The sequence below is a fragment of the Nerophis lumbriciformis genome, linkage group LG30, assembly GCF_033978685.3.
Source record: "Nerophis lumbriciformis linkage group LG30, RoL_Nlum_v2.1, whole genome shotgun sequence".
NCBI classification, from domain to species: domain Eukaryota; kingdom Metazoa; phylum Chordata; class Actinopteri; order Syngnathiformes; family Syngnathidae; genus Nerophis; species Nerophis lumbriciformis.
Window position 1 is genome coordinate 9,321,342 of NC_084577.2, and position 72,089 is coordinate 9,393,430.

Below are 72,089 nucleotides of genomic sequence, written 5' to 3' on the forward strand. Positions count from 1 at the left end.
GTTTGTTTTTGGTTATAAAACTAAACTAAATACTAAATACTAAAACATGACCAAACTGTCAGGGACAAGCCTGACAGTGATGGTATGGGGGTGTATTAGTGCCCAAGACATGGGTAACTTACACATCTGTGAAGGCACCATTAATGCTGAAAGGTGCATACAGGTTTTGGAGCAACATATGTTGCCATCCAAGCAACGTTATCATGGACGCCCCTGCTTATTTCAGCAAGACTATGCCAAGCCACATTCTGCACATATTACAACAGCGTGGCTTTGTCGAAAAAGAGTGCGGGTACTAGACTGGCCTGCCTGTAGTCCAGACCTATTTCCCATTGAAAATGTGGCGCGCATTATGAAGTGTAAAACACGACAACGGAGACCCTGGACTGTTGAACAAGCAAGAATGAGAAATAATTCCACCTAAAAAGCTTCAAAAATGGGTCTCCTCAGTTCCCAAACGTTTACTGAGTGTTGTTAAAAGGAAAGGCAATGTAACACAGTGGTAAAAATGCCCCTGTGCCAACTATTTTGCAATGGGTTGCTTCCGTAAAATTCTAAGTTAATGATTATTTGCCCAAAAAAATGAAGTTTCTCAGTTCTAACAGTAAACATCTTGTCTTTGCAGTCTATTCAATTGAATATAAGTTAAAGGATTAAGTTAAAGGATTTGCAAATAATTGTATTCTGTTTTTATTTACCATTTACACAATGTGCCAACTTCACTGGTTTTGGGTTTTGTAGTTTTATGTTCTCTAGTGACGTCATGTGGCTGTACAATAGCATATAAGTGTTGTGGAGCAGTTACCATAGCAACACAAATGCAACCATGCTGCCACCTGTACAGGGGTCTGCCAGATTTTAAAAGCTTAAAGGTTCCATTGTCACAATGCAATTTAAATGTGGTACGGAGGAACCCAAGGCCGCAGACGGATGGTGAGTAAAACAGTTCTTTACTGAAGTAAAGAGTACTCACTACAAAAATCCAAACAGGAGATAACAAAAAGCGACGGTGTGAAAAAGAGAAAACAAAATGAGCACAGTGGGGGGAAAAAAGAACAAAAGCTAATATGCAAAAAGAAGCAGACTTGGGTTGGAGTTGCAAGACGTGCAACCTACCAGACAGCATCAAGCTGGATGGCACTGGGAATAGCCAAGAATGTTAGCATCAAAAACTCCGGAAGCATAGAAGTCTTCGGACATGGAGAGTCGAGGAGTGGAATTGCCAAGTGCCATCCAGCTGTCGAGGTGCTGCTTAAGTAGTGTCAGGAAGATTGGACACAGCTGTGCACGTCTAACAACTCCGCCCACAGGGAAACACGGGAACTCTAGGAGGAAGACAAAAAGTAAGAGCCAGGTCTGCTGCACCAACAAAGGAAAAGTGAACATTGAAACCACAAGGTGGCAGCAGGCGGTGACATCCATTGAGAACATAGAAATGACTATGCGGGTTATATCCCATACATTAATATTATATTACTAATCAGAGTGTATTCTTTTTTCAGGTTAGCTCATCTGATGGTTTTGATCGTCGCCACAAAAGATTTGCATGACAACAAAGTACGCTTTAGATGCCCATGTGAATGAAATGTCAGCAAGCCAAGGTTTTGAATGAACATTTTATAGCTCTTGATTCACTATAAAAGTATATCTTAGGTACTGTATATGGGTAAACTAAATATATGAAAAATGATTAAAACTTAAATTTACTATCCTCTTTGCCTTGGAAAAATGTATGTTCTTTCTTAATCATCATGTTGTCAAAATCAAATAAAAGTACATATTGCACTGGTCATGGTTTATTTGTTCCGTCAAGGAACGTCACAATGCTACATTTACACTAGGGGTCTTCAAGGTTTCAAGGACACTCAAACTGATAGAGCAATGGAGCGTGGACCACCTACTTGTATATTTTGTATAAAATTGTGTTTTAAATTAGACTGATCTTACAGGTACCTTGTTATTGTGCAATACTTACTTGTCCCTAGTTGTTGGAGGGACACAGGAACACAGGTGGTACTCTGGGGTATGAATGAGTTTCATGCCTTGACAGTGATGTAAATCAAGTTTTAGTAGAAGTCAGATCCTATACTTCAAACTGTTATCTTCTGAATCAGTGTTTCTTAACAACAGGGCCCATTGTTGAGCTGTGAGATTCACCTACATGGCCGCCAAAAATATCTGTTTCTCAGCTGTGGTACGTATGAACTGCAGCAGTACCCAGTTGTAATACACCGCTTGTTTTACACCATCTCAAACAAACAGAAGAATTCTGGAGCTAAAGTCTTAGAGAATTTTTTAAGAGCAAAAATGATGACTAACGTGATGAATCTGTATTTTCATTTGCACTTAAATTTTAGTGAAGAAACATTTTGTTTCTTATCATTTTTGTTTGTTTTGCACGACAATTTCATGTACATTTATTTTTCATCAGTTATTTATGCACTATATTTGGTTCGTACTTATTTTTGCAATCCTGACCTAAGCCTAAACGTATCTGTTAAACAAATAATAGTCTTGTCATGATCCGTTACCCAGGTCATGTTTTGTTTAGTTTGGTATTTCCTTAGTTGTTGGTTAGTTCTGTTTCTGCACCCATGTTTGTTTTCTCAGTTGCCATGGGTGCTGATAATTGTCACCTGACTCTGATTATAATAATAATAATAATGCATTAGATTTACATAGCACTTTTCTATCAACTAGATAATCAAAGCGCTCACAATCACTCCACATTCACACATCGGTGGTGGTAAGCTACATTTGTAGCCACAGCTGCCCTGGAGCAGACTGATAGACTCCTTGATATGATCGAGACAACCCCTTCTTTCAGTGTGAGCGGCATTGGGGGCAAGGGTTTAGTGTCTTGCCCAAGCAGTAATTTGGATGGCTAATCAGAGAGCTATTTATTCCTGCCTCGCGCCACACTCTGCCTGGCAGTCTTGCTTGATTTTCGCAACATTGGTAGTTCCTGTTTTCACCACACTTTTGTATTTTTCCTAGTGTAAGACTTCATCAATGTTGGACCCTGGTGATTATCTTGTTTTTTTGGCTGCACACATGACTAGTGTCTGAGTTTTTGTACACGTTGTCCTGCTTATTGGAATAAATCACCTTTTTACCTGCTCACTGCTTCCGGAAGTCCTTCTGCATCTTGGGGAAACAACCACCGCAAAACCATGCGACCCCGACGTAACAAATCTTTGTGAAACATGTTTTGATTTCATTTATTACGATTAAAATCAAAAGTTAGATGACTAATTCAGTGTTTAGATTTGGGTGGGGCACCATAGCCCCTCTGTCATGGAAAAGTTGGCACCAGAGGTCAAAAAGGTTAAGACCTCCTGTCTAAAGTCACTCTCAGAAAAAGCTTACTGTTTATCACTTTTGGATATGCCTGACTTTGGGAGTCTTTTGGCCATGGCTCGGTTGTTTGCACCGGAGACCAGCTGCCTGCTCTCTCCCACATTGAAGTCCGTGTGGAGAAACTTTCCATGGCTGCGGAGCTGGCGTTAGGTGTCGGGAAAGAGGGCGGAGTTTGTTCCGTGTTTGCCATTTGGTTGTCATTGGTGATTGGATGAGCATGTATCGGATACTTCGGTCTCCCTGGACAGATTCTCGCTCATCCACATGGACCTTACATCGGCCTTGTGGTGGTGGTGGGCAGCCTTGGACGGAGTTGGCTCTCTTGGTCGATTTGCTGGGTCCGTTTTTGTCTCTGGCCGTGCTGCTCCCACCTCAGCAGATGATAGCGTGGAGCACCACAGAAGCCACCGTTGTGTATGTGGTGAACTGGTGTTTTTCGTTGTTGTTTTTTTACGATTTACTTGTGCTGTATGTACAAATGGCGCCGCTGAAGTGGCAGCTGGTTGCATCATCTGTGTACTTTTTGAATGTCTTAATGTGATTTGTGTTCTTTCACGTTTCACTATTTGCTGTGTTGTTTGCTATCTTATTTTTGTGGACTTTTTGAAACGGCGCTGCAACAACATTTTCCCCCATTGTGGGATGAATAAAGTCCTATCCTATTCTCCGATCTTATCCTAACTATGCAAATTTGTTGGGACAAGTGATGAGTCCCAAACTCATCCAATTTGTTACACCTTAGTTCAAGGCACACCTTCGATGCATTCGAATGGGCGGGGACCTAAAGTCAACAGGTCAAAGGTTTTCAGACGTAATTTTATCTTGTTGACAAAATGGATCATATTCAAAATCAAAGAAGCATATTACAGGCAGAGCCTGCAACAGCTATTTTGGGGGCCTATGTGAACACTGACGCGACGGGGCGGGTAAAGCAGGAAAGCTGTTAGCGGGAGTCGATAAAAAGCGGTATTGTTACTGCTGTGCTGTTGCTTGCTACAAATACAACAATAAAGTAGTCGTTATGCAAGGCAAAACGGTTGTCTTTTCTACAAGTGAAGACAGTGTGCATCACAGACGCAGTCAGTGGGTATTGAGGGATGACAATGCACGGAGACGTTCTGCAGCAGAGCAGTTCCGCATCCGTTCTGCATCCAGTGGAAATCCAGGGTAATTCCTCACTTGTTTACTCCTTTTCTTGTTTATCTTAATTTTAGTGATTTTATTGTGTTTTTTTATTTTGTATTCTATCACATACTATAACATTTTTAAAATGTGTTTCAACACTTATTGTATTTATTAAAGGATAATCCAAAAGGCTGAAAATAGGGAACGTACAAATTCCTTGTTTATAAAATCTAAAATACTAAAATCTGTAGACAAAGATTATGTACAAAGAAAAAAACAACAATTATTCTCAACTAGAGAGGAGAATTACAATTTTGGAATAAACATAATCTGAAACATTGGTATTTTTTTGTATTGAATTTCTATCCCAATGAGACAATTGTGACATTTAAACATAGGAATTAAGCTATCATGAATAGATATGAAGAAAGGGTAGAAAATAATAAGCTCTGCTTCATTCTACTCCTTTTTGGACATGCTGAACTGTATAAATGGAATCATGTGATGTTGCTTGATGTAATTTACAAGTCTGAAATAAATAAACCATGACCAGTGTCATCTGTTACCTTTATTTGTGTCGTGACCTGTCACCAAAGGTCATATCTTGCATTGTTTGTTAATCTTCTTCTTAGTTTGGTGTTCTGTTCGGTTCTCAGTGCTTTTTTCCTTCTTGTGTTAACCTTTCTTGTTGCCAGGTTCACTGTGGACACACCATTGTGTGGTTGTTGAGTAGGGCACACCTGCTGCCAATCACAATCATGTCCTTTTTTTTAACCGGTCTCGCCATTCAGCAGGAACGGGATCAATGTTCGCGCTCTGGTTTGCTTTATGTGACTACCTTAGATTTGGTATTTATGCCAAACTAAGCTTTGATTGGGCTACCCGTGCGCCTCCAAGCGACACCCTGTTTGTTTTGTCATTTTTGCCTTGCCAACGGAATTAAAATAATCTTACCTGCACGCTGCTTCTGCCGCTTCCTGTCCTCCCACATCCTGGAGAACACAACCATCGCAGACATGCAACCCGTACGTGACAGATTGATTTCGCCACAAGAAGTCTGTTAAGATGCTCGATGATTCAACAAAATTACATCAGTTTTATCTTGTAACGACTTTGAGCGGGTAATCCATGCTATTTAAAAAAAAAATGTGAACACTTTTGGACTACTGCAACTCACTTTATGTTGGAATGAACCAGGCCTCACTCGCTTAATCTCACTTAGTCCAAAATGCTGCTGCTTGCCTTTCAACTGGCACAAAAAACGTGAGCACGCTACCTCTTAATGGGATTGATATTCAAAATTGTAAATGCAACTTTGCCCGAAATGCTCCTTTTAAATGCATATCTGTCTAACTACCTTCAAAAAGTTAGCAAACTCGAGGAAGAGTGAACAACGATCTTGAACCACCCATTCGCCCCTTTTCAAAATCCAAAAAAATGAATGGATGGACGATATGCTGACCTGGTTACAGAGTGTAAGGAATGTAAATCTTTACCCAGTGGAGGTGTGTGCCAGAGGCTTCCTTGGAGAGTCAACCACACGGCTGCTCAGGGACAGACACAAATGTTTTGAGTCAAAAGCTCAGTCATGGAGCCAATTGAGCTCATAAATTTAGGTACCAGGTAATATTTGGTTGATATTCTTACACAGTCTGATCTTGTTGTGTTTATATATTGTTGAATTTGTAGATTAAAAAACATTTGTCTAAAATATTTGTCCTCTAATTTATTCCTGTAATTGTTATTAACAAATTAAAGGCACAATCTTTCAATGATCATTAAACATCTCAAGTAAAACGTACCAACATTTGCAGTATCGTCTACTCCTAGAGAATGTGTGGAAAGCTTTAGGAAAATACATCATCTGATCAACACATTCCTGTCATATATCAACATGCACTGCAACAGGTTTACAATGCATCTTTTATTTTTTTTATTTTTTTTTTTTTAATGAATTTATTAATCAATCAACAAAACAATACACAACAATACCACAACAATGCAATCCAATTCCAAAACCAAACCCGTCCCTGCAACACTAAGAACAACAATAAACAGAGCAATTGAGAGCAATTGAGGACACACAAATCCAAATGTAGTGAAACAAAAATGAACATTATCGACAACAGCATTAATATTAGTAACAATTTCAAAATAGCAGTGATTAAAAAAACCTTCATTGATATCATCATTAAAAACATTAATTAAAAATACTAAAAAAAAATTGGGCAGCACGGTGGAAGAGGGGTTAGTGCATCTGCCTCACAATACAAAGGTCCTGAGTAGTCGTGAGTTCAATCCCGGCCTCGGGATTTTTCTGTGTGGAGTTTGCATGTCCTCCCCGTGGCTGCGTGGGTTCCCTCCGGGTACTCCGGCTTCCTCCCACCTCCAAAGACATGCACCTGGGGATAGGTTGATTGGCAACACTAAATTGGCCCTAGTGTGTGAATGTGAGTGTGAATGTTGTCTGTCTATCTGTGTTGGCCCTGCGATGAGGTGGCGACTTGTCCAGGGTGTACCCCGCCTTACGCCCGATTGTAGCTGAGATAGGCTCCAGCGCCCCCCGCGACCCCGAAGGGAATAAGCGGTATAAAATGGATGGATGGATAAAAAAAATTAGAAATGAACAATAGTGTCACAGTGGTTTACACTTGCATCACATCCCATAAGCCCGACAACACACCGCGTCCAACATTTTCCACAAAGATATAATAAGTCATATTTTGGTTCATTTATTAGTTGAAACAAATTCAAATAATGGATCCCATATTCCAATACATGACTCATTATTATCTAAACTAAATGCAGTTTGTTCTACTGATATCATCTCCATAGCTTGTGTATACCAGTCAGAATGTGTTGGACTATCAACATCTATCCATTTTTTAAATATTACCCTTTTTGTTATTATGCATATTGAAAGAAAAGCATTTTTACTCTTTGATGACACGTTACTAAATTGATGTAGATCCCCAAGAATACAAGTTTGCAGTGTCATTGGGATGTTTATATTAAGGAATGTGACTGCTTCTTTTGTTGTTTTCAACCATAACTCTTTTATTCTCTGACATTTCCACAATAAATGAACAAGAGTTCCCTCAGCTGCCTGACTCTTCATACATACCTTGCTATCTACTACACCAATTTTAAACAGCTGAGAAGATGTAAAATACAATCTATTCAAGATCTTAAATTGAGTCAGCTTATCTTTAATGCTTTTAAAGGGCTTATTGGCATTTTTCCAAATATCATTCCATGATATGTCTCTTTCATCTAAAATGTTTAAGTCCATCATCCATTTCCGTACACATGCATCATTTGCATTTCGAGTGTGGTGTTCATTTATTATTCCATACAATAATTTAATTAATGTCTTAATTGTATCTTGATTAAAAAGTGCATCTTCCAGTTCATGACTATTTAAGGACATACTTTCAGAGGATATGCATTTATTTACAGCGTGTTTTAAAGAGATAAAATGTAAAAAATGATTTCTGGGTACATTATATTGATCAACTAAATCATTGAACGGTTTAAAAGAGTTGTTATTAATATTATGATGAGGTTTAGTAATACCTCTGTCTTTCCATGTTGTCCATTTAACCACATTTTTACTAATAATAATATTAGGATTGTACCAAAGCGGTTGATTGACAGATGTCATTGGGTTGATTCCTCGTATTTTCTGGCACAGTTTTAGAATGTTAAAGGTGGCTTCTATTGAGCAATGCATCTTAATCCGACTAATGATTGGTGGTGTGGCAGCAAATACCAAGTGTTAAATATCATTGACATTCATCATTGATCTTTATTTATTGGGAAGAAGGGAAACAGACAAGATCAACAAGTCATACGAGACATTCAAGTCACACAAGACTTACAAGATTTACAAGACATACCTGTACGAGTTGTTCTGCATCTGTATGAGGTCCAGTTGCATTTTCTGTCTTTTAAGATGCTCGATGATTCAACAAAATTACATCAGTTGTATCTTTTAACAACTTTGAGCGGGTAATCCATGCTATTTTTATTTGTTTTAAATCTCTTTTGGACTACTGCAACTCACTTTATGTTGGAATGAACCAGGCCTCACTCGCTTAATCTCAGTTAGTCCAAAATGCTGCTGCTTGCCTTTCAACTGGCATAAAAAACGTGAGCACGTTACCTCTAAATGGGATTGGTATTCAAAATTGTAAATGCAACTTTGCCCAAAATGCTCATTTTACCTGAATATCTGTCTAACTACCTTCAAAAAGTTAGCAACACGGACAGTCACAAAACTCGAGGGAGAGTGAACAACGATCTGGAACCAACCACCCTTAAAACAAACATGGGCAAATTCTCATTCTACAGCACAGCAACCCTGGTTTGCAATAGTCCACCCCTTCCCTCAAAAAAGTAGTTTGCTCGGCTCTTTCACAACAGCCCTGAAAATTAACTTAACAGGAGGCCAAAAAAGGAGGTAATACAATTTTCTCCCATCAGACAGAGAAGCCTTCCGCCCCTTGCTGTGAATATTGCTTTTTTAAATGTTTTTTTTCTGCTTTTATTTTCTTTATTCCATGTTTTATTGCTTGTTCTTTTTATTGATGTACATATGGAGTTATTTTCCCTGTATTTTTTGTGATGATTTTTGAAATGTCGGTGCCACTATATATGTCATTGAAGTGAATTCAATAGGACCCCCACGGAAACAAGACAAGATTACTTTTTTGGACAGACCTGTTAGACATAGTATTTTAAGTGTGCTGCTCTACACTTTTGGCCTAATAAAATATTCAGTCAATCACTTTACTGGCAGTTCATTTTAGAATTAAATTTAAAGTGGTATTTTTTAAAATCTTCCAACGGATTAGCACCACAACATATGTCAGACCTTTTCAAATTCTAAAAAAATGAATGGATGGACGATATGCTGACCTGGTTACAGAGTGTAAGGAATGTAAATTTTTACCCAGTGGAGGTGTGTGCCAGAGGCTTCCTTGGGGAGTCAACCAAACGGCTGCTCAGGGACAGACACAAATGTTTTGAGTCACAAGCTCAGTCATGGAGCCAATTGAGCTCGTAAATTGAGGTACTACTGTAATTGTAATATTTGGTTGATATTGTTACACAGTCTTATCTTGTTGTATTTATATATTGTTGAATTTGTAGATTAAAAAATATTTTGTCTAAAATATCTGTCCTCTTATTTATTGCTGTAATTGTTATTAACAAATTAAAGGCACAATCTTTAAATGATCATTAAACATCTCAAGTAAAACGTACCAACATTTGCAATATCGCCTACTCCTAGAGAATGTGTGGAAAGCTTTAGGAAAATACATCATCTGATCAACACATTCCTGTCATATATCAACATGCACTGCAACAGGTTTATAATGCTTCTTAATCCGACCAATGATTGGTGGTGTGGCAGCAAATACCAAGTGTTAAATATCATTGACATTCATCATTGATCTTTATTTATTGGGAAGAAGGGAAACAGACAAGATGAACAAGTCATACGAGACATTCAAGTCACACAAGACTTACAAGATTTACAAGACATACCTGCAGGGGCGCCGCTAGGGATTTTGGGCCCCATGAAGAGAATCTTTACAGGGCCCCCAACACAGTGTCATTATTTTTTCTGTATTATAATTTCATCATCATTAGGGGCCTCTCTGGGCCCCCCTCCATCATGGGCCCCTAGAATCAGTCTCCTTTACCCCCCCTTTTTGGCGCCCCTGCATACCTGTGCGAGTTGCTCTGCATCTGTATGAGGTCCAGTTGCATTTTCTGTCTTTTAAGATGCTCGATGATTCAACAGAAATTCCACTCCCATAAAATGTGTATGCTTAGCAAACTGGTAAAAGTGAACATAAAACTTTGATAAACCCTCTGATTATCTGTAATGAAGTTTGAAATCTCTAACTGTAGCTTCAGCATATTTGGGAGTGTGACGTCCCATCATGTGGGATGTTCCTAGTGATTGGCTACCTCCTTTGTGTCAAAGTATTTAAGGCAGTGCATTTTTCTTCATTTAGACCGAGGACAACCAACAGCAGCATCCTGAACAGTAAGAGCTTTCATATTTTTATTTGCATGTTTTATCATTTTTAAACATCATGATGCTTTCTTTCTTGAAATCAAATTATATTCTTATAAAAAACAATTGTATACTTCTTTTATTGTTAAGTTAAATAAATTTTTCTTTAAAAATGGTTTTAAATAAAAATTGCTTCAAGATAAGTCGATAGTGGAAGCATTATTATAACTACAGTATATACTGTTATTTTTCTTAACTATCATTTTTAACATTTTTTTTTCTTTAAAATAAGAGCGCTGGAAAAGGAAACAATACCAAACACAGTTGAGTAAATGCATCTAAACCTGTCATGACATTCATGAAACTCTGCATTTTCCTACTCATTTTAAGACATGTCTGAAACAAATAATCCATACCAAACAATTTAAAAGAAAAACATTATTAGTCATTATTAGCTCAGCAATTGATCAGTCTAGGGCATTCACTACGTGGTAGATTACTGATATCATTTTTAATAAATAAAAGAAACTGTCTCCTCTCTTGATAGAAACATGACATCTCCAAACATGATCAGATGGGTAATGTATCAACTTGACATAAATATGAAGATTACATTTGACAGAACACTATGCATTGTCCTAATATCATATTTTATCCTGCAGTTGTACGCCATGATTGTGGCCCTGCTTGTAGGTAAGATCGTTTTTAAGAAATGCAATCTTGTGTAACACATTTGTATGTACAGTATCATCCTGCATATGCTGACACACCATGTGAAAGAACAAAATTATAAAAGTCATTATGGTAAAAACTAGGGGTGGGACGAGCTCTCGCGAGATTCTAACATGATTGCGGGCACAGGACAGGAGCCTCACCCACTTTTCAAGTAACCCGTAAGAAACCATGATGACACGTGTGTCAGCAATACTTTAGATGTGCTAAAATGTGTTTTACAATGCTTTGTGCATGACTAGAAGTCATTAATTCCCTCTATAGTCATGAGACTGTACGAGGTATGACTTCTCCAAAAATCCCCTTATATCTAAAGGTGTATATATATATATATATATATATATATATATATATATATATATATATATATATATATATATATATTTATTTATTTATTTTTTACCATTGAAATTTATTCCAAAGCCAATCAATAATTGCAATGCTCAAGTAGGTGTCCACTATTACAATTGAACTGTTCTTGCATATCAGCAAAAAGAAAAAATGCTAAGTGTAACATACCACATCTTTGTCCTTAATTAAGAGTAATTTAGAATAATAAATATCACAAATGCCCCTAATGCAGCGTTTCTCAAAGTGTGGGGCGCGCCCCACTGGTGGGGAATAGAGACATGACAGGTGGGGCGCGAGGAACGGGAGGAAATTTCACTTTAAATTTTTTTTTTTTTAATTCTATTCTTAGATTTTTTTTTTTTTTACTATGCTTTCATTTTCTATACACACTGTAAATCACTTTGTGATTCCGTCAGTGAAATCCGCTATATAAATAAATGTAAATGACTTAGTTTTCCTGTAAGCTTTAAATTTCTAGGTAGGAGCGAACGTTTGACAGACATAGCAGCAGTAACTAATGGGGGTGGGGCTAAGCGGAACAAGCTCAGCAAAATTAAAAGCTGTCCCACTGTCAAACGACACAATTGCGAGACGCATATGCGACATTGCAAGTGATCTTGAGTAGACAAATGAAAAGAAAGTCGTTTTGCTTTACAAGTGGACGAAGCTACTGACAGCAATAAAGACTGCCTGTTCATCGCATACGTCCGCTTTGTGAATGGCGAGTCACTGCGAGGATTTGCTGTTTTGCAAATACATGAAAAATAGAGCCACTGCTGATGAGCTGTTCAAGATAATGGACAGTTTCCTCAAATAACACGACCTTAAATGGGACAACTGTGTGGGCTTTTGCTGCGATGGCGCATAGACCATGGCAGGGTGAAGAAACGGGCTGCAGGCTCTAATAAAGAGGGTTGGACACACTGTGTCATTCACCGGGAAGCACTCGCGTCAAAGCAGCTCAGCCCCGAACTCAATGAGGTTTTAACAGATGTTGTGAGCGCGGTAAATTTGATCAAAACACGACCACTGAAAGTGCGACTGTTCTCTGCACTGTGTGAGGAAATGGGAGCTGATCATACAGCTGTACTGTTTCACAGTGAAGCAAGGTGGCTCTCCCGGGGCAAAGTGCTGTCACTTGCCCTGTCTTGCCAAATGCATAGCTCCTCCTTTTTTGCAAAGTGGCACTTTTATTTGATTTATTATTGAACTTGATGCAAGTTATTTGATTTATTATTGAACTTGATGCAAGTTATAACACTTTTATTTGATTTATTATTGAACTTGATGCAAGTTATAACACTTTTATTTGATTTATTATTGAACTTGATGCAAGTTATTTGATTTATTATTGAACTTGGTGCAAGTTATAACACTTTTTGATTTGTTATTGAACTTGATGCAAGTTATAACACTTTTTGATTTGTTATTGAACTTGATGCAAGTTATTTTATTTATTATTGAACTTGATGCAAGTTATACCACAGCTGCACAGTTATTTTATTTATTATTGAACTTGATGCAAGTTATACCACAGCTGCACAGTTATTTTATTTATTATTGAACTTGATGCAAGTTATACCACAAGTGCACAGTTATTTGATTTATTATTGAACTTGATGCAAGTTATAACACTTTTATTTGATTTATTATTGAACTTGATGCAAGTTATAACACTTTTACTTGATTTATTATTGAACTTGATGCAAGTTATTTGATTTATTATTGAACTTGATGCAAGTTATAACACTTTTTGATTTGTTATTGAACTTGATGCAAGTTATAACACTTTTTGATTTGTTATTGAACTTGATGCAAGTTATTTTATTTATTATTGAACTTGATGCAAGTTATACCACAGCTGCACAGTTATTTTATTTATTATTGAACTTGATGCAAGTTATACCACAGCTGCACAGTTATTTTATTTATTATTGAACTTGATGCAAGTTATACCACAAGTGCACAGTTATTTTATTTATTATTGAACTTGATGTTATTTTATGTTATTGAGTTTGAATGTATACAACTTGATGTTACTTGATGTTCAATAAATTTGAAAATGTTAAGCTTGGCATTAGCGTTCTGTTAGGCCGATGGGGTCAGGTGGGGCTTGAAAACTCCCTCTTGTCCAAAGTGGGGGATGACAAAAAAAGTTTGAGAACCACTGCCCTAATGTGTTGCACTTAGTCTTTGTTAGATCCTCCATTTTTTTTGTAAAATTTCTGTATCTTTTTATTTATTTTTCTAGGAAATGAAGTGCAAGCCAGGACACCGTGGAGCGGCTCTCGTAAGCAGGCTATATTGTGTTTATTCTGCATATGAGGTCTCAAATTTTAAAGGCATGAAGTCCACTGGCAAGGTTACACTTGCAAAAAAGTCGAACTGTACCAAAAGCCTTGTCTTTAAAGAATGACTGAGTCAATCAATAATTTGTTGTTGTTGTTGTTCGGAATGTTCTTTGACCAGAAGCAATGATTCTTCAGGTACCACAAGAGAACATTTGAAATGGATCCATTAATGACTATGATGGTGTATACATTACAGTATATTGGCTTTGACTTATGTAGAAATATAACATTTTCATTTTATACACCAAATTTGTCCAAAGAGTGGCCATGGCCATTTTCTGCCTGCATCTCATTTTTAATTGACTGTCAATATATTGTAAAAATTTAACAAATTATTATTTTATGAGCTATTTTATTAGATATTACACTAATTTGCTTTGTCACCTGTAACATGCAGATGAGGCTTAGCATATATTGACTTACATTAGATAGATTTTAGCATCTTTAATGTACAAAATGGCTTTCTATATCCTTTGAATTTTCTGTATGCGGTTAAAGGACGCCCATGTGTTAGCCCTTATAACATACATTTTAGTCAGAAATCCTCAGTATTTCTTACACTATATGTCAAGTTACTAAGATAATGCATACAGCCCAATGGGTATGACGTCTACAAATCATTATTATTGCCTTTTTGATGGATACAGTTTCCGGCATATAGAATTGACAATCAAAGTACAGTACACAATTTCCTTATTTAAAATACTAGAGTTTTAGGTGCGCTGGCAGGAAACTACACAAAAAAAAGAAAATGCAGCAAAACAAGGAGTACAATGGGAGATATAACCAAAATAAGAGCACAAGGACAGAAAATGATACAGAACACAGGAAAAACAACAGCGTGTGGCGATGTGAGTCAGCCAGTCCAACTGTATGGGTGTCGAGTCTGTCGACAAAAACAGAACATATTTGTAATATCGCACATCTTTGACATTAGTAGTATTTTTAGAAAAAAAAAAAAGTGTTCTACTTTGTCTCTGCAAAAAAGAAGCTAATTGTGTGATATCAGTTATTTTTAATCAGTTCATAGGTGATGTTTTGTCCAAGTATTCTCATTGTTTAACAATAATATTTTAATGATGAGATTAGGAAGATAAACAAGTGTGTTACTGTATCCAGACAAAGAAAAATAGGAAATTAACTAATTTGAAGTTGTTGTTGTTTTTTACTTTAACAGCTATTGTGATCTTGGTATTAATAGCTCTTTCAACTTGACATGACTTTTGCAGATTGCTGGACTCCTTGGTTTGATAGAGACAACCCCTCTGGTACTGGGGACTATGAGACTCTTAAGAACCTGTACAAGGAAAATCCAAATAAAATCTGCAAAGCACCCATTGATATTGAAGTCCAAACTACATCTGGGTTAAGCATGGATTCAACAGGCGATGTGGTTGCTGTGTAAGTACTAGCTGTTCTTTATGGAAGGGGGAGCATCTTGTACCTACAAAAAATGTTTACATTTATGGAACTGCAACCATTGTACAAAAGCTTTATAGTCTACGTAGTTAAGGTATACAACAAATTTACCAGAGGCAATTAGACAAAAGTATACAATAGCATATGAAAACAGAAAAATCTGAACATAAATATGCACACATGGAGGAAATCCGTGTCAATTAATTACCGTTGATTCAAAAAACCTTTATTAATACCGATTCTACTGATGTCTTTAGCCAAATATGTGCAAGCAATGAATAGTTTCGGTTATGTTGTAAACAGCGTAACTTAATACCAGTCAGCCAGTCTGATGGGCGTTAAATTAAACAGGTTATACTGTATTTAGGTTTGTTGAACGCCTGCTCACTCATTAAGTGTGAAATTACACAAGCAAGATTGTTTTATGTGAGCTGCCTATTTCAGAAAATATTATTTCCCAGCAAGCCAATCTAAGTTTCAAATACTCAACATACATTGTCAAACGAGAATGATTTTTGGTTAGTTGCTTAAGTAACATAAGGTTCAGGGCATGAACCCTGCAGATGTTTTGCAACATCGTACAACTTAACTTGTATTTATTAAAATCCCATTAACTTTGCGCTAGCTTTTGTTTAACAGATCTATAAACACCTCATAGACATACTTGCCAACCCTCCCGATTTTCCCAGGAGACTCCCGAATTTCAGTGCCCCTCCCGAAAATCTCCCGGAGCAACCAATCTCCCGAATTTCTCCCGATTTCTGCCCGGACAACAGCATTGGGGGCGTGCCTTGAAGGCACTGCCTTTAGCGTCCTCTACAACCTGTGGTCACGTCCGCTTTTCCTCCGTACAAACAGCGTGCCTTGTCCAGTCACATAATATATGCGGCGTTTACACACACACAAAAGTTGATGCAAGGCATACTTGATAAACAGCCATACAGGTCACACTGAGGGTGGCCGTATAAACAACTTTAACACTGTTACAAATATACGGCACACTATGAACCCACACCAAACAAGAATGACAAACACATTTCCGGAGAACATCCGCACCTTAACACAACATTAACACAACAGAACAAATACCCAAAATCCCTTGCAGCACTAACTCTTCCGGGAACGCTACAATATACACCCCCCACTACCACCAAACCCCGCCCCCCTATCTCCCAAATTCGGAGGTCTCAAAGTTGGTAGGTATGCTCATAGAACGTTACATGCTATCAGTCACTAGCAAAGCCACCGCAGCCAGAATAAGATGTAAGAACTTTACCTACGTACCAATATACAAGAGGAACCAGAAAGTAACATGAAGTTATTACATATTGTAACAAACCATTCAGTAATATCTCCTGGATGCTCTAAACGGGGCTGTTTCATAGAGGGTTTTATTTGAAGGTTCTCTAATATCTCAGTGCTTGGGGCATTTTGAAAAAGGACACCTGAGATCTGTGAAGAATTTACATAACTTGTCTCCTTTAACAATCCCTTCAGCACAATATTAGGGTGGATGCCCCACAATGTTCTCACTGAATTCTGTTCTCTTGCAGAGCTGACACTACCAGTGGGTTCATCTGTAGAAATTCAGACCAGAACACGGGAATGTGCTCTGATTATCGTGTACGTTTTAGATGTCCAGTTGATTACTGCCAGCAAAAAGGTAAGACGGGAATCATTCGAAAAAACAATCATGAAAACTAATACAAATAAAATATGATTTAAACATAATAATGCCCATTGAAGTACTTATGGTTTGCAATATTTCCCATTTTTGTAAACTTGCTTTGGTTGAGCTTTTATACAAAACCCAAAACCAGTGAAGTTGGCACGTTGTGTAAATCGTAAATAAAAACAGAATACAATGATTTGCAAATCCTTTTCAACCTATATTCAATTGAATATATTGCAAAGACAAGATATCTAATGTTGGAACTGAGAAAAAAAATGTTGCTGTAAATATTAGCTCATTTGGAATTTGATACCTGCAACATGTTTCAAAAATACTGGCACAAGTGGCAAAAAAGACTAAGAAAGTTGAGGAATTCTCATCAAACACTTATTTGGAACATCCCAGAGGTGAGCAGGCTAATTGGGAACAGGTAGGTGCCATGATTGGGTATAAAAGCAGCATCCATGAAATGCTCGGTCATTCACAAACAAGGATGGGGCGAGGGTCACTACTTTGTGAACAAATGTGTGAGCAAATTGTCCGACAGTTTAAGAACATTTCTCAACGAGCTATTGCAAGGAATTTAGGGATTTCACCATCTACGGTCCGTAATATCATCAAAAGGTTCAGAGAATCTGGAGAAATCACTGCACGTAACATTGAATGCCCCTGTCTTTCGATCCCTTAGGCGGTACTGCATCAAAAACCGACAGCAGTGTGTAAAGGATATCGCCACGTGGCCAATTAGTTCATAGGTGATCAGTTCATCGGTGATGTTTTGTCCAAGTATTCTCATTGTTAATAATACTTTAATGATGAGATTAGAAAGATAAACAAGTGTGTTACTGTATATGCCGGACAAAGAAAAATAGGAAATTAACTAATTTGAAGTAGGTTGTTTTTTTTTACTTCAACAGCTGTTGTGATCTTGGTATTAACAACTCTTTCAACTTGACATGACTTTTGCAGATTGCTGGACTCCTTGGTTTGATCGAGACAACCCCTCTGGTACTGGAGACTATGAGACTCTTAAGAACCTGTACAAGGAAAATCCAAATAAAATCTGCAAAGCACCCATTGATATTGAAGTCCAAACTACATCTGGGTTAAGCATGGATTCAACAGGCGATGTGGTTGCTGTGTAAGTACTAGCTGTTCTTTATGGAAGGGGATTATCTTGTACCTGCACAAAAATATACATTTATGGAACTGTAACCATTTTACAAAAGCTTTATAGTCTACGTTGTTAAGGTATACAACAAATTTACCAGAGGCAGTTAGATAAAAGTATACAATAGCATATGAAAACAGAAAAATCTGAACAAAAATATGCACACATGGAGGAAATCTGTCAACAAACTACCGTTGATTCAAATAACCTTTATTACCCATTCTACTGATGTCTTTAGCCAAATATGTGCAAGTAATGAACAGTTTCAGTTTCGATTATGTTGACCACAGCGTAAGTTAATGTCAGACTGAGGAGCGTTAAATTAAACAGGTTATACTGTATTTAGGTTTGTTAAACGCCTGCTCACTCATTGAGTGTGAAATTACACAAACAAGATTGTTTTATGTGAGCTGCCTATTTCAGTAAATGTTATTTCCCAGCAAACCAATCTAAGTTTCAAATACTCAACATGCAAATCCCATCAACTTAGCGCTAGCTTCTGTTTAACAGATCCATAAACATCTCATAGAACGTCACATGCTATCAGTCACTAGCAAAGCCACCGCAGCCAGAATAAGATGTAAGAACTTTACTTTCGTACTAATATACGTAAGAAACCAGAAAGTAACATGAAGTTATTACATATTGTAACAAACCATACAGTAATATCTCCCAGATGCTCTAAACAGGGCTGTTTCATAGAGGGTTTTATTTGAGGGTTCTCTAATATCTCAGTGCTTGGGGCATTTTGAAAAAGGACACCTGAGAACAGTTTTAATCTGTGAAGAATTTACACAACTTGTCTCCTTTAACAATCCTTTCAGCACAATATTAGGTTGGATGCCCCACAATGTTCTCACTGAATTCTGTTCTCTTGCAGAGCTGACACTACTAGTGGGTTCATCTGTAGAAATTCAGACCAGAACACGGGAATGTGCTCTGATTATCGTGTACGTTTTAGATGTCCATATGATTACTGCCAGCGCAAAGGTAAGACGGGAAACATTCCTAAAAACAATCATTAAACTAATACAAATATGATTTAAACATAATAATGCCCATTGAAGTACTTATGGTTTGCATTATTTCCCACTTTTCCAAACTTGCTTTGGTTGAACTTTTATACAAAACCAGGAAACCAGTGAAGTTGGCACGTTGTGTAAATAACAGAATACAATGATTTGCAAATCGTTTTCAACCTATATTCAATTGAATACACTTGTTGGAACTGCGAAACTTTTCTTCTTTTTTTTTTGCAAATATTAGCTCATTTGGAATTTGATACATGCAACATGTTTCAAAAAGCTGGCGCAAGTGGCAAAACACACTGAGAAAGTTGAGGAATTCTCATCAAACACTTATTTGGAACATCCCACAGGTGAACAGGCTAATTGAATACCGGTGTGTGCCATGATTGGGTATAAAGGCAGCTTCCATGAAATGCTCAGTCATTCACAAACAAGAATAGGGCGAGGGTCACCACTTTGTGAACAAATGCGTGAGCAAATTGTCCGACAGTTTAAGAACAACATTTCTCAACCAGTTATTGCAAGGCATTTAGGGATTTCACCATCTGTGGTCCGTAATATCATCAAAAGGTTCAGAAAATCTGGAGAAATCACTGCACGTAACATTGAATGCCCGTGACTTTCGATCCCTCAGGCAGTACTGCATTAAAAACCGACATCAGTGTGTAAAGGATATCGCCACATGGGCTCAGGAACACTTCAGAAAACCACTGTCACTAACTACAGTTGGTCGCTACATCTGTAAGTGCAAGTTAAAACTCTACTATGCAAAGCCAACACCATTTATCAACAACACCCAAAAACGCTGGGCCCAAGCTCATCTAAGATGGACTGATGCAAAGTGGAAAAGTGTTCTGTGGTCTGACAAGTTCACATTTCAAATTGTTCTTGGAAACTGTGAACGTTGTGTCCTCCGGACCAAAAGGAGAAAATAACCATCCAGATTGCTACAGGCGCAAAGTTCAAAAGCCAGCATCTGTGATTGTCAGGCTTGTCCCTGACAGTTTGGTCATGTTTTAGTTTTTCCTCTGTGTCTGTCTTTATTTCCTGTTAGCGCTCTTATCTTGTCTTTATTTCCTGCTTGTATCCCTGAGTGTTTTTTCCCCTCAGCTGTGGCTGATTGGCACCGGGCCACACCTGGTGTCAATCAGCCAGCTACTATTTAAATCTGCTTTGTCTTTCAGTCAGTGCTGGATTATTGTCGCTACTACATGTCATTAATACTTGTCGTTGTAGCTGTGTCTACTTCTGTTCACTCTGCTCATGTCATAGTTCCTTCGTGTCACAGTAAGTTTTTTTGTTTCTTGTCCACAGTTAGCCTTTGTGCTAGTTTTTGTTCATAGCCAAGTTTGTTCTCCGCCTGGTGCGCGCCTTTTGTTTGTATCCTTTTGTTTGTTTTTGTTTATAAAACTAAACTAAATACTAAAACATGACCAAACTGTCAGGGACAAGCCTGACAGTGATGGTATGGGGGTGTATTAGTGCCCAAGACATGGGTAACTTACACATCTGTGAAGGTACCATTAACCATTTACACAATGTGCCAACTTCACTGGTTTTGGGTTTTGTAGTTTTATGTTCTCTAGTGACGTCATGTGGCTGTACAATAACATATGTATATTGATACAAGTGTTGTGGAGCAGTTACCATAGCAACACAAATGCAACCATGCTGCCACCGGTACAGGGGTCTGCCAGATTTTAAAAGCTTAAAGGTTCCATTGTCACAATGCAATTTAAATGTGGTACAGAGGAACCCAAGGCCGCAGACGGATGGTGAGTAAAACAGTTCTTTACTGAAGTAAAGAGTACTCACTACAAAAATCCAAACAAGAGATAACAAAAAGCGACAGTGCGAAAAAGAGAAAACAAAATGAGCACAGTGGGGAAAAAAGAACAAAAGCTAATATGCAAAAAGAAGCAGACTTGGGTTGGAGTTGCAAGACGTGCAACCTACCAGACAGCACCAAGCTGGATGGCACTGGGAATAGCCAAGAATGTTAGCATCAAAAACTCCGGAAGCATAGAAGTCTTCGGACAAGAGGAGTGGAATTGCCGAGTGCCATCCAGCTGTCGAGGTGCTGATTAAGTAGTGTCGGGAAGATTGGACACAGCTGTGCACGTCTAACAACTCCGCCCACAGGGAAACACGGGAACTCTAGGAGGAAGACAAAAAGTAAGAGCCAGGTCTGCTGCACCAACAAAGGAAAAGTGAACATTGAAACCACAAGGTGGCAGCAGGCGGTGACATCCATTGAGAACATAGACGTGACTATGCGGATTATATCCCATACATTAATATTATATTACTAATCAGTATGTGTTCTTTTTTCAGGTTAGCTCATCTGATGGTTTTGATCGTCGCCACAAAAGATTTGCATGACAACAAAGTACGCTTTAGATGCCCATGTGAATGAAATGTCAGCAAGCCAAGGTTTTGAATGAACCTTTTATAGCTCTTGATTCACTATAAAAGTATATCTTAGGTACTGTATATGGGTAAACTAAATATATGAAAAATGATTAAAACTTGAATTTACCATCCTCTTTGCCTTGGAAAAATGTATGTTCTTTCTTAATCATCATGTTGTCAAAATCAAATAAAAGTACATATTGCACTGGTCATGGTTTATTTGTTCTGTCAAGGAACGTCACAATGCTACATTTACACTAGGGGTCTTCAAGGTTTCAAGGACACTCAAACTGATAGAGCAATGGAGCGTGGACCACCTACTTGTATATTTTGTATAAAATTGTGTTTTAAATTAGACTGATCTTACAGGTACCTTGTTATTGTGCAATACTTACTTGTCCCTAGTTGTTGGAGGGACACAGGAACACAGGTGGTACTCTGGGGTATGAATGAGTTTCATGCCTTGACAGTGATGTAAATCAAGTTTTAGTAGAAGTCAGATCCTATACTTCAAACTGTTATCTTCTGAATCAGTGTTTCTTAACAACAGGGCCCATTGTTGAGCTGTGAGATTCACCTACATGGCCGCCAAAAATATCTGTTTCTCAGCTGTGGTACGTATGAACTGCAGCAGTACCCAGTTGTAATACACCGCTTGTTTTACACCATCTCAAACAAACAGAAGAATTCTGGAGCTAAAGTCTTAGAGAATTTTTTAAGAGCAAAAATGATGACTAACGTGATGAATCTGTATTTTCATTTGCACTTAAATTTTAGTGAAGAAACATTTTTTTTCTTATCATTTTTGTTTGTTTTGCACGACAATTTCATGTACATTTATTTTTCATCAGTTATTTATGCACTATATTTGGTTCTTACTTATTTTTGCAATCCTGACCTAAGCCTAAACGTATCTGTTAAACAAATAATAGTCTTGTCATGATCCGTTACCCAGGTCATGTTTTGTTTAGTTTGGTATTTCCTTAGTTGTTGGTTAGTTCTGTTTCTGCACCCATGTTTGTTTTCTCAGTTGCCATGGGTGCTGATAATTGTCACCTGACTCTGATTATAATAATAATAATAATGCATTAGATTTACATAGCACTTTTCTATCAACTAGATAATCAAAGCGCTCACAATCACTCCACATTCACACATCGGTGGTGGTAAGCTACATTTGTAGTCACAGCTGCCCTGGAGCAGACTGATAGACTCCTTGATATGATCGAGACAACCCCTTCTTTCAGTGTGAGCGGCATTGGGGGCAAGGGTTTAGTGTCTTGCCCAAGCAGTAATTTGGATGGCTAATCAGAGAGCTATTTATTCCTGCCTCGCGCCACACTCTGCCTGGCAGTCTTGCTTGATTTTCGCAACATTGGTAGTTCCTGTTTTCACCACACTTTTGTATTTTTCCTAGTGTAAGACTTCATCAATGTTGGACCCTGGTGATTATCTTGTTTTTTTGGCTGCACACATGACTAGTGTCTGAGTTTTTGTACACGTTGTCCTGCTTATTGGAATAAATCACCTTTTTACCTGCTCGCTGCTTCCGGAAGTCCTTCTGCATCTTGGGGAAACAACCACCGCAAAACCATGCGACCCCGACGTAACAAATCTTTGTGAAACATGTTTTGATTTCATTTATTACGATTAAAATCAAAAGTTAGATGACTAATTCAGTGTTTAAATTTGGGTGGGGCACCATAGCCCCTCTGTCATGGAAAAGTTGGCACCAGAGGTCAAAAAGGTTAAGACCTCCTGTCTAAAGTCACTCTCAGAAAAAGCTTACTGTTTATCACTTTTGGATATGCCTGACTTTGGGAGTCTTTTGGCCATGGCTCGGTTGTTTGCACCGGAGACCAGCTGCCTGCTCTCTCCCACATTGAAGTCCGTGTGGAGAAACTTTCCATGGCTGCGGAGCTGGCGTTAGGTGTCGGGAAAGAGGGCGGAGTTTGTTCCGTGTTTGCCATTTGGTTGTCATTGGTGATTGGATGAGCATGTATCGGATACTTCGGTCTCCCTGGACAGATTCTCGCTCATCCACATGGACCTTACATCGGCCTTGTGGTGGTGGTGGGCAGCCTTGGACGGAGTTGGCTCTCTTGGTCGATTTGCTGGGTCCGTTTTTGTCTCTGGCCGTGCTGCTCCCACCTCAGCAGATGATAGCGTGGAGCACCACAGAAGCCACCGTTGTGTATGTGGTGAACTGGTGTTTTTCGTTGTTGTTTTTTTACGATTTACTTGTGCTGTATGTACAAATGGCGCCGCTGAAGTGGCAGCTGGTTGCATCATCTGTGTACTTTTTGAATGTCTTAATGTGATTTGTGTTCTTTCACGTTTCACTATTTGCTGTGTTGTTTGCTATCTTATTTTTGTGGACTTTTTGAAACGGCGCTGCAACAACATTTTCCCCCATTGTGGGATGAATAAAGTCCTATCCTATTCTCCGATCTTATCCTAACTATGCAAATTTGTTGGGACAAGTGATGAGTCCCAAACTCATCCAATTTGTTACACCTTAGTTCAAGGCACACCTTCGATGCATTCGAATGGGCGGGGACCTAAAGTCAACAGGTCAAAGGTTTTCAGACGTAATTTTATCTTGTTGACAAAATGGATCATATTCAAAATCAAAGAAGCATATTACAGGCAGAGCCTGCAACAGCTATTTTGGGGGCCTATGTGAACACTGACGCGACGGGGAAAGCTGTTAGCGGGAGTCGATAAAAAGCGGTATTGTTACTGCTGTGCTGTTGCTTGCTACAAATACAACAATAAAGTAGTCGTTATGCAAGGCAAAACGGTTGTCTTTTCTACAAGTGAAGACAGTGTGCATCACAGACGCAGTCAGTGGGTATTGAGGGATGACAATGCACGGAGACGTTCTGCAGCAGAGCAGTTCCGCATCCGTTCTGCATCCAGTGGAAATCCAGGGTAATTCCTCACTTGTTTACTCCTTTTCTTGTTTATCTTAATTTTAGTGATTTTATTGTGTTTTTTTATTTTGTATTCTATCACATACTATAACATTTTTAAAATGTGTTTCAACACTTATTGTATTTATTAAAGGATAATCCAAAAGGCTGAAAATAGGGAACGTACAAATTCCTTGTTTATAAAATCTAAAATACTAAAATCTGTAGACAAAGATTATGTACAAAGAAAAAAACAACAATTATTCTCAACTAGAGAGGAGAATTACAATTTTGGAATAAACATAATCTGAAACATTGGTATTTTTTTGTATTGAATTTCTATCCCAATGAGACAATTGTGACATTTAAACATAGGAATTAAGCTATCATGAATAGATATGAAGAAAGGGTAGAAAATAATAAGCTCTGCTTCATTCTACTCCTTTTTGGACATGCTGAACTGTATAAATGGAATCATGTGATGTTGCTTGATGTAATTTACAAGTCTGAAATAAATAAACCATGACCAGTGTCATCTGTTACCTTTCTCGTTGCCAGGTTCACTGTGGACACACCAGCGTGTGGTTGTTGAGTAGGGCACACCTGCTGCCAATCACAATCATGTCCTTTTTTTAACCGGTCTCGCCATTCAGCAGGCACGGGATCAATGTTCGCGCTCTGGTTTGCTTTATGTGACTACCTTAGATTTGGTATTTATGCCAAACTAAGCTTTGATTGGGCTACCCGTGCGCCTCCAAGCGACACCCTGTTTGTTTTGTCATTTTTGCCTTGCCAACGGAATTAAAATAATCTTACCTGCACGCTGCTTCTGCCGCTTCCTGTCCTCCCACATCCTGGAGAACACAACCATCGCAGACATGCAACCCGTACGTGACAGATTGATTTCGCCACAAGAAGTCTGTTAAGATGCTCGATGATTCAACAAAATTACATCAGTTTTATCTTGTAACGACTTTGAGCGGGTAATCCATGCTATTTAAAAAAAAAATGTGAACACTTTTGGACTACTGCAACTCACTTTATGTTGGAATGAACCAGGCCTCACTCGCTTAATCTCACTTAGTCCAAAATGCTGCTGCTTGCCTTTCAACTGGCACAAAAAACGTGAGCACGTTACCTCTTAATGGGATTGATATTCAAAATTGTAAATGCAACTTTGCCCGAAATGCTCCTTTTAAATGCATATCTGTCTAACTACCTTCAAAAAGTTAGCAAACTCGAGGAAGAGTGAACAACGATCTTGAACCACCCATTCGCCCCTTTTCAAAATCCAAAAAAATGAATGGATGGACGATATGCTGACCTGGTTACAGAGTGTAAGGAATGTAAATCTTTACCCAGTGGAGGTGTGTGCCAGAGGCTTCCTTGGAGAGTCAACCACACGGCTGCTCAGGGACAGACACAAATGTTTTGAGTCAAAAGCTCAGTCATGGAGCCAATTGAGCTCATAAATTTAGGTACCAGGTAATATTTGGTTGATATTCTTACACAGTCTGATCTTGTTGTGTTTATATATTGTTGAATTTGTAGATTAAAAAACATTTGTCTAAAATATTTGTCCTCTAATTTATTCCTGTAATTGTTATTAACAAATTAAAGGCACAATCTTTCAATGATCATTAAACATCTCAAGTAAAACGTACCAACATTTGCAGTATCGTCTACTCCTAGAGAATGTGTGGAAAGCTTTAGGAAAATACATCATCTGATCAACACATTCCTGTCATATATCAACATGCACTGCAACAGGTTTACAATGCATCTTTTTATTTTTTTATTTTTATTTTTTTAATGAATTTATTAATCAATCAACAAAACAATACACAACAATACCACAACAATGCAATCCAATTCCAAAACCAAACCCGTCCCTGCAACACTAAGAACAACAATAAACAGAGCAATTGAGAGCAATTGAGGACACACAAATCCAAATGTAGTGAAACAAAAATGAACATTATCGACAACAGCATTAATATTAGTAACAATTTCAAAATAGCAGTGATTAAAAAAACCTTCATTGATATCATCATTAAAAACATTAATTAAAAATACTAAAAAAAATTGGGCAGCACGGTGGAAGAGGGGTTAGTGCATCTGCCTCACAATACAAAGGTCCTGAGTAGTCGTGAGTTCAATCCCGGCCTCGGGATTTTTCTGTGTGGCGTTTGCATGTCCTCCCCGTGGCTGCGTGGGTTCCCTCCGGGTACTCCGGCTTCCTCCCACCTCCAAAGACATGCACCTGGGGATAGGTTGATTGGCAACACTAAATTGGCCCTAGTGTGTGAATGTGAGTGTGAATGTTGTCTGTCTATCTGTGTTGGCCCTGCGATGAGGTGGCGACTTGTCCAGGGTGTACCCCGCCTTACGCCCGATTGTAGCTGAGATAGGCTCCAGCGCCCCCCGCGACCCCGAAGGGAATAAGCGGTATAAAATGGATGGATGGATAAAAAAAATTAGAAATGAACAATAGTGTCACAGTGGTTTACACTTGCATCACATCCCATAAGCCCGACAACACACCGCGTCCAACATTTTCCACAAAGATATAATAAGTCATATTTTGGTTCATTTATTAGTTAAAACAAATTCAAATAATGGATCCCATATTCCAATACATGACTCATTATTATCTAAACTAAATGCAGTTTGTTCTACTGATATCATCTCCATAGCTTGTGTATACCAGTCAGAATGTGTTGGACTATCAACATCTATCCATTTTTTAAATATTACCCTTTTTGTTATTATGCATATTGAAAGAAAAGCATTTTTACTCTTTGATGACACGTTACTAAATTGATGTAGATCCCCAAGAATACAAGTTTGCAGTGTCATTGGGATGTTTATATTAAGGAATGTGACTGCTTCTTTGGTTGTTTTCAACCATAACTCTTTTATTCTCTGACATTTCCACAATAAATGAACAAGAGTTCCCTCAGCTGCCTGACTCTTCATACATACCTTGCTATCTACTACACCAATTTTAAACAGCTGAGAAGATGTAAAATACAATCTATTCAAGATCTTAAATTGAGTCAGCTTATCTTTAATGCTTTTAAAGGGCTTATTGGCATTTTTCCAAATATCATTCCATGATATGTCTCTTTCATCTAAAATGTTTAAGTCCATCATCCATTTCCGTACACATGCATCATTTGCATTTCGAGTGTGGTGTTCATTTATTAATCCATAAAATAATTTAATTAATGTCTTAATTGTATCTTGATTAAAAAGTGCATCTTCCAGTTCATGACTATTTAAGGACCTACTTTCCGAGGATATGCATTTATTTACAGCGAGTTTTAAAGAGATAAAATGTAAAAAATTATTTCTGGGTACATTATATTGATCAACTAAATCATTGAACGGTTTAAAAGAGTTGTTATTAATAAAATGATGAGGTTTAGTAATAACTCTGTCTTTCCATGTTGTCCATTTAACCACATTTTTATTAATAATAATATTAGGATTGTACCAAAGCGGTTGATTGACAGATGTCATTGGGTTGATTCCTCGTATTTTCTGGCACAGTTTTAGAATGTTAAAGGTGGCTTCTATTGGGCATTGCATCTTAATCCGACTAATGATTGGTGGTGTGGCAGCAAATACCAAGTGTTAAATATCATTGACATTCATCGTTGATCTTTATTTATTGGGAAGAAGGGAAACAGACAAGATCAACAAGTCATACGAGACATTCAAGTCACACAAGACTTACAAGATTTACAAGACATACCTGTACGAGTTGTTCTGCATCTGTATGAGGTCCAGTTGCATTTTCTGTCTTTTAAGATGCTCGATGATTCAACAAAATTATATCAGTGTATCTTTTAACGACTTTGAGCGGGTAATGCATGCTATTTTTATTTGTTTTAAATCACTTTTGGACTACTGCAACTCACTTTATGTTGGAATGAACCAGGCCTCACTCGCTTAACCTTAGTTAGTCCCAAATGCTGCTGCTTGCCTTTCAACTGGCATAAAAAACGTGAGCACGTTATCTCTAAATGGGATTGGTATTCAAAATTGTAAATGCAACTTTGCCCGAAATGCTCATTTTACCTGCATATCTGTCTAACTACCTTCAAAAGGTTAGCAACACGGACAGTCACAAAACTCGAGGGAGAGTGAACAACGATCTGGAACCAACCACCCTTAAAACAAACATGGGCAAATTCTCATTCTATAGCACAGCAACCCTGGTTTGCAATAGTCCACTCCTTCCCTCAAAAAAGTAGTTTGCTCGGCTCTTTCAAAACAGCCCTGAAAATTCACTTAACAGGAGGCCAAAAAAGAAGGTAATACAATTTTCTCCGATCAGACAGAGAAGCCCTCCGCCCCTTGCTGTAAATATTGCTTTTTTAAATGTTTTTTCTGCTTTTATTTTCTTTATTCCATGTTTTTTTGCTTGTTCTTTTTATTGATGTACATATGGAGTTATTTTCCCTGTATTTTTTGTGATGATTTTTGAAATGTCGGTGCCACTATATATGTCATTGAATTTAATTGAATAGGACCCCCACTGAAACAAGACAAGATTACTTTTTTGGACAGACCTGTTAGACATAGTATTTTAAGTGTGCTGCTCTACACTTTTGGCCTAATAAAATATTCAGTCAATCAATTTACTGGCAGTTCATTTTAGAATACAAATTACAATGGTATTTTTTAAAATCTTCCAACGGATTAGCACCACAACATATGTCAGACCTTTTCAAATTCTAAAAAAATGAATGGATGGACAATATGCTGACCTGGTTACAGAGTATAAGGAATGTAAATCTTTACCCAGTGGAGGTGTGTGCCAAAGGCTTCCTTGGGGAGTCAACCAAACGGCTGGTCAGGGACAGACACAAATGTTTTGAGTCACAAGCTCAGTCATGGAGCCAATTGAGCTCGTAAATTGAGGTACTACTGTAATTGTAATATTTGGTTGATTTTTTTACACAGTCTTATCTTGTTGTATTTATATATTGTTGAATTTCTAGATTAAAAAATATTTTGTCTAAAATATTTGTCCTCTTGTTTATTGCTGTAATTGTTATTAACAAATTAAAGGCACAAGCTTTCAATGATCATTAAACATCTCAAGTAAAACGTACCAACATTTGCAGTATCGTCTACTCCTAGAGAATGTGTGGACAGCTTTAGGAAAATACATCTGATCTGATCAACACATTCCTGTCATATATCAACATGCACTGCAACAGGTTTACAATGCATCTTAATCCGACCAATGATTGGTGGTGTGGCAGCAAATACCAAGTGTTAAATATCATTGACATTCATCATTGATCTTTATTTATTGGGAAGAAGGGAAACAGACAAGATGAACAAGTCAAACAAGACTTACAAGATTTACAAGACATACCTGTACGAGTTGCTCTGCATCTGTTTGAGGTCCAGTTGCATTTTCTGTCTTTTAAGATGCTCGATGATTCAACAGAAATTCCACTCCCATAAAATGTGTATGCTTAGCAAACTGGTAAAAGTGAACATAAAACTTTGATAAACCCTCTGATTATCTGTAATGAAGTTTGAAATCTCTAACTGTAGCTTCAGCATATTTGGGAGTGTGACGTCCCATCATGTGGGATGTTCCTAGTGATTGGCTACCTCCTTTGTGTCAAAGTATTTAAGGCAGTGCATTTTTCTTCATTTAGACCGAGGACAACCAACAGCAGCATCCTGAACAGTAAGAGCTTTCACATTTTTATTTGCATGTTTTATCATTTTTAAACATCATGATGCTTTCTTTCTTGAAATCAAATTATATTCTTATAAAAAACAATTGTATACTTCTTATATTGTTAAAATAATTTTTCTTTAAAAAAAATTTTAAATAAAAATTGCTTCAAGATAAGTCGATAGTGGAAGCATTATTATAACTACAGTATATACTGTTATTTTTCTTAACTATCGTTTTTAACATTTTTTTTCTTTAAAATAAGAGCGCTGGTAAGGAAACAATACCAAACACAGTTGAGTAAATGCATCTAAACCTGTCATGACATTCATGAAACTCTGCATTTTCCTACTCATTTTAAGACATGTCTGAAACAAATAATCCATACCAAACTATTTAAAAGAAAAACATTATTAGTCATTATTAGCTCAGCAATTGATCAGTCCAGGGCATTCACTACGTGGTAGATTACTGATATCATTTTTCATAAATAAAAGAAACTGTCTCCTCTCTTGATAGAAACATGACATCTCCAAACATGATCAGATGGGTAATGTATCAACTTGACATAAATATGAAGATTACATTTGACAGAACACTATGAATTGTCCTAATATCTTATTTTATCCTGCAGTTGTACGCCATGATTGTGGCCCTGCTTGTAGGTAAGATCATTTTCAAGAAATGCAATCTTGTGGAACACAATTGTATGTACAGTATCATCCTGCATATGCTGACACACCATGTGAAAGAACAAAATTATAAAAGTCATTATGGTAAAAACTAGGGGTGGGACGAGCTCTCGCGAGATTCTAACATGATTGCGGGCACAGGACAGGAGCCTCACCCACTTTTCAAGTAACCCGTAAGAAACATGATGACACGTGTGTCAGCAATACTTTAGATGTGCTAAAATGTGTTTTACACTGCTTTGTGCATGACTAGAAGTCATGAATTCCCTCTATAGTCATGAGACTGTACGAGGTATGACTTCTCCAAAAATCCCCTTATATCTAAAGGTGTATATATATATATATATATTTATTTTTTTACCATTGAAATTTATTCCAAAGCCAATCAATAATTGCAATGCTCAAGTAGGTGTCCACTATTACAATTGAACTGTTCTTGCCTATCAGCAAAAATGCTAAGTGTAACATACCACATCTTTGTCCTTAATTAAGAGTAATTTAGAATAATAAATATCACAAATGCCCCTAATGTGTTGCACTTAGTCTTTGTTAGATCCTCCATATTTTTTGTAAAATTTCTGTATCTTTTTATTTATTTTTCTAGGAAATGAAGTGCAAGCCAGGACACCGTGGAGCGGCTCTCGTAAGCAGGCTATATTGTGTTTATTCTGCATATGAGGTCTCAAATTTTAAAGGCATGAAGTCCACTGGCAAGGTTACACTTGCAAAATAGTCGAACTGTACCAAAAGCCTTGTCTTTAAAGAATGACTGAGTCAATCAATAATTTGTTGTTGTTGTTGTTCGGAATGTTCTTTGACCAGAAGCAATGATTCTTCAGGTACCACAAGAGAACATTTGAAATGGATCCATTAATGACTATGATGGTGTATACATTACAGTATATTGGCTTTGACTTATGTAGAAATATAACATTTTCATTTTATACACCAAATTTGTCCAAAGAGTGGCCATGGCCATTTTCTGCCTGCATCTCATTTTTAATTGACTGTCAATATATTGTAAAAATTTAACAAATTATTATTTTATGAGCTATTTTATTAGATATTACACTAATTTGCTTTGTCACCTGTAACATGCAGATGAGGCTTAGCATATATTGACTTACATTAGATAGATTTTAGCATCTTTAATGTACAAAATGGCTTTCCATATCCTTTGAATTTTCTGTATGCGGTTAAAGGACGCCCATGTGTTAGCCCTTATAACATACATTTTAGTCAGAAATCCTCAGTATTTCTTACACTATATGTCAAGTTACTAAGATAATGCATACAACCCAACGGGTATGACGTCTACAAATCATTATTATTGCCTTTTTGATTAATACAGTTTCCGGTATATAGAATTGACAATCAAAGTACAGTACACGATTTCCTTATTTAAAATACTAGAGTTTTAGGTGCACTGGCAGGAAACTACACACAAAAAAAGAAAATGCAGCAAAACAAAGAGTACAATGGGAGATATAACCAAAATAAGAGCACAAGGACAGAAAATGATACAGAACACAGGAAAAACAACAGCGTGTGTCGATGTGAGTCAGCCAGTCCAGCTGTATGGGTGTCGAGTCTGTCGACAAAAACAGAACATATTTGTAATATCGCACATCTTTGACATTAGTAGTATTTTTAGAAAAAAAATAATGTGCAAAATAATGTGCAAAAAAGAAGCTAATTGTGTGATATCAGTTATTTTTAATCAGTTCATAGGTGATGTTTTGTCCAAGTATTCTCATTGTTCAACAATAATATTTTAATGATGAGATTAGGAAGATAAACAAGTGTGTTACTGTATATGCCAGACAAAGAAAAATAGGAAGTTAACTACTTTGAAGTTGTTGTTGTTTTTTTACTTTAACAGCTATTGTGATCTTGGTATTAATAGCTCTTTCAACTTGACATGACTTTTGCAGATTGCTGGACTCCTTGGTTTGATAGAGACAACCCCTCTGGTACTGGAGACTATGAGACTCTTAAGAACCTGTACAAGGAAAATCCAAATCAAATCTGCAAAGCACCACTTGATATTGAAGTCCAAACTACATCTGGGTTAAGCATGGATTCAACAGGCGATGTGGTTGCTGTGTAAGTACTAGCTGTTCTTTCTGGAAGGGGAGCATCTTGTACCTACAAAAATTTTTTACATTTATGGAACTGTAGCCATTGTACAAAAGCTTTATAGTCTACGTAGTTAAGGTATACAACAAATTTACCAGAGGCAATTAGACAAAAGTATACAATAGCATATGAAAACAGAAAAATCTGAACATAAATATGCACACATGGAGGAAATCCGTGTCAATTAATTACCGTTGATTCAAAAAACCTTTATTAATACCGATTCTACTGATGTCTTTAGCCAAATATGTGCAAGCAATGAATAGTTTCGGTTATGTTGTAAACAGCGTAACTTAATGCCAGTCAGCCAGTCTGATGGGCGTTAAATTAAACAGGTTATACTGTATTTAGGTTTGTTGAACGCCTGCTCACTCATTAAGTGTGAAATTACACAAGCAAGATTGTTTTATGTGAGCTGCCTATTTCAGAAAATATTATTTCCCAGCAAGCCAATCTAAGTTTCAAATACTCAACATACATTGTCAAACGAGAATGATTTTTGGTTAGTTGCTTAAGTAACATAAGGTTCAGGGCATGAACCCTGCAGATGTTTTGCAACATCGTACAACTTAACTTGTATTTATTAAAATCCCATTAACTTTGCGCTAGCTTTTGTTTAACAGATCTATAAACACCTCATAGACATACTTGCCAACCCTCCCGATTTTCCCAGGAGACTCCCGAATTTCAGTGCCCTTCCCGAAAATCTCCCGGAGCAACCAATCTCCCGAATTTCTCCCGATTTCTGCCCGGACAACAGCATTGGGGGCGTGCCTTGAAGGCACTGCCTTTAGCGTCCTCTACAACCTGTGGTCACGTCCGCTTTTCCTCCGTACAAACAGCGTGCCTTGTCCAGTCACATAATATATGCGGCGTTTACACACACACAAAAGTTGATGCAAGGCATACTTGATAAACAGCCATACAGGTCACACTGAGGGTGGCCGTATAAACAACTTTAACACTGTTACAAATATACGGCACACTATGAACCCACACCAAACAAGAATGACAAACACATTTCCGGAGAACATCCGCCTCTTAACACAACAGAACAAATACCCAAAATCCCTTGCAGCACTAACTCTTCCGGGAACGCTACAATATACACCCCCCACTACCACCAAACCCCGCCCCCTATCTCCCAAATTCGGAGGTCTCAAAGTTGGTAGGTATGCTCATAGAACGTTACATGCTATCAGTCACTAGCAAAGCCACCGCAGCCAGAATAAGATGTATGAACTTTACCTACGTACCAATATACAAGAGGAACCAGAAAGTAACATGAAGTTATTACATATTGTAACAAACCATTCAGTAATATCTCCTGGATGCTCTAAACGGGGCTGTTTCATAGAGGGTTTTATTTGAAGGTTCTCTAATATCTCAGTGCTTGGGGCATTTTGAAAAAGGACACCTGAGATCTGTGAAGAATTTACATAACTTGTCTCCTTTAACAATCCCTTCAGCACAATATTAGGGTGGATGCCCCACAATGTTCTCACTGAATTCTGTTCTCTTGCAGAGCTGACACTACCAGTGGGTTCATCTGTAGAAATTCAGACCAGAACACGGGAATGTGCTCTGATTATCGTGTACGTTTTAGATGTCCAGTTGATTACTGCCAGCAAAAAGGTAAGACGGGAATCATTCGAAAAAACAATCATGAAAACTAATACAAATAAAATATGATTTAAACATAATATTGCCCATTGAAGTACTTATGGTTTGCAATATTTCCCATTTTTGTAAACTTGCTTTGGTTGAGCTTTTATACAAAACCCAAAACCAGTGAAGTTGGCACGCTGTGTAAATCGTAAATAAAAACAGAATACAATGATTTGCAAATCCTTTTCAACCTATATTCAATTGAATATATTGCAAAGACAAGATAACTAATGTTGGAACTGAGAAAAAAAATGTTGCTGCAAATATTAGCTCATTTGGAATTTGATACCTGCAACATGTTTCAAAAATGCTGGCACAAGTGGCAAAAAAGACTAAGAAAGTTGAAGAATTCTCATCAAACACTTATTTGGAACATCCCACAGGTGAGCAGGCTAATTGGGAACAGGTGGGTGCCATGATTGGGTATAAAAGCAGCTTCCATGAAATGCTCGGTCATTCACAAACAAGGATGGGGCGAGGGTCACTACTTTGTGAACAAATGTGTGAGCAAATTGTCCAACAGATTAAGAACATTTCTCAACGAGCTATTGCAAGGAATTTAGGGATTTCACCATCTACGGTCCGTAATATCATCAAAAGGTTCAGAGAATCTGGAGAAATCACTGCACGTAACATTGAATGCCCCTGTCTTTCGATCCTTAGGCGGTACTGCATCAAAAACCGACAGCGGTGTGTAAAGGAAATCGCCACATGGCCAATTAGTTCATAGGTGATCAGTTCATCGGTGATGTTTTGTCCAAGTATTCTCATTGTTCAACAATAATATTTTAATGATGAGATTAGAAAGATAAACAAGTGTGTTACTGTATATGCCGGACAAAGAAAAATAGGAAATTAACTAATTTGAAGTAGTTTTTTTTTTAAACTTGAACAGCTATTGTGATCTTGGTATTAACAGCTCTTTCAACTTGACATGACTTTTGCAGATTGCTGGACTCCTTGGTTTGATCGAGACAACCCCTCTGGTACTGGAGACTATGAGACTCTTAAGAACCTGTACAAGGAAAATCCAAATAAAATCTGCAAAGCACCCATTGATATTGAAGTCCAAACTACATCTGGGTTAAGCATGGATTCAACAGGCGATGTGGTTGCTGTGTAAGTACTAGCTGTTCTTTATGGAAGGGGATTATCTTGTACCTGCACAAAAATATACATTTATGGAACTGTAACCATTGTACAAAAGCTTTATAGTCTACGTTGTTAAGGTATACAACACATTTACCTTTGGCAGTTAGATAAAAGTATACAATAGCATATGAAAACAGAAAAATCTGAACAAAAATATGCACACATGGAGGAAATCTGTCAACAAACTACCGTTGATTCAAATAACCTTTATTACCCATTCTACTGATGTCTTTAGCCAAATATGTGCAAGCAATGAATAGTTTCAGTTTCGATTATGTTGACCACAGCGTAAGTTAATGTCAGACTGAGGAGCGTTAAATTAAACAGGTTATACTGTATTTAGGTTTGTTAAACGCCTGCTCACTCATTGAGTGTGAAATTACACAAGCAAGATTGTTTGATGTGAGCTGCCTATTACAGAAAATGTTATTTCCCAGCAAACCAATCTAAGTTTCAAATACTTAACATGCAAATCCCATCAATTTAGCGCTAGCTTCTGTTTAACAGATCCATAAACATCTCATAGAACGTCACATGCTATCAGTCACTAGCAAAGCCACCGCAGCCAGAATAAGATGTAAGAACTTTACTTTCGTACTAATATACGTAAGGAACCAGAAAGTAACATGAAGTTATTACATATTGTAACAAACCATTCAGTAACATCTACCGGATGCTCTAAACAGGGCTGTTTCATAGAGGGTTTTATTTGAGGGTTCTCTAATATCTCAGTGCTTGGGGCATTTTGAAAAAGGACACCTGAGAACAGTTTTAATCTGTGAAGAATTTACATAACTTGTCTCCTTTAACAATCCATTCAGCACAAAATTAGGGTGGATGCCCCACAATGTTCTCACTGAATTCTGTTCTCTTGCAGAGCTGACACTACTAGTGGGTTCATCTGTAGAAATTCAGACCAGAACACGGGAATGTGCTCTGATTATCGTGTACGTTTTAGATGTCCATATGATTACTGCCAGCGCAAAGGTAAGACGGGAAACATTCCTAAAAACAATCATTAAACTAATACAAATATGATTTAAACATAATAATGCCCATTGAAGTACTTATGGTTTGCATTATTTCCCACTTTTCCAAACTTGCTTTGGTTGAGCTTTTATACAAAACCAGGAAACCAATTAAGTTGGCACGTTGTGTAAATAACAGAATACAATGATTTGCAAATCGTTTTCAACCTATATTCAATTGAATACACATCAAAGACAAGATATTTAATGTTGGAACTGCGAAACTTTTCTTTTTTCTTTTTGTAATTATTAGCTCATTTGGAATTTGATACGTGCAACATGTTTCAAAAAAGCTGGCGCAAGTGGCAAAACACACTGAGAAAGTTCAGGAATTCTCATCAAACACTTAATTGGAACATCCCAGAGGTGAACAGGCTAATTGAATACAGGTGGGTGCCATGATTGGGTATAAAGGCAGCTTCCATGAAATGCTCAGTCATTCACAAACAAGAATAGGGCGAGGGTCACCACTTTGTGAACAAATGCGTGAGCAAATTGTCCGACAGTTTAAGAACAACATTTCTCAACCAGTTATTGCAAGGCATTTAGGGATTTCACCATCTGTGGTCCGTAATATCATCAAAAGGTTCAGAAAATCTGGAGAAATCACTGCACGTAACATTGAATGCCCGTGACTTTCGATCCCTCAGGCAGTACTGCATTAAAAACCGACATCAGTGTGTAAAGGATATCGCCACATGGGCTCAGGAACACTTCAGAAAACCACTGTCACTAACTACAGTTGGTCGCTACATCTGTAAGTGCAAGTTAAAACTCTACTATGCAAAGCCAACACCATTTATCAACAACACCCAAAAACGCTGGGCCCAAGCTCATCTAAGATGGACTGATGCAAAGTGGAAAAGTGTTCTGTGGTCTGACAAGTTCACATTTCAAATTGTTCTTGGAAACTGTGAACGTTGTGTCCTCCGGACCAAAAGGAGAAAATAACCATCCAGATTGCTACAGGCGCAAAGTTCAAAAGCCAGCATCTGTGATTGTCAGGCTTGTCCCTGACAGTTTGGTCATGTTTTAGTTTTTCCTCTGTGTCTGTCTTTATTTCCTGTTAGCGCTCTTATCTTGTCTTTATTTCCTGCTTGTATCCCTGAGTGTTTTTTCCCCTCAGCTGTGGCTGATTGGCACCGGGCCACACCTGGTGTCAATCAGCCAGCTACTATTTAAATCTGCTTTGTCTTTCAGTCAGTGCTGGATTATTGTCGCTACTACATGTCATTAATACTTGTCGTTGTAGCTGTGTCTACTTCTGTTCACTCTGCTCATGTCATAGTTCCTTCGTGTCACAGTAAGTTTTTTTGTTTCTTGTCCACAGTTAGCCTTTGTGCTAGTTTTTGTTCATAGCCAAGTTTGTTCTCCGCCTGGTGCGCGCCTTTTGTTTGTATCCTTTTGTTTGTTTTTGTTTATAAAACTAAACTAAATACTAAAACATGACCAAACTGTCAGGGACAAGCCTGACAGTGATGGTATGGGGGTGTATTAGTGCCCAAGACATGGGTAACTTACACATCTGTGAAGGTACCATTAACCATTTACACAATGTGCCAACTTCACTGGTTTTGGGTTTTGTAGTTTTATGTTCTCTAGTGACGTCATGTGGCTGTACAATAACATATGTATATTGATACAAGTGTTGTGGAGCAGTTACCATAGCAACACAAATGCAACCATGCTGCCACCGGTACAGGGGTCTGCCAGTTTTAAAAGCTTAAAGGTTCCATTGTCACAATGCAATTTAAATGTGGTACGGAGGAACCCAAGGCCGCAGACGGATGGTGAGTAAAACAGTTCTTTACTGAAGTAAAGAGTACTCACTACAAAAATCCAAACAAGAGATAACAAAAAGCGACAGTGCGAAAAAGAGAAAACAAAATGAGCACAGTGGGGAAAAAAGAACAAAAGCTAATATGCAAAAAGAAGCAGACTTGGGTTGGAGTTGCAAGACGTGCAACCTACCAGACAGCACCAAGCTGGATGGCACTGGGAATAGCCAAGAATGTTAGCATCAAAAACTCCGGAAGCATAGAAGTCTTCGGACAAGAGGAGTGGAATTGCCGAGTGCCATCCAGCTGTCGAGGTGCTGATTAAGTAGTGTCGGGAAGATTGGACACAGCTGTGCACGTCTAACAACTCCGCCCACAGGGAAACACGGGAACTCTAGGAGGAAGACAAAAAGTAAGAGCCAGGTCTGCTGCACCAACAAAGGAAAAGTGAACATTGAAACCACAAGGTGGCAGCAGGCGGTGACATCCATTGAGAACATAGACGTGACTATGCGGATTATATCCCATACATTAATATTATATTACTAATCAGTATGTGTTCTTTTTTCAGGTTAGCTCATCTGATGGTTTTGATCGTCGCCACAAAAGATTTGCATGACAACAAAGTACGCTTTAGATGCCCATGTGAATGAAATGTCAGCAAGCCAAGGTTTTGAATGAACCTTTTATAGCTCTTGATTCACTATAAAAGTATATCTTAGGTACTGTATATGGGTAAACTAAATATATGAAAAATGATTAAAACTTGAATTTACTATCCTCTTTGCCTTGGAAAAATGTATGTTCTTTCTTAATCATCATGTTGTCAAAATCAAATAAAAGTACATATTGCACTGGTCATGGTTTATTTGTTCTGTCAAGGAACGTCACAATGCTACATTTACACTAGGGGTCTTCAAGGTTTCAAGGACACTCAAACTGATAGAGCAATGGAGCGTGGACCACCTACTTGTATATTTTGTATAAAATTGTGTTTTAAATTAGACTGATCTTACAGGTACCTTGTTATTGTGCAATACTTACTTGTCCCTAATTGTTGGAGGGACACGGGAACTCAGGTGGTTCTCTGAGTTATGAATGAGTTTCATGCCTTGACAGTGATGTAAATCAAGTTTTAGTAGAAGTCAGATCCTATAGTTCAAATTGTTATCTTCTGAATCAGTGTTTCTTAACAACAGGGCCCATTGTTGAGCTGTGAGATTCACCTACATGGCCGCCAAAAATATCTATTTCTCAGCTGTGGTACGTATGAACTGCAGCAGTACTCAGTTGTAATACACCGCTTGTTTTACACAATCTCAAAAAAACAGAAGAATTCTGGAGCTAAAGTCTTAGAGAAGTTTTTTAAAAGCAAAAATGATGACTAACGTGATGAAACTGTATTTTCATTTGCACTTAAATTTTAGTGAAGAAACATTTTGTTTCTTATCATTTTTGTTTGTTTTACACAACAATTGCATGTACATTTATTTTTCTTCAGTTATTTATGCACTATATTTGGTTCATACTTATTTTTGTAATCCTGACCTAAGCCTAAATGTATCTGTTAAACAAATAATAGTCTTGTCATGATCCGTTGCCCAGGTCATGTTTTGTTTAGTTTGGTATTTCCTTGGTTGTTGGTTAGTTCTGTTTCTGCACCCATGTTTGTTTTCTCAGTTGCCATGGGTGCTGATAATTGTCACCTGACTCTGATTATAATAATAATAATGCATTCGATTTACATAGCACTTTTCTATCAAATAGATAATCAAAGTGCTCACAATCACTCAACATTCACACATCAGTGGTGGTAAGCTACATTTGTAGCCACAGCTGCCTTGGGGCAGACTGATAAATGATAAATGATAAATGGGTTGTACCTGTATAGCGCTTTTCTACCTTCAAGGTACTCAAAGCGCTTTGACACTACTTCCACATTTACCCATTCACACACACATTCACACACTGATGGAGGGAGCTGCCATGCAAGGCGCTAACCAGCACCCATCAGGAGCAAGGGTGAAGTGTCTTGCTCAGGACACAACGGACATGACGAGGTTGGTACTAGGTGGGGATTGAACCAGGGACCCTCGGGTCGCGCACGGCCACTCTACCACTGCGCCACGCCGTCCCACTGATAGACTCCTTGATATGATCGAGACAACCCCTTCTTTCAGTGTGAGCGACACTGGGGGCAAGGGTGAAGTGTCTTGCCCAAGCAGTAATTTGGATGGCTAATCAGAGAGCTATTTATTCCTGCATCACGCCACACTCTGCCTGGCAGTCTTGCTTGATTTTCGCAACATTGGTAGTTCCTGTTTTCACCACGCTTTTGTATTTTTCCTAGTGTAAGACTTTATCAATGTTGGACCTTGGTGATTATCTTGTTTTTTTGGCTCCACACATGACTAGTATCTGAGTTTTTGTACACGTCGTCCTGCTTATTGGAATAAATCACCTTTTTACCTGCTCGCTGCTTCCGGAAGTTCTTCTGCATCTTAGGGAAACGACCACCGCAAAACCATGCGACCCCGACGTAACAAATCTTTGTGAAACATGTTTTGATTTCATTTATTACGATTAAAATCAAAAGTTAGATGACTAATTCAGTGTTTAGATTTGGGTGGGGCACCATAGCCCCTCTGTCATGGAAAAGTTGGCACCAGAGGTCAAAAAGGTTAAGACCTCCTGTCTAAAGTCACTCTCAGAAAAAGCTTACTGTTTATCACTTTTGGATATGCCTGACTTTGGGAGTCTTTTGGCCATGGCTCGGTTGTTTGCACCGGAGACCATCTGCCTGCTCTCTCCCACATTGAAGTCCGTGTGGAGAAACTTTCCATGGCTGCGGAGCTGGCGTTAGGCGTTGGGAAAGAGGGCAGAGTTTGTTCCGTGTTTGCCATTTGGTTGTCATGGGGGATTGGATGAGCATGTATCGGATACTTCGGTCTCCCTGGGCAGATTCTCGCTCATCCACATGGACCGTACATTGGCCTTGTGGTGGTGGTGGGCAGCCTTGGACGGAGTTGGCTCTCTTGGTCGATTTGCTGGGTCCGTTTTTGTCTCTGGCCGTGCTGCTCCCACCTCAGCAGATGATAGCGTGGAGCACCACAGAAGCCACCGTTGTGTATGTGGTGAACTGGTGTTTTTTGTTGTTGTTTTTTTACGATTTACTTGTGGCTGTATGTACAAATGCCGCCGCTGAAGTGGCAGCTGGTTGCATCATCTGTGTACTTTTTGAATGTCTTAATGTGATTTGTGTTCTTTCACGTTTCACTATTTGCTGTGTTGTTTGCTATCATATTTTTGTGGACTTTTTGAAACGGCGCTGCAACAACATTTTCCCCCATTGTGGGATGAATAAAGTCCTATCCTATTCTCCGATCTTATCCTAACTATGCAAATTTGTTGGGACAAGTGATGAGTCCCAAACTCATCCAATTTGTTACACCTTAGTTCAAGGCACACTTTCGATGCATTCGAATGGGCGGGGACCTAAAGTCAACAGGTCAAAGGTTTTCAGACGTAATTTTATCTTGTTGACAAAATGGATCATATTCAAAATCAAAGAAGCATATTACAGGCATAGCCTGCAACAGCTATTTTGGGGGCCTATGTAAACACTGACGCGACGGGGCGGGTAAAGCAGGAAAGCTGTTAGCGGGAGTTGATAAAAAGCGGTATTGTTACTCCTGTGCTGTTGCTTGCTACAAATACAACAATAAAGTAGTCGTTATGCAAGGCAAAACGGTTGTCTTTTCTACAAGTGAAGACAGTGTGCATCACAGACGCAGTCAGTGGGTATTGAGGGATGACAATGCACGGAGACGTTCTGCAGCAGAGCAGTTACGCATCCGTTCTGCATCCAGTGGAAATCCAGGGTAATTCCCTACTTGTTTACTCCTTTTCTTGTTTATCTTAATTTTAGTGATTTTATTGTGTTTTTTTATTTTGTATTCTATCACTTACTATAACATTTTTAAAACGTGTTTCAACACTTATTGTATTTATTAAAGGATAATCCAAAAGGCTGAAAATAGGGAACGTACAAATTCCTTGTTTATAAAATCTAAAATACTAAAATCTGTAGACAAAGATTATGTACAAAGCAAAAAACAACAATTATTCTCAACTAGAGAGGAGAATTACAATTTTGGAATAAACATAATCTGAAACATTGGTATTTTTTTGTATTGAATTTCTATCCCAATGAGACAATTGTGACATTTAAACATAGGAATTAAGCTATCACAAATAGATATGAAGAAAGGGTAGAAAATAATAAGCTCTGCTTCATTCTACTCCTTTTTGGACATGCTGAACTGTATAAATGGAATCATGTGATGTTGCTTGATGTAATTTACAAGTCTGAAATAAATAAACCATGACCAGTGTCATCTGTTACCTTTATTTGTGTCATGACCTGTCACCAAAGGTCATATCTTGTATTGTTTGTTAATCTTCTTCTTAGTTTGGTGTTCTGTTCGGTTCTCAGTGCTTTTTTTCCTTCTTGTGTTAACCTTTCTCGTTGCCAGGTTCACTGTGGACACACCAGCGTGTGGTTGTTGAGTAGGGCACACCTGCTGCCAATCACAATCATGTCCTTTTTTTTAACCGGTCTCGCCATTCAGCAGGCACGGGATCAATGTTCGCGCTCTGGTTTGCTTTATGTGACTACCTTAGATTTGGTATTTATGCCAAACTAAGCTTTGATTGGGCTACCCGTGCGCCTCCAAGCGACACCCTGTTTGTTTTGTCATTTTTGCCTTGCCAACGGAATTAAAATAATCTTACCTGCACGCTGCTTCTGCCGCTTCCTGTCCTCCCACATCCTGGAGAACACAACCATCGCAGACATGCAACCCGAACGTGACAGATTGATTTCGCCACAAGAAGTGTTCCTCATAGTTGTATTTTCTGTCTGTTAAGATGCTCGATGATTCAACAAACTTACATCAGTTTTATCTTGTAACGACTTTGAGTGGGTAATCCATGCTATTTAAAAAAAAAATGTGAACACTTTTGGACTACTGCAACTCACTTTATGTTGGAATGAACCAGGCCTCACTCGCTTAATCTCACTTAGTCCAAAATGCTGCTGCTTGCCTTTCAACTGGCACAAAAAACGTGAGCACGTTACCTCTTAATGGGATTGATATTCAAAATTGTAAATGCAACTTTGCCCGAAATGCTCCTTTTAAATGCATATCTGTCTAACTACCTTCAAAAAGTTAGCAATCTCGAGGAAGAGTGAACAACGATCTGGAACCACCCACCCGCCCCTTTTCAAAATCTAAAAAATGAATGGATGGACGATATGCTGACCTGGTTACAGAGTGTAAGGAATGAAAATCTTTACCCAGTGGAGGTGTGTGCCAGAGGCTTCCTTGGAGAGTCAACCACACGGCTGCTCAGGGACAGACACAAATGTTTTGAGTCGAAAGCTCAGTCAATTGTAATATTTGGTTTATATTCTTACACAGTCTGATCTTGTTGTGTTTATATATTGTTGAATTTGTAGATTAAAAAACATTTGTCTAAAATATTTGTCCTCTAATTTATTCCTGTAATTGTTATTAACAAATTAAAGGCACAATCTTTCAATGATCATTAAACATCTCAAGTAAAACGTACCAACATTTGCAGTATCGTCTACTCCTAGAGAATGTGTGGAAAGCTTTAGGAAAATACATCATCTGATCAACACATTCCTGTCATATATCAACATGCACTGCAACAGGTTTACAACACATCTTTTTTTTTGTCACCGATTCTGTTCATAACTTTTATGGACAGAATTTCTAGGCGCAGTCAAGGCGTTGAAGGGATCCGGTTTGGTGGCTGCAGGATTAGGTCTCTGCTTTTTGCAGATGATTTGGTCCTGATGACTTCATCTGGCCAGGATCTTCAGCTCTCACTGGATCGGTTCGCAGCTGAGTGTGAAGCGACTGGGATGAGAATCAGCACCTCCAAGTCCGAGTCCATGGTTCTCGCCCGGAAAAGGGTGGAGTGCCATCTCCAGGTTGGGGAGGAGATCTTGCCCCAAGTGGAGGAGTTCAAGGACCTTGGAGTCTTGTTCACGAGTGAGGGAAGAGTGGATCGTGAGATCGACAGGCGGATCGGTGCGGCGTCTTCAGTAATGCGGACGCTGTATCGATCCGTTGTGGTGAAGAAGGAGCTGAGCCAGAAGGCAAAGCTCTCAATTTACCGGTCGATATACGTTCCCATCCTCACCTATGGTCATGAGCTTTGGGTTATGACCGAAAGGACAAGATCACGGGTACAAGCGGCCGAAATGAGTTTCCTCCGCCGGGTGGCGGGGCTCTCCCTTAGAGATAGGGTGAGAAGCTCTGTCATCCGGGGGGAGCTTAAAGTAAAGCCGCTGCTCCTCCACATCGAGAGGAGCCAGATGAGGTGGTTCGGGCATCTGGTCAGGATGCCACCCGAGCGCCTCCCTAAGGAGGTGTTTAGGGCATGTCCGACCGGTAGGAGGCCACGAGGAAGACCCAGGACACGTTGGGAAGACTATGTCTCCCGGCCGGCCTGGGAACGCCTCGGGATCCCCCGGGAGGAGCTGGACGAAGTGGCTGGGGAGAGGGAAGTCTGGGCTTCCCTGCTTAGGCTGCTGCCCCCGCGACCCGACCTCGGATAAGCGGAAGAAGATGGATGGATGGATGGATGGAATTTATTAATCAATCAACAAAACAATACACAACAATACCACAACAATGCAATCCAATTCCAAAACCAAACCCGTCCCTGCAACACTAAGAACAACAACAAACAGAGCAATTGAGAGCAATTGAGGACACACAAATCCAAATGTAGTGAAACAAAAATGAACATTATCGACAACAGCATTAATATTAGTAACAATTTCAAAATAGCAGTGACCCTCATTGATATCATCATTAAAAACATTAATTAAAAAATACTAAAAAAATTAGAAATGAACAATAGTGTCACAGTGGCTTACACTTGCATCACATCCCATAAGCCCAACAACACACCGCGTCCAACATTTTCCACAAAGATATAATAAGTCATATTTTGGTTCATTTATTAGTTGAAACAAATTCAAATAATGGATCCCATATTCCAATATATGACTCATTATTATCTAAACTAAATGCAGTTTGTTCTACTGATATCATCTCCATAGCTTGTGTATACCAGTCAGAATGTGTTGGACTATCAACATCTATCCGTTTTTTAAATATTACCCTTTTTGTTATTATGCATATTGAAAGAAAAGCATTTTTACTCTTTGGTGACACGTTACTAAATTGATGTAGATCCCCAAGAATACAAGTTTGCAGTGTCATTGGGATGTTTATATTAAGGAATGTGACTGCTTCTTTTGTTGTTTTCAACCATAACTCTTTTATTCTCTGACATTCCCACAATAAATGAACAAGAGTTCCCTCAGCTGCCCGACACTTCATACATAACTTGCTATCTACTACGCCAATTTTAAACAGCTGAGAAGATGTAAAATACAATCTATTCAATATCTTAAATTGAGTCAGCTTACCTTTAATGCTTCTAAAGGGCTTATTGGCATGTTTCCAAATATCATTCCATGATATGTCTCTTTTATCTAAAATGTTTAAGTCCATCATCCATTTCCCAACACATGCATCATTTGCATTTCGAGTGTGGTGTTCATTTATTATTCCATAAAATAATTTAATTAATTTCTTAATTGTATCTTGATTAAAAAGTGCATCTGCCAGTTCATGGCTATTTAAGGACATACTTTTAGAGGATATGCATTTATTTACAGCGTGTTTTAAAGAGATAAAATGTAAAAACTGATTTCTGGGTACATTATATTGATCAACTAAATCATTGAACGGTTTAAAAGAGTTGTTATTAATAATATGATGAGGTTTAGTAATACCTCTGTCTTTCCATGTTGTCCATTTAACCACATTTTTATTAATATTAATATTAGGATTGTACCAAAGCGGTTGATTGACAGATGTCATTGGGTTGATTCCTCGTATTTTCTGGCACAGTTTTAGAATGTTAAAGGTGGCTTCTATTGGGCAATTCATCTTAATCCGACTAATGATTGGTGGTGTGGCAGCAAATACCAAGTGTTAAATATCATTGACATTCATCACTGATCTTTATTTATTGGGAAGAAGGGAAACAGACAAGATGAACAAGTCATACGAGACATTCAAGTCACACAAGACTTACAAGATTTACAAGACATACCTGTACAAGTTGCTCTGCATCTGTATGAGGTCCAGTTGCATTTTCTGTCTTTTAAGATGCTCGATGATTCAACAAAATTACATCAGTTGTATCTTTTAACAACTTTGAGCGGGTAATCCATGCTATTTTATTTGTTTTAAATCACTTTTGGACTACTGCAACTCACTTTATGTTGGAATGAACCAGGCCTCACTCGCTTAATCTCAGTTAGTCCCAAATGCTGCTGCTTGCCTTTCAACTGGCATAAAAAACGTGAGCACGTTACCTCTAAATGGGATTGGTATTCAAAATTGTAAATGCAAAATTGCCCGAAATGCTCATTTTACCTGCATATCTGTCTAACTACCTTCAAAAGGTTAGCAACACTGACAGTCACAAAACTCGAGGGAGAGTGAACAACGATCTGGAACCAACCACCCTTAAAACAAACATGGGCAAATTCTCATTCTATAGCACAGCAACCCTGGTTTGCAATAGTCCACCCCTTCCCTCAAAAAAGTAGTTTGCGCGGCTCTTTCAAAACAGCCCTGAAAATTCACTTAACAGGAGGCCAAAAAAGGAGGTAATACAATTTTCTCCAATCAGACAGAGAAGCCCTCCGCCCCTTGCTGTAAATATTGCTTTTTTAAATGTTTTTTCTGCTTTTATTTTCTTTATTCCATGTTTTTTTGCTTGTTCTTTTTATTGATGTACATATGGAGTTATTTTCCCTGTATTTTTTGTGATGATTTTTGAAATGTCGGTGCCACTATATATGTCATTGAATTTAATTGAATAGGACTCCCACGGAAACAAGACAAGATTTCTTTTTTGGACAGACCTGTTAGACATAGTATTTTAAGTGTGCTGCTCTACACTTTTGGCCTAATAAAATATTCAGTCAATCAATTTACTGGCAGTTCATTTTAGAATTCAATTTAAAATGGTATTTTTTTTAAATCTTCCAACGGATTAGCACCACAACATATGTCAGACCTTTTCAAATTCTAAAAAAATGAATGGATAATCATGCTGACCTGGTTACAGAGTGTAAGGAATGTAAATCTTTACCCAGTGGAGGTGTGTGCCAAAGGCTTCCTTGGGGAGTCAACCAAACGGTTGGTCAGGGACAGACACAAATGTTTTGAGTCACAAGCTCAGTCATGGAGCTAATTGAGCTCGTAAATTGAGGTACTACTGTAATTGTAATATTTGGTTGATATTGTTACACAGTCTTATCTTGTTGTATTTATATATTGTTGAATTTGTAAATTAAAAAATATTTTGTCTAAAATATTTGTCCTCTTATTTATTGCTGTAATTGTTATTAACGAATTAAAGGCACAATCTTTCAATGATCATTAAACATCTCAAGTAAAACGTACCAACATTTGCAATATCGCCTACTCCTAGAGAATGTGTGGAAAGCTTTAGGAAAATACATCATCTGATCAACACATTCCTGTCATATATCAACATGCACTGCAACAGGTTTACAATGCTTCTTAATCCGACCAATGATTGGTGGTGTGGCAGCAAATACCAAGTGTTAAATATCATTGACATTCATCATTGATCTTTATTTATTGGGAAGAAGGGAAACAGACAAGATGAACAAGTCATACGAGACATTCAAGTCACACAAGACTTACAAGATTTACAAGACATACCTGCAGGGGCGCCGCTAGGGATTTTGGGCCCCATGAAGAGAATCTTTACAGGGCCCCCAACAGTGTCATTATTTTTTCTGTATTATAATTTCATCATCATTAGGGGCCTCTCTGGGCCCCCCTCCATCATGGGCCCCTAGAATCAGTCTCCTTTACCCCCCCTTTTTGGCGCCCCTGCATACCTGTGCGAGTTGCTCTGCATCTGTATGAGGTCCAGTTGCATTTTCTGTCTTTTAAGATGCTCGATGATTCAACAGAAATTCCACTCCCATAAAATGTGTATGCTTAGCAAACTGGTAAAAGTGAACATAAAACTTTGATAAACCCTCTGATTATCTGTAATGAAGTTTGAAATCTCTAACTGTAGCTTCAGCATATTTGGGAGTGTGACGTCCCATCATGTGGGATGTTCCTAGTGATTGGCTACCTCCTTTGTGTCAAAGTATTTAAGGCAGTGCATTTTTCTTCATTTAGACCGAGGACAACCAACAGCAGCATCCTGAACAGTAAGAGCTTTCATATTTTTATTTGCATGTTTTATCATTTTTAAACATCATGATGCTTTCTTTCTTGAAATCAAATTATATTCTTAAAAAAAACAATTGTATACTTCTTTTATTGTTAAGTTAAATTAATTTTTCTTTAAAAATGGTTTTAAATAAAAATTGCTTCAAGATAAGTCGATAGTGGAAGCATTATTATAACTACAGTATATACTGTTATTTTTCTTAACTATCATTTTTAACATTTTTTTTTCTTTAAAATAAGAGCGCTGGAAAAGGAAACAATACCAAACACAGTTGAGTAAATGCATCTAAACCTGTAATGACATTCATGAAACTCTGCATTTTCCTACTCATTTTAAGACATGTCTGAAACAAATAATCCATACCAAACTATTTAAAAGAAAAACATTATTAGTCATTATTAGCTCAGCAATTGATCAGTCCAGGGCATTCACTACGTGGTAGATTACTGATATCATTTTTAATAAATAAAAGAAACTGTCTCCTCTCTTGATAGAAACATGACATCTCCAAACATGATCAGATGGGTAATGTATCAACTTGACATAAATATGAAGATTACATTTGACAGAACACTATGCATTGTCCTAATATCATATTTTATCCTGCAGTTGTACGCCATGATTGTGGCCCTGCTTGTAGGTAAGATCGTTTTTAAGAAATGCAATCTTGTGTAACACATTTGTATGTACAGTATCATCCTGCATATGCTGACACACCATGTGAAAGAACAAAATTATAAAAGTCATTATGGTAAAAACTAGGGGTGGGACGAGCTCTCGCGAGATTCTAACATGATTGCGGGCACAGGACAGGAGCCTCACCCACTTTTCAAGTAACCCGTAAGAAACATGATGACACGTGTGTCAGCAATACTTTAGATGTGCTAAAATGTGTTTTACACTGCTTTGTGCATGACTAGAAGTCATGAATTCCCTCTATAGTCATGAGACTGTACGAGGTATGACTTCTCCAAAAATCCCCTTATATCTAAAGGTGTATATATATATATATCTATATATATTTATTTTTTTACCATTGAAATTTATTCCAAAGCCAATCAATAATTGCAATGCTCAAGTAGGTGTCCACTATTACAATTGAACTGTTCTTGCCTATCAGCAAAAATGCTAAGTGTAACATACCACATCTTTGTCCTTAATTAAGAGTAATTTAGAATAATAAATATCACAAATGCCCCTAATGTATTGCACTTAGTCTTTGTTAGATCCTCCATATTTTTTGTAAAATTTCTGTATCTTTTTATTTATTTTTCTAGGAAATGAAGTGCAAGCCAGGACACCGTGGAGCGGCTCTCGTAAGCAGGCTATATTGTGTTTATTCTGCATATGAGGTCTCAAATTTTAAAGGCATGAAGTCCACTGGCAAGGTTACACTTGCAAAATAGTCGAACTGTACCAAAAGCCTTGTCTTTAAAGAATGACTGAGTCAATCAATAATTTGTTGTTGTTGTTGTTCGGAATGTTCTTTGACCAGAAGCAATGATTCTTCAGGTACCACAAGAGAACATTTGAAATGGATCCATTAATGACTATGATGGTGTATACATTACAGTATATTGGCTTTGACTTATGTAGAAATATAACATTTTCATTTTATACACCAAATTTGTCCAAAGAGTGGCCATGGCCATTTTCTGCCTGCATCTCATTTTTAATTGACTGTCAATATATTGTAAAAATTTAACAAATTATTATTTTATGAGCTATTTTATTAGATATTACACTAATTTGCTTTGTCACCTGTAACATGCAGATGAGGCTTAGCATATATTGACTTACATTAGATAGATTTTAGCATCTTTAATGTACAAAATGGCTTTCCATATCCTTTGAATTTTCTGTATGCGGTTAAAGGACGCCCATGTGTTAGCCCTTATAACATACATTTTAGTCAGAAATCCTCAGTATTTCTTACACTATATGTCAAGTTACTAAGATAATGCATACAACCCAACGGGTATGACGTCTACAAATCATTATTATTGCCTTTTTGATTAATACAGTTTCCGGTATATAGAATTGACAATCAAAGTACAGTACACGATTTCCTTATTTAAAATACTAGAGTTTTAGGTGCACTGGCAGGAAACTACACACAAAAAAAGAAAATGCAGCAAAACAAAGAGTACAATGGGAGATATAACCAAAATAAGAGCACAAGGACAGAAAATGATACAGAACACAGGAAAAACAACAGCGTGTGGCGATGTGAGTCAGCCAGTCCAGCTGTATGGGTGTCGAGTCTGTCGACAAAAACAGAACATATTTGTAATATCGCACATCTTTGACATTAGTAGTATTTTTAGAAAAAAAAAAAAGTGTTCTACTTTGTCTCTGCAAAAAAGAAGCTAATTGTGTGATATCAGTTATTTTTAATCAGTTCATAGGTGATGTTTTGTCCAAGTATTCTCATTGTTCAACAATAATATTTTAATGATGAGATTAGGAAGATAAACAAGTGTGTTACTGTATCCAGACAAAGAAAAATAGGAAATTAACTAATTTGAAGTTGTTGTTGTTTTTTACTTTAACAGCTATTGTGATCTTGGTATTAATAGCTCTTTCAACTTGACATGACTTTTGCAGATTGCTGGACTCCTTGGTTTGATAGAGACAACCCCTCTGGTACTGGGGACTATGAGACTCTTAAGAACCTGTACAAGGAAAATCCAAATAAAATCTGCAAAGCACCCATTGATATTGAAGTCCAAACTACATCTGGGTTAAGCATGGATTCAACAGGCGATGTGGTTGCTGTGTAAGTACTAGCTGTTCTTTATGGAAGGGGAGCATCTTGTACCTACAAAAAATGAAAACATGAAAAATCTGAACATAAATATGCACACATGGAGGAAATCCGTGTCAATTAATTACCGTTGATTCAAAAAACCTTTATTATTACAGATTCTACTGATGTCTTTAGCCAAATATGTGCAAGCAATGAATAGTTTCGGTTATGTTGTAAACAGCGTAACTTAATACCAGTCAGCCAGTCTGATGGGCGTTAAATTAAACAGGTTATACTGTATTTAGGTTTGTTGAACGCCTGCTCACCCATTGAGTGTGAAATTACACAAGAAAGATTGTTTTATTTGAGCTGCCTATTTCAGAAAATATTATTTCCCAGCAAGCCAATCTAAGTTTCAAATACTCAACATACATTGTCAAACGAGAATGATTTTTGGTTAGTTGCTTAAGTAACATAAGGTTCAGGGCATGAACCCTGCAGATGTTTTGCAACATCGTACAACTTAACTTGTATTTATTAAAATCCCATTAACTTTGCGCTAGCTTTTGTTTAACAGATCTATAAACACCTCATAGACATACTTGCCAACCCTCCCGATTTTCCCGGGAGACTCCCGAATTTCAGTGCCCCTCCCGAAAATCTCCCGGAGCAACCAATCTCCCGAATTTCTCCCGATTTCTGCCCGGACAACAGCATTGGGGGCGTGCCTTGAAGGCACTGCCTTTAGCGTCCTCTACAACCTGTGGTCACGTCCGCTTTTCCTCCGTACAAACAGCGTGCCTTTCCCAGTCACATAATATATGCGGCGTTTACACACACACAAAAGTTGATGCAAGGCATACTTGATAAACAGCCATACAGGTCACACTGAGGGTGGCCGTATAAACAACTTTAACACTGTTACTAATATACGGCACACTATGAACCCACACCAAACAAGAATGACAAACACATTTCCGGAGAACATCCGCACCTTAACACAACATTAACACAACAGAACAAATACCCAAAATCCCTTGCAGCACTAACTCTTCCGGGAACGCTACAATATACACCCCCCACTACCACCAAACCCCGACCCCCTATCTCCCAAATTCGGAGGTCTCAAAGTTGGTAGGTATGCTCATAGAACGTTACATGCTATCAGTCACTAGCAAAGCCACCGCAGCCAGAATAAGATGTAAGAACTTTACCTACGTACCAATATACAAGAGGAACCAGAAAGTAACATGAAGTTATTACATATTGTAACAAACCATTCAGTAATATCTCCTGGATGCTCTAAACGGGGCTGTTTCATAGAGGGTTTTATTTGAAGGTTCTCTAATATCTCAGTGCTTGGGGCATTTTGAAAAAGGACACCTGAGATCTGTGAAGAACTTACATAACTTGTCTCCTTTAACAATCCCTTCAGCACAATATTAGGGTGGATGCCCCACAATGTTCTCACTGAATTCTGTTCTCTTGCAGAGCTGACACTACCAGTGGGTTCATCTGTAGAAATTCAGACCAGAACACGGGAATGTGCTCTGATTATCGTGTACGTTTTAGATGTCCAGTTGATTACTGCCAGCAAAAAGGTAAGACGGGAATCATTCGAAAAAACAATCATGAAAACTAATACAAATAAAATATGATTTAAACATAATAATGCCCATTGAAGTACTTATGGTTTGCAATATTTCCCATTTTTGTAAACTTGAAGTTGGCACGTTGTGTAAATCGTAAATAAAAACAGAATACAATGATTTGCAAATCCTTTTCAACCTATATTCAATTGAATATATTGCAAAGACAAGATATCTAATGTTGGAACTGAGAAAAAAAATGTTGCTGTAAATATTAGCTCATTTGGAATTTGATACCTGCAACATGTTTCAAAAATACTGGCACAAGTGGCAAAAAAGACTAAGAAAGTTGAGGAATTCTCATCAAACACTTATTTGGAACATCCCAGAGGTGAGCAGGCTAATTGGGAACAGGTAGGTGCCATGATTGGGTATAAAAGCAGCATCCATGAAATGCTCGGTCATTCACAAACAAGAATGGGGCGAGGGTCACTACTTTGTGAACAAATGTGTGAGCAAATTGTCCGACAGTTTAAGAACATTTCTCAACGAGCTATTGCAAGGAATTTAGGGATTTCACCATCTACGGTCCGTAATATCATCAAAAGGTTCAGAGAATCTGGAGAAATCACTGCACGTAACATTGAATGCCCCTGTCCTTCGATCCCTTAGGCGGTACTGCATCAAAAACCGACAGCAGTGTGTAAAGGATATCGCCACGTGGCCAATTAGTTCATAGGTGATCAGTTCATCGGTGATGTTTTGTCCAAGTATTCTCATTGTTCAACAATAATACTTTAATGATGAGACTAGAAAGATAAACAAGTGTGTTACTGTATATGCCGGACAAAGAAAAATAGGAAATTAACTAATTTGAAGTAGGTTGTTTTTTTTTACTTCAACAGCTGTTGTGATCTTGGTATTAACAACTCTTTCAACTTGACATGACTTTTGCAGATTGCTGGACTCCTTGGTTTGATCGAGACAACCCCTCTGGTACTGGAGACTATGAGACTCTTAAGAACCTGTACAAGGAAAATCCAAATAAAATCTGCAAAGCACCCATTGATATTGAAGTCCAAACTACATCTGGGTTAAGCATGGATTCAACAGGCGATGTGGTTGCTGTGTAAGTACTAGCTGTTCTTTATGGAAGGGGATTATCTTGTACCTGCACAAAAATATACATTTATGGAACTGTAACCATTTTACAAAAGCTTTATAGTCTACGTTGTTAAGGTATACAACAAATTTACCAGAGGCAGTTAGATAAAAGTATACAATAGCATATGAAAACAGAAAAATCTGAACAAAAATATGCACACATGGAGGAAATCTGTCAACAAACTACCGTTGATTCAAATAACCTTTATTACCCATTCTACTGATGTCTTTAGCCAAATATGTGCAAGCAATGAATAGTTTCAGTTTCGATTATGTTGACAACAGCGTGAGTTAATGTCAGACTGAGGAGCGTTAAATTAAACAGGTTATACTGTATTTAGGTTTGTGAAACGCCTGCTCACTCATTGAGTGTGAAATTACACAAACAAGATTGTTTTATGTGAGCTGCCTATTTCAGAAAATGTTATTTCCCAGCAAACCAATCTAAGTTTCAAATACTCAACATGCAAATCCCATCAACTTAGCGCTAGCTTCTGTTTAACAGATCCATAAACATCTCATAGAACGTCACATGCTATCAGTCACTAGCAAAGCCACCGCAGCCAGAATAAGATGTAAGAACTTTACTTTCGTACTAATATACGTAAGGAACCAGAAAGTAACATGAAGTTATTACATATTGTAACAAACCATTCAGTAACATCTACCGGATGCTCTAAACAGGGCTGTTTCATAGAGGGTTTTATTTGAGGGTTCTCTAATATCTCAGTGCTTGGGGCATTTTGAAAAAGGACACCTGAGAACAGTTTTAATCTGTGAAGAATTTACATAACTTGTCTCCTTTAACAATCCCTTCAGCACAATATTAGGGTGGATGCCCCACAATGTTCTCACTGAATTCTGTTCTCTTGCAGAGCTGACACTACTAGTGGGTTCATCTGTAGAAATTCAGACCAGAACACGGGAATGTGCTCTGATTATCGTGTACGTTTTAGATGTCCAGTTGATTACTGCCAGCAAAAAGGTAAGACGGGAATCATTCGAAAAAACAATCATGAAAACTAATACAAATAAAATATGATTTAAACATAATAATGCCCATTGAAGTACTTATGGTTTGCAATATTTCCCATTTTTGTAAACTTGCTTTGGTTGAGCTTTTATACAAAACCCAAAACCAGTGAAGTTGGCACGTTGTGTAAATCGTAAATAAAAACAGAATACAATGATTTGCAAATCCTTTTCAACCTATATTCAATTGAATATATTGCAAAGACAAGATATCTAATGTTGGAACTGAGAAAAAAAATGTTGCTGTAAATATTAGCTCATTTGGAATTTGATACCTGCAACATGTTTCAAAAATACTGGCACAAGTGGCAAAAAAGACTAAGAAAGTTGAGGAATTCTCATCAAACACTTATTTGGAACATCCCAGAGGTGAGCAGGCTAATTGGGAACAGGTAGGTGCCATGATTGGGTATAAAAGCAGCATCCATGAAATGCTCGGTCATTCACAAACAAGAATGGGGCGAGGGTCACTACTTTGTGAACAAATGTGTGAGCAAATTGTCCGACAGTTTAAGAACATTTCTCAACGAGCTATTGCAAGGAATTTAGGGATTTCACCATCTACGGTCCGTAATATCATCAAAAGGTTCAGAGAATCTGGAGAAATCACTGCACGTAACATTGAATGCCCCTGTCTTTCGATCCCTTAGGCGGTACTGCATCAAAAACCGACAGCAGTGTGTAAAGGATATCGCCACGTGGCCAATTAGTTCATAGGTGATCAGTTCATCGGTGATGTTTTGTCCAAGTATTCTCATTGTTCAACAATAATACTTTAATGATGAGATTAGAAAGATAAACAAGTGTGTTACTGTATATGCCGGACAAAGAAAAATAGGAAATTAACTAATTTGAAGTAGGTTGTTTTTTTTTACTTCAACAGCTGTTGTGATCTTGGTATTAACAACTCTTTCAACTTGACATGACTTTTGCAGATTGCTGGACTCCTTGGTTTGATCGAGACAACCCCTCTGGTACTGGAGACTATGAGACTCTTAAGAACCTGTACAAGGAAAATCCAAATAAAATCTGCAAAGCACCCATTGATATTGAAGTCCAAACTACATCTGGGTTAAGCATGGATTCAACAGGCGATGTGGTTGCTGTGTAAGTACTAGCTGTTCTTTATGGAAGGGGATTATCTTGTACCTGCACAAAAATATACATTTATGGAACTGTAACCATTTTACAAAAGCTTTATAGTCTACGTTGTTAAGGTATACAACAAATTTACCAGAGGCAGTTAGATAAAAGTATACAATAGCATATGAAAACAGAAAAATCTGAACAAAAATATGCACACATGGAGGAAATCTGTCAACAAACTACCGTTGATTCAAATAACCTTTATTACCCATTCTACTGATGTCTTTAGCCAAATATGTGCAAGCAATGAATAGTTTCAGTTTCGATTATGTTGACAACAGCGTGAGTTAATGTCAGACTGAGGAGCGTTAAATTAAACAGGTTATACTGTATTTAGGTTTGTTAAACGCCTGCTCACTCATTGAGTGTGAAATTACACAAGCAAGATTGTTTTATGTGAGCTGCCTATTTCAGAAAATGTTATTTCCCAGCAAACCAATCTAAGTTTCAAATACTCAACATGCAAATCCCATCAACTTAGCGCTAGCTTCTGTTTAACAGATCCATAAACATCTCATAGAACGTCACATGCTATCAGTCACTAGCAAAGCCACCGCAGCCAGAATAAGATGTAAGAACTTTACTTTCGTACTAATATACGTAAGGAACCAGAAAGTAACATGAAGTTATTACATATTGTAACAAACCATTCAGTAACATCTACCGGATGCTCTAAACAGGGCTGTTTCATAGAGGGTTTTATTTGAGGGTTCTCTAATATCTCAGTGCTTGGGGCATTTTGAAAAAGGACACCTGAGAACAGTTTTAATCTGTGAAGAATTTACATAACTTGTCTCCTTTAACAATCCATTCAGCACAAAATTAGGGTGGATGCCCCACAATGTTCTCACTGAATTCTGTTCTCTTGCAGAGCTGACACTACCAGTGGGTTCATCTGTAGAAATTCAGACCAGAACACGGGAATGTGCTCTGATTATCGTGTACGTTTTAGATGTCCATATGATTACTGCCAGCGCAAAGGTAAGACGGGAAACATTCCTAAAAACAATCATTAAACTAATACAAATATGATTTAAACATAATAATGCCCATTGAAGTACTTATGGTTTGCATTATTTCCCACTTTTCCAAACTTGCTTTGGTTGAGCTTTTATACAAAACCAGGAAACCAATTAAGTTGGCACGTTGTGTAAATAACAGAATACAATGATTTGCAAATCGTTTTCAACCTATATTCAATTGAATACACATCAAAGACAAGATATTTAATGTTGGAACTGCGAAACTTTTCTTTTTTCTTTTTGCAATTATTAGCTCATTTGGAATTTGATACGTGCAACATGTTTCAAAAAAGCTGGCGCAAGTGGCAAAACACACTGAGAAAGTTCAGGAATTCTCATCAAACACTTAATTGGAACATCCCAGAGGTGAACAGGCTAATTGAATACAGGTGTGTGCCATGATTGGGTATAAAGGCAGCTTCCATGAAATGCTCAGTCATTCACAAACAAGAATAGGGCGAGGGTCACCACTTTGTGAACAAATGCGTGAGCAAATTGTCCGACAGTTTAAGAACATTTCTCAACCAGTTATTGCAAGGCATTTAGGGATTTCACCATCTGTGGTCCATAATATCATCAAAAGGTTCAGAAAATCTGGAGAAATCACTGCACGTAACATTGAATGCCCGTGACTTTCGATCCCTCAGGCAGTACTGCATTAAAAACCGACATCAGTGTGTAAAGGATATCGCCACATGGGCTCAGGAACACTTCAGAAAACCACTGTCACTAACTACAGTTGGTCGCTACATCTGTAAGTGCAAGTTAAAACTCTACTATGCAAAGCCAACACCATTTATCAACAACACCCAAAAACGCTGGGCCCAAGCTCATCTAAGATGGACTGATGCCAAGTTGAAAAGTGTTCTGTGGTCTGACAAGTTCACATTTCAAATTGTTCTTGGAAACTGTGAACGTTGTGTCCTCCGGACCAAAAGGAGAAAATAACCATCCAGATTGCTACAGGCGCAAAGTTCAAAAGCCAGCATCTGTGATTGTCAGGCTTGTCCCTGACAGTTTGGTCATGTTTTAGTTTTTCCTCTGTGTCTGTCTTTATTTCCTGTTAGCGCTCTTATCTTGTCTTTATTTCCTGCTTGTATCCCTGAGTGTTTTTTCCCCTCAGCTGTGGCTGATTGGCACCGGGCCACACCTGGTGTCAATCAGCCAGCTACTATTTAAATCTGCTTTGTCTTTCAGTCAGTGCTGGATTATTGTCGCTACTACATGTCATTAATACTTGTCGTTGTAGCTGTGTCTACTTCTGTTCACTCTGCTCATGTCATAGTTCCTTCGTGTCACAGTAAGTTTTTTTGTTTCTTGTCCACAGTTAGCCTTTGTGCTAGTTTTTGTTCATAGCCAAGTTTGTTCTCCGCCTGGTGCGCGCCTTTTGTTTGTATCCTTTTGTTTGTTTTTGTTTATAAAACTAAACTAAATACTAAAACATGACCAAACTGTCAGGGACAAGCCTGACAGTGATGGTATGGGGGTGTATTAGTGCCCAAGACATGGGTAACTTACACATCTGTGAAGGTACCATTAACCATTTACACAATGTGCCAACTTCACTGGTTTTGGGTTTTGTAGTTTTATGTTCTCTAGTGACGTCATGTGGCTGTACAATAACATATGTATATTGATACAAGTGTTGTGGAGCAGTTACCATAGCAACACAAATGCAACCATGCTGCCACCGGTACAGGGGTCTGCCAGTTTTAAAAGCTTAAAGGTTCCATTGTCACAATGCAATTTAAATGTGGTACGGAGGAACCCAAGGCCGCAGACGGATGGTGAGTAAAACAGTTCTTTACTGAAGTAAAGAGTACTCACTACAAAAATCCAAACAAGAGATAACAAAAAGCGACAGTGCGAAAAAGAGAAAACAAAATGAGCACAGTGGGGAAAAAAGAACAAAAGCTAATATGCAAAAAGAAGCAGACTTGGGTTGGAGTTGCAAGACGTGCAACCTACCAGACAGCACCAAGCTGGATGGCACTGGGAATAGCCAAGAATGTTAGCATCAAAAACTCCGGAAGCATAGAAGTCTTCGGACAAGAGGAGTGGAATTGCCGAGTGCCATCCAGCTGTCGAGGTGCTGATTAAGTAGTGTCGGGAAGATTGGACACAGCTGTGCACGTCTAACAACTCCGCCCACAGGGAAACACGGGAACTCTAGGAGGAAGACAAAAAGTAAGAGCCAGGTCTGCTGCACCAACAAAGGAAAAGTGAACATTGAAACCACAAGGTGGCAGCAGGCGGTGACATCCATTGAGAACATAGACGTGACTATGCGGATGATATCCCATACATTAATATTATATTACTAATCAGTATGTGTTCTTTTTTCAGGTTAGCTTATCTGATGGTTTTGATCGTCGCCACAAAAGATTTGCATGACAACAAAGTACGCTTTAGATGCCCATGTGAATGAAATGTCAGCAAGCCAAGGTTTTGAATGAACATTTTATAGCTCTTGATTCACTATAAAAGTATATCTTAGGTACTGTATATGGGTAAACTAAATATATGAAAAATGATTAAAACTTGAATTTACTATCTTCTTTGCCTTGGAAAAATGTATGTTCTTTCTTAATCATCATGTTGTCAAAATCAAATAAAAGTACATATTGCACTGGTCATGGTTTATTTGTTCTGTCAAGGAACGTCACAATGCTACATTTACACTAGGGGTCTTCAAGGTTTCAAGGACACTCAAACTGATAGAGCAATGGAGCGTGGACCACCTACTTGTATATTTTGTATAAAATTGTGTTTTAAATTAGACTGATCTTACAGGTACCTTGTTATTGTGCAATACTTACTTGTCCCTAATTGTTGGAGGGACACGGGAACTCAGGTGGTACTCTGGGGTATGAATGAGTTTCATGCCTTGACAGTGATGTAAATCAAGTTTTAGTAGAAGTCAGATCCTATACTTCAAATTGTTATCTTCTGAATCAGTGTTTCTTAACAACAGGGCCCATTGTTGAGCTGTGAGATTCACCTACATGGCCGCCAAAAATATCTGTTTCTCAGCTGTGGTACGTATGAACTGCAGCAGTACCCAGTTGTAATACACCGCTTGTTTTACACCATCTCAAAAAAACAGAAGAATTCTGGAGCTAAAGTCTTAGAGAAGTTTTTTAAAAGCAAAAATGATGACTAACGTGATGAAACTGTATTTTCATTTGCACTTAAATTTTAGTGAAGAAACATTTTGTTTCTTATCATTTTTGTTTGTTTTACACAACAATTGCATGTACATTTATTTTTCTTCAGTTATTTATGCACTATATTTGGTTCATACTTATTTTTGTAATCCTGACCTAAGCCTAAATGTATCTGTTAAACAAATAATAGTCTTGTCATGATCCGTTGCCCAGGTCATGTTTTGTTTAGTTTGGTATTTCCTTGGTTGTTGGTTAGTTCTGTTTCTGCACCCATGTTTGTTTTCTCAGTTGCCATGGGTGCTGATAATTGTCACCTGACTCTGATTATAATAATAATAATGCATTCGATTTACATAGCACTTTTCTATCAAATAGATAATCAAAGCGCTCACAATCACTCAACATTCACACATCGGTGGTGGTAAGCTACATTTGTAGCCACAGCTGCCTTGGGGCAGACTGATAAATGATAAATGATAAATGGGTTGTACCTGTATAGCGCTTTTCTACCTTCAAGGTACTCAAAGCGCTTTGACACTACTTCCACATTTACCCATTCACACACACATTCACACACTGATGGAGGGAGCTGCCATGCAAGGCGCTAACCAGCACCCATCAGGAGCAAGGGTGAAGTGTCTTGCTCAGGACACAACGGACATGACGAGGTTGGTACTAGGTGGGGATTGAACCAGGGACCCTCGGATCGCGCACGGCCACTCTACCACTGCGCCACGCCGTCCCACTGATAGACTCCTTGATATGATCGAGACAACCCCTTCTTTCAGTGTGAGCGACACTGGGGGCAAGGGTGAAGTGTCTTGCCCAAGCAGTAATTTGGATGGCTAATCAGAGAGCTATTTATTCCTGCATCACGCCACACTCTGCCTGGCAGTCTTGCTTGATTTTTGCAACATTGGTAGTTCCTGTTTTCACCACACTTTTGTATTTTTCCTAGTGTAAGACTTTATCAATGTTGGACCTTGGTGATTATCTTGTTTTTTTGGCTCCACACATGACTAGTATCTGAGTTTTTGTACACGTCGTCCTGCTTATTGGAATAAATCACCTTTTTACCTGCTCGCTGCTTCCGGAAGTTCTTCTGCATCTTAGGGAAACGACCACCGCAAAACCATGCGACCCCGACGTAACAAATCTTTGTGAAACATGTTTTGATTTCATTTATTACGATTAAAATCAAAAGTTAGATGACTAATTCAGTGTTTAGATTTGGGTGGGGCACCATAGCCCCTCTGTCATGGAAAAGTTGGCACCAGAGGTCAAAAAGGTTAAGACCTCCTGTCTAAAGTCACTCTCAGAAAAAGCTTACTGTTTATCACTTTTGGATATGCCTGACTTTGGGAGTCTTTTGGCCATGGCTCGGTTGTTTGCACCGGAGACCAGCTGCCTGCTCTCTCCCACATTGAAGTCCGTGTGGAGAAACTTTCCATGGCTGCGGAGCTGGCGTTAGGCGTTGGGAAAGAGGGCAGAGTTTGTTCCGTGTTTGCCATTTGGTTGTCATGGGGGATTGGATGAGCATGTATCGGATACTTCGGTCTCCCTGGGCAGATTCTCGCTCATCCACATGGACCGTACATTGGCCTTGTGGTGGTGGTGGGCAGCCTTGGACGGAGTTGGCTCTCTTGGTCGATTTGCTGGGTCCGTTTTTGTCTCTGGCCGTGCTGCTCCCACCTCAGCAGATGATAGCGTGGAGCACCACAGAAGCCACCGTTGTGTATGTGGTGAATTGGTGTTTTTTGTTGTTGTTTTTTTACGATTTACTTGTGGCTGTATGTACAAATGCCGCCGCTGAAGTGGCAGCTGGTTGCATCATCTGTGTACTTTTTGAATGTCTTAATGTGATTTGTGTTCTTTCACGTTTCACTATTTGCTGTGTTGTTTGCTATCTTATTTTTGTGGACTTTTTGAAACGGCGCTGCAACAACATTTTCCCCCATTGTGGGATGAATAAAGTCCTATCCTATTCTCCGATCTTATCCTAACTATGCAAATTTGTTGGGACAAGTGATGAGTCCCAAACTCATCCAATTTGTTACACCTTAGTTCAAGGCACACCTTCGATGCATTCGAATGGGCGGGGACCTGAAGTCAACAGGTCAAAGGTTTTCAGACGTAATTTTATCTTGTTGACAAAATGGATCATATTCAAAATCAAAGAAGCATATTACAGGCATAGCCTGCATCAGCTATTATGGGGGCCTATGTGAACACTGACGCGACGAGGCGGGTAAAGCAGGAAAACTGTTAGCGGGAGTTGATAAAAAGCGGTATTGTTACTCCTGTGCTGTTGCTTGCTACAAATACAACAATAAAGTAGTCGTTATGCAAGGCAAAACGGTTGTCTTTTCTACAAGTGAAGACAGTGTGCATCACAGACGCAGTCAGTGGGTATTGAGGGATGACAATGCACGGAGACGTTCTGCAGCAGAGCAGTTACGCATCCGTTCTGCATCCAGTGGAAATCCAGGGTAATTCCCTACTTGTTTACTCCTTTTCTTGTTTATCTTAATTTTAGTGATTTTATTGTGTTTTTTTTATTTTGTATTCTATCACTTACTATAACATTTTTAAAACGTGTTTCAACACTTATTGTATTTATTAAAGGATAATCCAAAAGGCTGAAAATAGGGAACGTACAAATTCCTTGTTTATAAAATCTAAAATACTAAAATCTGTAGACAAAGATTATGTACAAAGCAAAAAACAACAATTATTCTCAACTAGAGAGTAGAATTACAATTTTGGAATAAACATAATCTGAAACATTGGTATTTTTTTGTATTGAATTTCTATCCCAATGAGACAATTGTGACATTTAAACATAGGAATTAAGCTATCACAAATAGATATGAAGAAAGGGTAGAAAATAATAAGCTCTGCTTCATTCTACTCCTTTCTGGACATGCTGAACTGTATAAATGGAATCATGTGATGTTGCTTGATGTAATTTACAAGTCTGAAATAAATAAACCATGACCAGTGTCATCTGTTACCTTTATTTGTGTCATGACCTGTCACCAAAGGTCATATCTTGTATTGTTTGTTAATCTTCTTCTTAGTTTGGTGTTCTGTTCGGTTCTCAGTGCTTTTTTCCTTCTTGTGTTAACCTTTCTCGTTGCCAGGTTCACTGTGGACACACCAGCGTGTGGTTGTTGAGTAGGGCACACCTGCTGCCAATCACAATCATGTCCTTTTTTTTAACCGGTCTCGCCATTCAGCAGGCACGGGATCAATGTTCGCCATGGCGAGTGTTTGCGCTCTGGTTTGCTTTATGCAACTACCTTAGACATTGATTCTTTGTGAATTCGCTCCAACATGAAAAAAGACAAACAAAAACTGTCCGCAAGATCGTAAAAGAGTTCTTTGACCACATACAAAATAAAAATCTAAATAAAACAATTAAGTCAGATCAAAAGATATCTAGTTGTTTTTGGTACATTCTATTATTGTGTTATTTTCCATACATTAGTTCTTATCTAAAAGTTTCTTTTTCTTTTTAAAAGGCACGTTAAATGTAAAAATGGTGCTGTTTTTTTTCAGGGACCGGGGGTGCAAGCATGGATGAAATTTATTCAGATGAATTCCAATGGGAGGACACGTTTTTTAAGGTACGAGTTGTGTCACTGGAACGTAACCCCCAAAATAATCAAGGGAGGACTTTTTTTAAACTCCTATTTTCTTACTGATTTTTGCAACACTTTCTTTTCTTTAATTACACAGGAAGTCAATGGACAAAATTTAAATTGGAAAAAGTATAAACGAATGTTGTCTGTCTATCTGTGTTGGCCCTGCGATGAGGTGGCGACTTGTCCAGGGTGTACCCCGCCTTTCGCCCGAATGCAGCTGAGATAGGCTCCAGCACTCCTCGCGACCCTGAACAGGACAAACGGTAGAAAAAGGATGGATGCATAAACTAATGATCAGTAATACACATGGAGACAGCGTACGATTAAATACCTGCTGACCACTTCTACTCCTTTTCAGACATAAATAGTCCAAATGTAACCATGTGATGTTCCTTAAAACAGGGATTCTCACACTGTGGTATGTGTACCATTACTACACGGGCTTCATCTGGTGGTCCATCCATCCATTTTCTACCGCTTATTCCCTTTGGGGTCGCGGGGGGCACTGGAGCCTATCTCAGCTACAATCGGGCGGAAGGCGGGGTACACCCTGGACAAGTCGCCACCTCATCGCAGGGCCAACACAGATAGACAGACAACATTCACACTCACATTCACACACTAGGGCCAATTTAGTGTTGCCAATCAACCTATCCCCAGGTGCATGTCTTTGGAAGTGGGAGGAAGCCGGAGTACCCGGAGGGAACCCACGCAGTCACGGGGAGGACATGCAAACTCCACACAGAAAGAAACCGAGCCCGGGATTGAACCCAAGACTACTCAGGACCTTCGTATTGTGAGGCAGATGCACTAACCCCTCTTCCACCGTGCTGCCCTCATCTGGTGGTACAGCAAGGAAATATTTCCATCCATCCATCCATCTTCTTCCGCTTATCCGAGGTCGGGTCGCGGGGGCAGCAGCTTAAGCAGGGAGGCCCAGACTTCCCTCTCCCCAGCCACTTCATCCAGCTCCTCCCGGGGGATCCCGAGGCGTTCCCAGGCCAGCCGGGAGAGATAATCTTCCCAGCGTGTCCTGGGTCTTCCCCGTGGCCTCCTACCGGTCGGACGTGCCCGAAACACCTTCCTAGGGAGGCGTTCGGGTGGCATCCTGACCAGATGCCCGAACCACCTCATCTGGCTCCTCTCGATGTGGAGGAGCAGCGGCTTTACTTTGAGCTCCCCCCGAATGAAGGAAATATTTAATTCAGTGATTAGTGTTTTATTTTCCTATATTCAAACACAGGGTTACTGTTCAAACTGTACGTAATGTTACAATTGCTAAAATATTAAATGTACTTTTAAAAAAAACATCTGCCTTGTTTTTAATGAATACTTAGGCTTACTGCACTGCTGTATTTTAAATTTGGTCGTTATGGTGATACTGGGAGAGCCAGGTGTTTTCTGAGGTGGTACTTGGTAAAAACAAGTTTGAGAACCACTGCTTTAAAGTAACTCTTGTGAAACAAATAAACTGCACCACATTTTTTTTAAAGCATTTAGTCATTAGCTCAGCAATAGATCAGTCCAAGGCAGGGGTAGGGAACCTTTGGCTCTAGAGCCAGATGTGGCTCTTTTGATGACTGCATCTGGCTTTCAGATAAATCTTAGCTGACATTGCTTAACACGATAAGTAATGAATAATTCCGCTGGTAATCACAGTGTTAAAAATAGTGTTCAAAATATAAAACATTCTCATGCATTTTAATCACACACCTGTTCAAGAAGTCGCATTAATGGTAAGAAGTATTTTATTTATTATTGGTTAGTTTCAGAATAACAATGTTATTAAAAAGAATAAGAGACTTATTATACTCTAAAAATGTTGGTCTTACTTAAAAATGCACGCATCTAGTTGTATTCAGTGTTAAAAAATATTATATGGCTCTCACGGAAATACATTTTAAATATTTGGCTTTCATGGCTCTCTCAGCCAAAAAGGTTCCCGACCCCTGGTCCAAGGCATACATAAGTGTAGCGGACAGTAGGGGGCTCCCTTCCCAAAATAGGTAAATTGCTTGCAGCCTTGTGGCGGGAGTGGCCCTTTAAATATCCCCGGTGCCTGGCTATCAGTCTGGACTGCTGCTGGCGGGTGACAGGTGTGATTTTAAGCTCACTCTTGATTTTAACATTTTAATCTTTTTAACATATCTTTCTGGCTTCCGTGCTGTCTTAGGACTTCGGTGGCAGCTATTTCCTCTTGTTCTATCGCAATTATAAGGTAGGACAGGCATTTTGATATTGTGTTTATTCTTTGTGTATTTGGGTTTTAACGGCAGTTTTCTGTTTATTGCAGATTTTAGCCTGCTATTGTTTTCTTCAGTTTGTTTTAGGGTTTTATTTTGTTTGAAGTTGTTTACTTTGTTTTGTATCTTTTATAAACCCACATACAATATGTAACATCTTTTAAAAGCACTCTCTGCCTATGTTTATAAACTTGTGTCCTTTTTGGTTGTACAATTGTCGTAGTTATGTTGGTTATCTTTAAGTTTAGTCCCTCTGGTTACATAAATCAGATGATATAGTCTCCAGCTTCACCATGACCTTAAACAGGATAAGCAGTAATAAGAAGGAACAATGTTTTTTTTTTAAATGAAATTGTGTCTTTTCCCGATAGAAACATTACATCTCCAATGATGCTGGGATGGGTAAAGTGTAAACTTGATTACCATTCTGTACATTGGATTTAACAGAACAGTGCATTTTGCTAATATTGTATTTCACCCAGCAGTTGTGCTTCATGATTGCGGCCCTGCATGTTGGTAAGATCCTTTTTAAGTAATGCAACTTTAATCAACACAATTGTGTCTACAGTATTATCCTACACATGCTGATGAAGAATTAATGAAATTGTGCCTTTTAACTTTGACCATCTTCAACCGATTTATTTGTATGGCATCTTTTGACTATAAATGTAAAAAATGGATGTCAAACGGTTTTGTACTTTAACTCTGAGTTCCCAGGGTCATGTGACCATCCCAGGATATGGCGTATTTAATCAATTTATTTGCAAACAGACTTTTTAAAGCCATATGACAATTTAAATTCTTATCTTGGGATCAAATATTACAACTAAACTAAGTCGCTCAATACATTTAATTATTTCTGAATTAATCTAATTTCATTCAATTAAAAGTACATTAAGCTTAAAAAAAAAAAGTTGAAACATTTCAAATACATCTATTTACACTGAACAATAACATGTGTATCATATTTGACATTATTTGGTGATATTTTAGAGAAAATATCACAAATGTGTTCTACTTGGTCTGTTAGATCATCCTGTCAATTTCTTGTATTCTGATATTAATCTTTAATTTTTTTTTAGGAAATGTGCAAGCCATGACACCCGGCAGCCATTCTTGTAAGCCACATTTTGTTTGTTCTACATATGAAATGTCAAATTTAAAAAGCTTTAAGTCCGCTAGCCAGGTTAGACTTTCAAAAAGATACTTGTCTAAATTCATGTCTTTAAACAATTAAAGAATAAATATTTGCTTTCTGAAGTATTGGATCAGGGATGTCCAAAGTGTGGCCGGAACCATTATCTGCCCAAGGCCTACATTTTATTGTCCCATGGTCGTCTAGTGGTTAGCATGTCGCCCACACAATCAGGAAGTCGGGGAGATCTGGGTTAGAATCTGTTTGAACATTGCTGTGGAGTTTGCATGTTCTCCTCGTGTGGGTGGGGTGGGGCCCCTCCACACATCAACTCCCCCCCCCTCCCCTTCGTGTGTCGGTTGAGGTGGGTGGGGTTTGGTGGTAGCTGGGGTGTATATTGCAGCCCGGAAGAGTTAGGGCTGCATGGGATTCTGGGTGTTTGTTCTGTTAAGTTTATGTTGTGTTACGGTGCAGATGTTCTCCCAAAATGTGTTTGTCATTATTGTTTGGTTGTGGTTCAGTGTGGCGCATATTAGTAATAGTGTTAAAGTTGTTTAATACGGCCACCGTCAGTGTAACCTGTGTGGCTGTTGATCAAGTATGCCTTGCTGTCACTTGCGTGTGGAAGCAGCATACAACACGTGGCTGGGCTGGCACGCTGTTTGTACAGGTTGTAGAGGGCGTTAAATGCTGTGCCATCACGGCACGCCCTTATTATTGTTGTTTGGGTAAAAATCAGCAGATGTACGAGAGAATAGTTGCCCGGAAAATCTGGAGTCTCCCGGAAAAATTGGGAAGGGTTGGCAAGTATGACGCTGTCAAGCAGCATTTACATAAAACTCGCGGGCCGCACTAACATAAAATTTTCATATTAAGGTGCGGACCGTGTGTCTGAGACCCCTGGTTTATACATAGCACAAAGCAAAAAAAAACTTTGTATGCAGTGTTATTTCATTTTAAATTTCAAAAGAGTTTTGTGGCTCCCGTAGTTTTCTTTAATTTGTGAAACTGGTCAAAAATCCTTTAAAGGGTCTTGATTTTTTTTTCTACATTTGAAACACTTCCTTGTGGTCTTCGTGACATGTAACGATGGTAATTTAGTCAACTTTGCATTGACTTTGTTCAACACAATCTTCAAGCTGACTTGAGTGAATTGTTCTGTATAGCCCCCTGTATTAGATCTTGATAAACAATACACTTTTTTCATATTGAAATATGATCTATTCAAGTTAGCATTCCAGCCCAATGTTTGATATCAACAATTCTCTTATTTTCATGAAAAGTTCACACGTAGAATTGATGCTCAAAATACAGTAAATGATATACTGTGTGGCTGATCCAAGCTTGAGCAGAGTATTGTCTTAAGTAGAGATGTCCGATAATATTGGCCGGCCGATAAATGCGTTAAAATGTAATATCGGAAATTATTGGAATCGTTTTTTTTATCGTATCGGTTTTTTTTTTTTTTTTTTTTTTTTATAAAATAAACATAAAAAAACACAAGATACACTTACAATTAGTGCACCAACCCCAAAAAACCTCCTTCCCCCATTCACACAAGGGTTGTTTCTTTCTGTTAATATTCTGGTTCCTACATTATGTCAATATATATCAATAGTCTGCAAGGGATACAGTCCGTAAGCACACATGATTGTGCGTGCTGCTGGTCCACTAATAGTACTAACTTTTAACAGTTAATTTTACTAATTTTCATTACTAGTTTCTATGTAACTGTTTTTATATTTTACTTTCTTTTTTTATTCAAGAAAATGTTTTTTTTTTTAAAGTACCTTATCTTCACCATACCTGGTTGTCCAAATTAGGCATAATGTGTTAATTCCACGACTGTATAAATCGGTATTGGTAATTAGAGTTGGACAATATCGGATATCGGCAAAAAGCCATTATCGGACCTCCCTGGTCTTAAGGTAACAAAATTAGAAGCGCAGTCTATTCAGCGTGTCTGTCTGCAGAATGATTATCAGAACGCCCACAGTACTGTAAGGAGAAAATGCGAATATAACAGTATGATTTATCAAAACTGAAACTGGTCTGAGGCAGCTGTTTTGTCTGTCTTTAAAGGACATACAAACTGGTAGTTGCGCAGTAATGGCTGAGAAAGGAGGCGATCGTTCAACTCTGCCCTACATATGGACTGTAAAAAAAGACCTATTCTGCAATATATTTGTATGCTTCATAATGACTTAAGGGGCTGATTATAACAATTGATGTTTTGGTGGGTATTTTTTACTTATTCTCATTTAGGAAAGGTTTCCTTTTTATGAACAAAGCTTTGCAAGATGCATTTTTTTGCACATGAATGTGCTGTGCTGTTGTGGTGATCCACCACCTCTCTGTAGAGCGTGCTAAAAAGTTTGTTTAGATTGCGATTCAATATTGCAGAAAAGGTGGTACAGATTAGAGTTGTGTTTTTTGTTGAACTTTACAGTACGGCGCTGGTAGGAGAGCATAGCATGACTGTTTCCATGGGCACATGTGCATGGCAGGTAGTGCATGCATCATCCTTATTTATAGGGCAGTATGTGCCACTTTTGCACTTGCTATTAATTGATCATGCGGTGTTAGTCGAAACACACCTACTATTAGTACACACCATTTTAGTTTGTGCATGCTATTTGGATCTAAGATTAGGCCCTATGTTCACAGTGGTGCTAATGGAAAATCACACTTAAGGAACTGATCATTAAGCATCATTTGCTTATCTAAAAAAAAAAAGAGCTGTTAGAAAGAAATCCAGAGGTGGGACCAAGTCATTGTTTTGCAAGTCACAAGTAAGTCTCAAGTCTTTGCCCTCAAGTCCGAGTCAAGTCCCGAGTCAAGACAGGCAAGCCCCGAGTCAAGTCCAAAGTCAAGACTGGAAAGTCTCAAGTCAAGTCCTAAGTCCTGCATTTTGAGTTTCGAGTCCTTTCAAGTCCTTTTAACCACAGACTAATATATTAACACAGATTGTGTATGCTTTTCAAACGCTGTATTTATTTATTAAAACAAGTGCATTTTAAATTGCAGGAAAGAAAATTGTGCTGACATTGCACTTTATAATAGCACTATTAACCAGTCATTTTAAACATTAACTCATTCCTTTACAGAACAAACACATTGAAAAATAAAGTGCAAATGTACTTATTTGTACAAAAGTGTTAACATTGAAAAAACATGACATATACGTGAACATAACAAAAAAGTTGTACTTTTTATATGTCAGGGCCCTATGCTGCATTGCATTTGCAAAAGACCAAATTAGCCAAGAGTCTGTCAGTCATTTGTGCACGATGGGGGCGTAGTATGATGCCACCATGGCTGAAAACTCGCTCCACTGGAGCACTGGAGGCAGGCACTGCCAAGACTCTCATGGTCACTCGGAACAGTGAAGGAAGAGTCTTCATGTTCAATTCCCAGAACAAAAGGGGGGAGAGAGTTGTTTTGGGTTGGTGCACTACTTGTGAGTGTATCTTGTGTTTTTTATGTTGATTTAATTAAAAAAAGAAAAAGAAAAAAAAATTATTTCTTGTGCGGCCCGATACCAATCGATCCACGGACCAGTACCGGGCCGCGGCCCGGTGGTTGGGGACCACTGAGGTAAACAACCAACAGTATGTCAGAAAGCTAGCTAAAACGGTACACATATTCATAATATAGTATACATTTTAACTGACATTTATTTTACTATTTTTGTCTTTTTTTAGGTGGCTAAAATACGCGGTGCTGCTGACCGCCGTCTAACGTTACGTGTGATATATTGACTAACGTAACCCTGCTTAAAAAAAAATCACTGAACAAAAAGTATGAATAAGGTAGTGAACTGCAACAGATTCCCGTGTTTGCAATAACGTTATAACGTTAGCAGTGAGTTTACAGCCTCACTGATTTAACTACACAGCAAATAAAAGTCACGTTACTTAGCCAATAAACGTTATCTTACATTCAAAACTTACCGTTCTTTGTGCAACTTCAAATGCCGGACGAAGTTGGAAGTTGTTGCCTCTCCATCAGTAATTTTCGAACTGCATGTGTTGCATACTGCAAACCGTTTTGTGTT

At 38.3% G+C, this 72,089-nt stretch overlaps 4 protein-coding genes and 1 long non-coding RNA gene across 7 annotated transcripts in view; all 5 read left to right on the forward strand.

Annotated features, from left to right (window-relative positions):
- The window catches only part of LOC133572561 (cartilage intermediate layer protein 2-like), an 11,751-nt gene extending 10,090 nt beyond the window's left edge, over positions 1 to 1,661 (forward strand). Inside the window, exon 7 of the mRNA XM_061925377.1 lies at positions 1,503 to 1,661. Coding sequence (XP_061781361.1) covers positions 1,503 to 1,507 — 5 coding nt within the window. The 3' untranslated portion in view covers positions 1,508 to 1,661. The remainder of the gene's footprint in view (positions 1 to 1,502) is intronic.
- Positions 1,662 to 15,238: 13,577 nt separating this feature from the next.
- LOC133572565 (cartilage intermediate layer protein 1-like) lies at positions 15,239 to 21,758 on the forward strand. The gene is made up of 5 exons (XM_061925380.1): positions 15,239 to 15,351; positions 16,923 to 17,032; positions 18,011 to 18,182; positions 19,093 to 19,202; positions 21,575 to 21,758. Exons 1-5 carry the CDS (start codon positions 15,323 to 15,325, stop codon positions 21,577 to 21,579), a joined length of 426 nt encoding a protein of 141 aa, XP_061781364.1. The 5' UTR covers positions 15,239 to 15,322; the 3' UTR covers positions 21,580 to 21,758.
- A 9,038-nt stretch (positions 21,759 to 30,796) lies between these two features.
- Positions 30,797 to 39,556, forward strand: LOC133572549 (cartilage intermediate layer protein 2-like). Of its 2 annotated transcripts, XM_061925358.1 has the most exons (5): positions 30,797 to 30,942; positions 31,574 to 31,612; positions 35,724 to 35,895; positions 36,806 to 36,915; positions 39,306 to 39,556. In XM_061925358.1, the coding sequence occupies exons 1-5, from the start codon at positions 30,921 to 30,923 to the stop codon at positions 39,308 to 39,310; spliced, it is 348 nt and encodes a 115-aa protein (XP_061781342.1). In that variant the 5' UTR covers positions 30,797 to 30,920; the 3' UTR covers positions 39,311 to 39,556. The 2 variants fall into 2 exon arrangements, with proteins under 2 accessions (XP_061781342.1, XP_061781343.1); XM_061925359.1 differs by lacking the exons at positions 30,797 to 30,942; positions 31,574 to 31,612 and adding an exon at positions 34,640 to 34,743.
- A 15,994-nt stretch (positions 39,557 to 55,550) lies between these two features.
- On the forward strand, positions 55,551 to 57,799 carry LOC133572574 (uncharacterized). Its single transcript, XR_012048617.1, has 3 exons — positions 55,551 to 55,625; positions 56,608 to 56,779; positions 57,690 to 57,799. It is a non-coding gene; the product is annotated as an uncharacterized lncRNA (long non-coding RNA).
- An 8,934-nt stretch (positions 57,800 to 66,733) lies between these two features.
- The window catches only part of LOC133572881 (cartilage intermediate layer protein 1-like), a 15,917-nt gene continuing 10,561 nt past the window's right edge, over positions 66,734 to 72,089 (forward strand). For both annotated transcript variants that reach the window (XR_009810588.1, XM_061925947.1), the window contains exons 1-4: positions 66,734 to 66,872; positions 67,269 to 67,299; positions 67,383 to 67,413; positions 67,980 to 68,015. Coding sequence is in view for 1 of the 2 variants with exons in the window: in XM_061925947.1 (XP_061781931.1) it covers positions 67,285 to 67,299; positions 67,383 to 67,413; positions 67,980 to 68,015 (82 nt within the window). In the remaining variant the exon portion in view is untranslated. The remainder of the gene's footprint in view (positions 66,873 to 67,268; positions 67,300 to 67,382; positions 67,414 to 67,979; positions 68,016 to 72,089) is intronic.

Excerpts from the sequence above, each read along its gene's own strand:
- LOC133572565 (XM_061925380.1), top strand. The coding sequence starts at position 15,323 with ATGGATTCAACAGGCGATGTGGTTGCTGT. Across the intron at positions 15,352-16,922 it reads ACAGGCGATGTGGTTGCTGT|AGCTGACACTACCAGTGGGT; the intron begins GTAAGTACTAGC and ends GTTCTCTTGCAG. Across the intron at positions 18,183-19,092 it reads ACAGGCGATGTGGTTGCTGT|AGCTGACACTACTAGTGGGT; the intron begins GTAAGTACTAGC and ends GTTCTCTTGCAG.
- LOC133572549 (XM_061925358.1), top strand. The coding sequence starts at position 30,921 with ATGATTGTGGCCCTGCTTGTAG. Across the intron at positions 31,613-35,723 it reads GACACCGTGGAGCGGCTCTC|ATTGCTGGACTCCTTGGTTT; the intron begins GTAAGCAGGCTA and ends TGACTTTTGCAG. Across the intron at positions 35,896-36,805 it reads ACAGGCGATGTGGTTGCTGT|AGCTGACACTACTAGTGGGT; the intron begins GTAAGTACTAGC and ends GTTCTCTTGCAG.